Source organism: Syzygium oleosum, unplaced genomic scaffold, assembly GCF_021117445.2.
Source record: "Syzygium oleosum isolate NSW1041296 unplaced genomic scaffold, Sole_v2.1 Sole_v2.02, whole genome shotgun sequence".
NCBI lineage: Eukaryota > Viridiplantae > Streptophyta > Magnoliopsida > Myrtales > Myrtaceae > Syzygium > Syzygium oleosum.
In genome coordinates, this window is record NW_026607486.1 from 16,400,998 (window position 1) to 16,473,086 (window position 72,089).

At 40.1% G+C, this 72,089-nt stretch overlaps 4 protein-coding genes and 1 pseudogene across 6 annotated transcripts; 4 read left to right on the forward strand and 1 right to left on the reverse strand.

Annotated features, from left to right (window-relative positions):
• Positions 1 to 6,400: 6,400 nt before the first annotated feature.
• LOC115671155 (ABC transporter G family member 21) lies at positions 6,401 to 24,877 on the forward strand. 3 transcript variants are annotated; one of them, XM_056308463.1, is made up of 7 exons: positions 6,401 to 6,820; positions 6,936 to 7,734; positions 8,885 to 9,082; positions 9,195 to 9,373; positions 9,692 to 11,421; positions 11,870 to 12,132; positions 24,691 to 24,877. In XM_056308463.1, the coding sequence occupies exons 1-5, from the start codon at positions 6,608 to 6,610 to the stop codon at positions 10,340 to 10,342; spliced, it is 2,040 nt and encodes a 679-aa protein (XP_056164438.1). In that variant the 5' UTR covers positions 6,401 to 6,607; the 3' UTR covers positions 10,343 to 11,421; positions 11,870 to 12,132; positions 24,691 to 24,877. The 3 variants fall into 3 exon arrangements, with proteins under 3 accessions (XP_056164438.1, XP_056164436.1, XP_056164437.1); XM_056308461.1 differs by lacking the exon at positions 24,691 to 24,877 and adding an exon at positions 12,241 to 12,429; XM_056308462.1 differs by lacking the exon at positions 24,691 to 24,877 and adding an exon at positions 12,241 to 12,429 and having other exon boundaries at positions 11,874 to 12,132.
• On the forward strand, positions 13,666 to 23,271 carry LOC130137321 (aspartyl protease family protein At5g10770-like; annotated as a pseudogene).
• Positions 24,878 to 42,284: 17,407 nt separating the features above from the next.
• LOC115668956 (aspartyl protease family protein At5g10770-like) lies at positions 42,285 to 43,937 on the forward strand. Its single transcript, XM_056306243.1, has 2 exons — positions 42,285 to 42,443; positions 42,582 to 43,937. The coding sequence occupies exons 1-2, from the start codon at positions 42,299 to 42,301 to the stop codon at positions 43,784 to 43,786; spliced, it is 1,350 nt and encodes a 449-aa protein (XP_056162218.1). The 5' UTR covers positions 42,285 to 42,298; the 3' UTR covers positions 43,787 to 43,937.
• A 2,770-nt stretch (positions 43,938 to 46,707) lies between these two features.
• LOC115669145 (uncharacterized) lies at positions 46,708 to 47,572 on the reverse strand. Its single transcript, XM_056308947.1, has 2 exons — positions 47,415 to 47,572; positions 46,708 to 47,222 (listed from the first exon to the last, which is right to left on the reverse strand). The coding sequence occupies exons 1-2, from the start codon at positions 47,518 to 47,520 to the stop codon at positions 46,891 to 46,893; spliced, it is 438 nt and encodes a 145-aa protein (XP_056164922.1). The 5' UTR covers positions 47,521 to 47,572; the 3' UTR covers positions 46,708 to 46,890.
• A 2,717-nt stretch (positions 47,573 to 50,289) lies between these two features.
• On the forward strand, positions 50,290 to 51,977 carry LOC115668133 (aspartyl protease family protein At5g10770-like). Its single transcript, XM_030589638.2, has 2 exons — positions 50,290 to 50,446; positions 50,585 to 51,977. The coding sequence occupies exons 1-2, from the start codon at positions 50,302 to 50,304 to the stop codon at positions 51,787 to 51,789; spliced, it is 1,350 nt and encodes a 449-aa protein (XP_030445498.2). The 5' UTR covers positions 50,290 to 50,301; the 3' UTR covers positions 51,790 to 51,977.
• Positions 51,978 to 72,089: the final 20,112 nt, after the last annotated feature.

The following is a 72,089-nucleotide window of genomic DNA, read 5'->3' on the forward strand; positions in this document are numbered from 1 at the left end:
TATGTTTTCCTTTTTGTGGTTTCCGAACTGGTCATAACGTTGCAAACCATGTGCTAAGAGTAAGCTTTCTACGAAATTGTCTTCAATGACGAGGGAAAAGGGAGAAAAAGTTGTTCAAAAAGTCATAAATCTATCGTACGACGGTCAATTCTGTCCTAAACTTTTCAATTTTGCTACTTTAATTTTAAATCTCTTGACGATTTACCAATGTACAAACATCTGTTCTATACATGTATGGGATTTTTCATGTTAAAGTCGGTAGTTTTTTATGGTATGAAAATGCCAATATGTTAACCATCAGAAAAAATAAGTTTGAGATGTAAATCATCCCTTCGTTAGAAGACCCCAGGAGCAAAACAAATCACGACGCGTGAGCTTCTGTAAGCTCAAGGTAAATGAATGAAGCGAAATGTCATTCTAAAAATGGTATTAGCAGAGGAATCAAGGTGAGCCAATAGCATGAGACTGTAGGGAAAACATGTGTGCGGGGAAAAGGAGTCGAGGGGGAGAAAGGAGATAGAAAGCAAGCACCATCACTCGTGAGCTGCAACGTGTATCAATTCACATCATCCTTTTGATTAGATGTCCCTTAAAGGAAAAAGCTGGACACTTGGCGCTTTGTGCGTCAAGAACCCAATTTCTATTTGGTGACTCACAACGAAAGAGGCAAAGGATAAAAAGCTGAGACCCACCAAAGAGAAAAGGCTGTTTAGATATTCCCACTTAGAATTTGAAGTGAGTGTCCTGTCATATTTTACAGCAATTTTGACTTCATAAGATTGCCCATCGTGTAATTTCGATTGATCTTCGAAGTCGGTGGGATTTTTTAAATATTTTTTTGGAGATTTTTATTTGGTACGCTGCAAATTTATTTTATTATATTTCACGGATAGTATGATTAAAATGATGTACATGCATATATTTAAGAGGAGAAAAAAATTAAATCACATTCCGTGTTTTCAAAAGAACTTTTACAAATGGTGAATACGATCAGAGTTCATTGTTTTTCATTTGTGAAGCTGAGGATAATTAAATCATTCTTGTTGAATTAGTGAGTTATAAAATCATTACATAGTGATTATTTGTTCTTTTCGTCGGGAATTTATCTAAGAGAATGTTTATTAAGAGCACGGGCAAATGCGAAAAAATTTCGATCTTATGAAATGAAAGATCGATGCTATACCTCTTAAGATACAACAAGTTCCTAGACTCCTAGTTTATATCCCAAAAAAAAAGCATTCTTTAATTTTTGTTTCTTTGTTATAATGGTATGATGAAGTCCCAAAAGATAATTCCGATTTTCTTTAATTCATCGAATTCTGCTATGATTCTCTCCTTCGTACAGTGCCGATTCTTTTAGGACAATCTTTGCGTCGGGCAATCCAATGGTTTTTCCCATTAAAACTGCCTCTTGCCAAAAAATTCAAGATGCCTCGTCCTACAAAATGCAAAAGAAAAGGAGCATAAAAATAGAAAGTCATGCAATCGGTGCACTTGATGGAGTCACAAAAAACATAGAATAATGGCACGGATTTGACCTGGTGCTTGTCACCAAATCTCTCTCATTGCTACGTCTCTCCGCGCGACCAATGCAGCCTTTGCTGACTAGAATGAGCCAGCATCAGATGAACCAAAAGCACTAATTTGAAAACCAGCTTTGCGCACATTCATTTTTCTATAAGCAATTCGTGAACGGACGTAACTCCATGCAATAGGGAGAGAGAACGCGAGTGTCCCACCCGAAAAACCGAAAGAAGAAGTGAGAAAGAAAAGTCAAAAGCTGAGTGGCTTTGAATAGATGGTGACACCACCACCTTCGACAGGAAACGGCGACACAGTCTCTCCCCCATTATCTCTTCCATGGAATCGGAACTCGACACATGAAAAAGAATGAATAAATTATCAAAAGAAAAGGAGAAAAAAGAAGAGGAAAGAATGAAGAACCAAGCACTTCAAGAAGATACCCTTTGCCTTCTGTCAAACAGAGAGAGAGAGAGATGGGCCAGCTCAGAGCTTTGTTTCAGTCCCAACAATTTGAATATGACTGCCATCATAGCGTTCATTGCCTTTTCATTCCATTAAGTTTGGTCTATCTTAAAATATTTCAGAACTATGTACAGAATATATGTACGAGTTACTGGGAGTGATACGTTGAGATGGTTTATAACGCTTATATGGAAACTATAGTCGATTATTTAAGTCATTGAATTCATATAAATATCTAATCGGAATTTGTAACACCGCTTTGCAAGCAAGTTGTGAACACCGATCTTCGAAATTCCAATGCATTTCTCATATATATATATATATATATATATATATATATATATTCTCCATGTGCCCCACTATTTAGGTATTTATGCTCAAGTACATCGTTTATTCTTTTTGCATATATTATCTTCGGGTGCCCAGCGTCTCCCTCCACCAACCTGCAACATGTAACTCAAGCTGGATCTTGTTAACGTGACTCTTTTGCGCCTTCCTTTTCGTTTTTCCGTCCTATTTCTGTTTGCAAAGATGTTTACAAGAAAATGACTACACGCAGTATCGAGTAGATTTCTCGCATCGTCATCATAAAAAGTTCATAAACAGACCGATATATCCAGAGGCCATTTCGGTGTAGTTGTTCCGTGCTGGTAAAGTGCTTTAACTCCACGCTTGATCACATGTTTTAAAGCTAAGAACCTTAAAAACCGGGTGAGGTGACGTACTGAAAACTGCTACAAGGTGTTGCAGTTCTGGAAGCGATGCAATTATAAGAGTGACAACATTCCCTTTTTACGGTTGAAACTTTTGCGGGAAAATTGTGTCCGCAGCACATGTAGAAGATTTGAATAGAGAAACCTCTGTTTTGTTCATTGAAATTCACCATCCTTGTGATCTAATCTTCATATATTGAAGTCGTGCTCCGCTCTCGTCCGTCGACGGCCCTAATTACAAGACCAAAGTCCAATCTTGTTGATTCAATCCTCCTCAACTCGGCAAATTCCGAAGGGCTTCTAGAGCAATTATAAAAAGGAGACACCGGTTAAGCACCCGTTTAAGGAAAATCTGCAATTTCACATGGGGTATCTTTTTCCTTTCGTGTAATCAATGTATCAAAAATTGAAATATTTTCTTGTTAAGTATGGTTATCAAGTACCCCGAAGAACTCGTTATTACAACCCGATGTACAATTGGATTATTAGTTTGAGAGCATTAGAGTAGTTGAAAAGATAATCTAACCAGCAGACTGGTCAAGGTTATGAGTAGGATCTGCTTTTTGGGAAATCCATTTTCGTTTTTTTTTCTCTAGGTTTGTGGTATGGCTCTGATTTGGGTCATCATTTACTTGCCACTTCGCATTCTCTGATATTATCTTCTGTCGTCCGAAGGCTTATAAGTTCAAGATTTATTGTTTCATGCACCAATTCTACTTACAATAATTTTTTTGTAATTTTCAAATTTCATATATATATATTTCAAAATGGAACTTCCAATCATATATAATTCTCTCAGTATATTTTTGAAAATCAATTCTTTTATTCATTTATGACTCTCAAAAGAAAAGTTATGACTTCAGTTTGATGTTATACGAATGGATTCTGCAATAAAGTTACTGTAGGTGTGAACATCTATATATGTTCTGCAAATTGAATTGTTTGATATTAAATGAAAGTCAGACCACTTGCATTTTTTTTATTGGTACATGTTCAAGACTCTATTGACTATTGAGCTTCTAATTCCCCTTTAGAATTAGGATAACAATCGACCTAAATACTTGATCCCTCATTAATCATTGCAGGGGCTGACACTTGGACAGTTGGACTCAATAATCAAGTCACTGATTGATGCTTTGTGATGGCATAGATACTGCATGTTCGATAAATTAATGCAAAAGAGTGTTGAAGAAAAAGCTTCTTAATATGTACAAACTAGCAAGATGCCGGTGCATTGAACGGGATTAAAGTTATGTGTCATATTATTCTAAGTATTGGTGTCAGACATGAATCTTTGTAAGAGTAATAATATGTAGAAAACTGTAACAAAATAAATATCCACATCAATCAAATTTTCTGCTAGAGTTCACGTGAAGTTTGTTGAAAATGGATACGAATTTCACAATGTAGGTATGTCCTCCCATGAAAGGAAAAAATAAGACAAAATTGCAATATATATTGAATCATATTATAAATACATATAATATTTCGAACAAGTAAGATAATATGAGTAAAAAAAAAAAAGAACGTGAAAGCCTAAAGCAAGAATGTTAAATTCTCCCTCTTGAAATTTCCTCAATTTGTCTGAATCCTTACCTTTGTGCCATCGATTTGGTGTGGAAATTGGTAGCAAGTCATTTGCTGGGAGTTGAATGATATCTTCTCTCTTATCTATATGCACTGTTGGGAGCGCACAGCAGAAATCCAATACCTTCATCCAGGGAGATTGCCAAGAGGGAGCTTAAGTTGGACCCACATTTACTCAAACGTTCAAACCAATAAGTTATGGACCAATTATGATGTATATTAATTACTCTACATCACATTAATTTCCTGATGCAGGACTTTTTAATGTAACTCATACGTGCATCCTAACAATCTCCTCCTCATGTGTGAACTTGGTACTAGGTCCACTCTCGTTTAATCCAAGTATCCTTTTGCATCATGATATCTCAGCATAAATTTCCATCAACCAACTTCATCCCTGGTCTCTTTCTCCATAGTGAACCATGAAATTTGCCAATGGACCTGAGGTGCTACACCATGACGCCCACCACCCGGAAATCGCGTTGGTCACCGGATTCATTCTTCAAGATATTCATCAAATATTGAAACTAATCGGGGGCCCACTAATCTACCATCGGCTCTGATACCATTTGTTGGGAGCGTGTTGCGGAAGCCTAATACTTTCACCCGGGGAGACTGCCAAGAGGGAGCTCGAGTCTAAGTCAGTCTACATATCCAAGTGGACTTACCTTCACTCAAAAGTATAAGTTAATGAATTGTGGAGCCAACTAGGATTATATTAACTATTTCACACTGCACAATTCTCCGATGTGAGACTTCTCTAATACAACTCACACATGCATCCTAACAATGTACTTCTCTACTTATAGGAACTTAGGTGATTTCTTCAAAATTATTTTCAATTTCATATATTTCAATTTTTTTACGGAATCTTGTGGTAACCATTTGATGTATTTTCTTTTATTTGTTAAGAGTTGATGGATATATCATCCATGACAACGTATCACATTATTGGACAAATAGTATACACATAATAATTTAAATAAGATATAGCGTGTGAGGTTTGTGGCACCATTGCAACAATTTTATAAGCTTAAGCTAGTATATGAACGAATAGTTTAATATTTTAAAACTCTAATACTCTCTCTCATGTTTAAGCTAGATTTTGAGGAGGCAAATAAAGGGTCTGGAAAGATTTGAACTCACGATCTCCTATTTTGGTAGTGGTCTCACAAATTCTCAAATGAATGCGTAGCATATGAACATGTATTTTAATATTTAAAAACTCTAATACTCTCTCTCATGTGTAAGTTAGACTTTGAGAAGGCAAATAAATGGTCTAGAAATATTTAAACTCAAGACTCTTTGGTAGTAGTTTCACAAAATCTCACATGGGGAATATATATGATTTGGAGTAGCTGATATATCTTAGTTGGCTTTTCTGTTAAGTGCTCCCAACATAATGTACATGATTTACCAGGATATATTAAAAGTAGGGTAAAAGTCACCAAAATCCCTAAACTATGCCCACTATGACACATTTACTGTAAACTTTTTTTCATGACACAAAAAATTCCAAACTTGTACTTGTGAGACACATTTATCCTCTGTCAAAGTTTTGTCATTGAAAACCGTTAAAAATCTGTTTACATGGACGCCAGAAAGTAAACCGTGTTGACAAGGCGCCCACGTGGCTTAAGTGAAATAAAAACAATATCGTTTTGGCTGAAAAATCATCTAACGGAACTTTGCGGAGGGTAAATGTGTCATATAGGTATAGATTTGGGGTTTTTTATGTCACAAGATTAAATTTAGGGTAAATGTGTCACAGTTGGCATAAATAATTGAGGTTTTTGATATCACAAAAAAAGTATCATAATTGACATAATTTGACGTTTTTGATGTCATAAAAAAAAAGTTCAGGATGGGCATAATTTGAGTTTTTTGTGGCTTTTTTCCTTAAAAGTATTATGTAATGGACAAAATTTGGAACCGAGAACAATGGTTTGGATAACTTATTCACTACAAATTTCTCTCCTTGTGTACTTTTATGGAAAGAGACTATAAAGTCATTATAATTGACATTTTTTGTTTGGGGGTTGATTTGAGTATTGTCACAGTGGTAGAAGCTCAAAGGCTTTATATAGAATCATGACCCCAACCCATATTTCTGCTTCTCGTGCCTTCCTTCACTTTTCAATCTCACATCACCCACTTCTTGCATGTGACTCTCTCTCTCTCTCTCTCTCTCTCTCTCTCTCTCTCTCTCTCTCTCTCTCTCATAGCTTCAAAGCCATTCAGAACATTTGTGTTTTTTTTCCTTCTTTGAACTTCTTCGACTCCACCATTCTCTTTCTCTTCTTCTTCTTCATTTGCCTGAAATGATGCAAATGCCTCCTCAGCAAGAAACCAACCTCGCGGTCGTCGTCATCCCGAGCCGCAATGAAAACAACGTCTCGGTCCACGCTGAGCCCGCCTTCCCCTCAAGCAATGTGAGCCCATCCCCGTGTGCCTCGCCCCCCGATGCCGACGAACCTCCCGCTCCTGTCAAATTCTCGTTCCTCCGCCGGTCACTATATCCCGTCACTCTCAAGGTAACTCTCTCTGTGAATGGTTGCACTCAAGGATAACGTACTCTCAAAAGTTTTGCAACCAAAATCGAGAGAAACGATAAAGAAAATATATTTAGCCTCGTAAACGTCTTTGCAGTTTGAAGACGTTGGCTACAACATCAAGCTTCAGACCAACAGGAGCAACTGTTGCGCCAAGAACGAGCCCAAACTGACCCGGAACGTCCTGAATGGTGTCACTGGCATGGCCCGGCCAGGGGAGCTGCTCGCGATGCTTGGGCCCTCTGGGAGTGGCAAGACCACCCTCCTGACAGCTCTTGCTGGCCGGCTGCCTGGGAAGGTCACCGGCGCCATAACCTTCAACGGCCACCCATTCTCGAGCTCGGTCAAGCGCAAGATCGGCTTCGTCTCACAGGATGACGTTTTGTACCCCCACTTGACCGTCCTCGAGACGCTGACCTTTGCCGCCCTGCTGAGGCTGCCCAAAGAGCTCACCCGCCAAGAGAAGGCCGAGCAGGCTGAGATGATCATAGCGGAGTTGGGCCTGGCGAGGTGCCGGACCAATGTCGTGGGTGGGCCGCTGGTCCGTGGTGTGTCGGGTGGCGAGCGCAAGCGGGTCAGCATCGGGCTTGAGCTGCTGGTGAACCCCAGCCTCCTGCTTCTGGATGAGCCCACCTCGGGCCTCGACTCAACCACAGCCCAGCGGATTGTGGCCCAGCTGCGGGCGCTGGCCCGGGGCGGGCGTACCGTGGTGACCACCATCCACCAGCCTTCGAGCAGGTTGTACCGAATGTTTGACAAGGTGATCGTGCTGACGGAAGGGTGCCTGATCTACAGTGGCAGCGCAGGCCGGGTCATGGAGTACTTTGGGTCGCTTGGGTATTCGCCTGGGTTCGACTTCGTCAATCCGGCCGATTTCCTGCTTGATCTTGCTAATGGTATGTGTTCGTGTCCTTTTCTGTTGAAGATTTCATTTACTGTTGCATTGCGTTGTATGTCTTTAGGGGATAAGCGTGCATGTTAAGTTTTTTTCCTATCTAAAAATACAAGCTTTTAGAAAACTTAAAGAGGTATGATTTGGGGATGAACGCGTGTAATATTCTTGCTAGCTTCTTTCATACTTCATTGATGTTTTATTTAGTTAATGTCCTCTTTTTTTTTTCGTTTTTTCTTTCTATTTTAATTACTTAATGTAAGGAGGAACAGTGTCTCAAACCCAAATCTAGTGAAGGTGAAAAGTAGCCTTCATAAACCTGGAGGGCCCTCCTCTTGGGTCTATACTAACATGTTTCTTGCGTACCCTCAATAGTGTATTAGAATATTGTTTTCTTCTTCGGTCACATTATTAGACTTAACTATAAACCTGGAGGATGCCTTCAAGTAAAAAGAAAAAATTAAGCATGATTATTTGTCAAGGTCGCATAGCAGATATCAAGAAATCAAATGAGCGAAAGCATAAGCATTACTAATATAGAAAAAGTTCTAGTTTTGCCCACCCGCAGCATATGGAGCCTTACAACGTGGAATTGCTCGGTCCGGTGTTATTATCTCAAGCATGTTGAGTATTAGTTTAGACAGTAAAGCCGGTTGAATTGCTTGGGATGATCGACTTTTGAGTCCTTACTGATCAAGCATTTGCCTCCATCATAAAAAGGCCGCGATGGACTGAACAAGCAAATAGCAAACATATCTAAATGCTTCTGCAGTGGAGGGCATCTGATTGTTGCACATAATTTTTTCCCCGAAATAGAACCATACTTGTTTGACTTGTCTCGAGCCAGAGTGCGAGTTTCTGATAAGGTGCAGAAATTATGTAGCTGTTCACTGAATTAGACGTTTATTTTACTGCAAATTATATCCTGCAACCCAATTGACTTAACTGTCTACATTGATATGTGATGGAACAATGTATGTGGTTTTCGTTGTGCTTTTATTATCTGATTATTATCTAGATTTAGGCATAGAATAATAATAAGCTGAGCTGGTCAACCATATGTTCTACTATCTTTTTGGCACTCTGAAAGGTTACTTGGCTCCTTTTTAGATGTTGTTAAGCCTTCAAGCAATGAATTTGTTTCACAAATGTAGGTATTAAGCCAGATTTGAGGCATGATGATCAGCAGGAATTTCACAGCAAATTGGAGTATCCCGACGAGCAGAACTCCATCAAACAGTCTCTCATATCATCATACAAAAAGAACTTGTATCCTGCATTGAAGGCAGAAATTCACCAACATTCTCGAGACCAAGATACACATCCGTCAAGGAAAACGTCATCTCTCAGAAGTAAGTCACATCACCGATATAATAGATGATCTGTTTATCCGGAAAAAACTGAGGAAACATGAAGCAGCCTAATGAAACTAGTAGAACTCAATTATTCTGCTTTGCAACGCAGGGAATGAGGGCTTCTGGACGACATCCTGGTGGGAGCAATTCAGGGTGCTGCTCAGTCGAGGTTTACGGGAAAGGAAGCATGAGTCGTATTCGGGTTTAAGGATCTTCCAGGTCATGTCGGTCTCCGTTCTCTCAGGTCTGCTTTGGTGGAAATCTGACACTTCACATATACAGGATCAGGTAGTTCTCCGTCTTGCAAGATCATTCTCTTTTAGGAATTTCAAGGAGTGACTTCTTATTGCTACTAGGATGCTCCTCCTGTGTCATCATGACCGGATTTTATGACAGATTGTGTACCGTCTAATTTCCAAAGAGCAGTTGGTCATTAGATTTCCAATCTTGCAGTATGAAAATTAGAATATTGTCGAATTGATCAGAGTGAAATCTCTCCCCTAAAGTGAACATGTAGGGTTGCTTTAGTTGTAGCTAGTTAAGATTTTCTTTCTAAACTTTGAAAGCCCTGTTACTGATCCTTAATCTTGGTTTGTTAATGAACAGGTTGGGCTACTCTTCTTTTTCTCCATCTTTTGGGGATTCTTTCCTCTATTCAACGCGATCTTCGCATTCCCTCTAGAGCGGCCCATACTCATAAAGGAGCGGTCATCGGGCATGTACCGTCTCTCGTCCTACTATTTTGCTCGGATCGCTGGAGATCTCCCAATGGAGCTCGTGCTCCCCACTATCTTTGTGACGGTCACCTACTGGATGGGCGGCCTCAAGCCATCGCTAGGGACCTTCGTGCTGACGCTCTTGATAATCCTCTTCAACGTGCTCGTGTCGCAGGGGCTTGGGTTGGCTCTCGGGGCGATCCTAATGGACGCGAAGCAAGGCACGACGCTGGCTTCAGTCACGATGCTCATATTCTTACTTGTGGGTGGGTACTACATACAGCACATCCCGAGCTTTATTGCCTGGTTGAAGTACGTTTCTTTCAGTCATTACTGCTATAAACTGCTTGTGGGAGTGCAGTACTCCTTGAACGAAGTGTATGATTGTGGAGCTGGGAGGCTATGCAGAGTCATGGATTTTCCGGCGATTAGTTGCTTGGGGCTTGATCATTTGTGGTGGGACGTGGCAGCTTTGACCGTGATGTTGGTGGGCTATCGACTTTTGGCCTATATAGCACTGAGGGTTAGTCAACCACACTAACCGGGCGGTAACAGAGGATTATTGTTTTACAGGTGTATTTGTTAATTAAGCTACAGGATTATTGATAAAGATCATATTATATCTGACGATCGAAGGTGATAGACCGATATTGACCGTCTTATGATTGAAGTTGCCATAGGTTGAATATGATAATTGTAAATTTGATTATAAGGGTTTAAAGCATATATCATTCTCTAAACGTTTGAGTTCTCTGTTTTTGCTATTTTACAACCATGATGATTGATTCGCAACTGATTCAATCCTAGTCCCGTATCCACATTGCGCGGGTGAGGGAGATAGATTGATTTTGCATAAAAAAATCATCTCAAGATATCCATTTTGGAAAAGTTTCAAACTCAAGACTCTGTTGGATGTTGCCCCCCTTAGGATCATTTCCAAAGCCAGATATTGACTGTTGTTACTTGAGGTGGGTGCAGAGAGATCACATGGGCTCAGGTGACTCGCTTGGCCCCAGTCGACCTTAATACAGTGTTATCATTTTATTCCTACGTGTAATCTGTAATGCAATGGTTCATGTATCACGTGTTCACCAGTTTTGCTGGAATAAGCATCCCAATGATGCTTAAGCAAAGCATCTGATGCAACCCTGAGCCTACGGATAACAAGTGCTCCTTCACTGAGCAACCAATGGTTTTGGTAAAAGCCATGGTCTTTGTCGCAGATCGTCCATCTACATGTCTACTTTGAATTTGTTATCTGTGAAACCTTTACTTAATAGTTAATATTTGGATTGGATTCTCTTAACAATGAACATGGTATTGGGGAAAGTTTTTCTTTCTTTGCATTGACATGTTCTTGATGTGGGTTTTCTTATCGATTTTCTTTCCATCCTAGTTGCTAGCAATTCTTATCTCACCTTATTTTCTAGTTTGTACGAGAAAGAGGACAACGCTGTTGTATTTTCCTCCAGGGGCAATGTTCACATTGATTCCGACGAGGTAGTCACCTCCAAGTAGTATCTCAACAGTTGGTAGCTTTTGCGCTACATTCCGCTCCATTCAAGGACATCATATACGGTTTGAGCTTCAAAAATCAATCCATATCGGTGACACCTACCGGTAATTTTTAGCTTGTGACTCATCACCTTGTTCAAACCCGTTGCTCCAAAAGGGAATAGTACATAATATTCCTGATTTCCAGAATGGGCCGGACTCTGAGTTCATTTCACATGGATGCTCACTTTGCGTATTGTTTTGTTATGCTCTGTCCTCTCTTTACATTATATCGGCAGATACTCTCAGAAACTAGTTTTGAGGGCAAAAAAATCTTTACAGTATCGATTCATAATAGATTTAGATGTTGAAGTATATGCATTCAGCACTAAAATATGCATTTGTTGCATTAAGATCATCAGGGAGTGATGGTAGCAAAGCATCCGATGCTATAGCCTAATTATGCTGTCGAGATTGGTTATTCCTATTCCCTTAAAAGTTCAACATTCTGTTGGTGATTTGCTATGATTCTAATTCCACTTCTTGATGGCTGCCTATTCTACTGTTGTTCAAGTAAGTGTATATAAAGGAGGTTATGTGCCTCCGCTTGGCAACAAGAGAAGCATTAACAAAAGAAAACTGCGTAGTTCAGTGCCAGTAGTTTCGAAGACGATGGCATCAGTGAAGGCTGAGAAAACAGTGGGCACTCAACTTTTCGGGCAGGTAAAGAAGGAGCCGGCCAAGGTAGATGGACCGTCGAAGAGCTCTTCCAAGAGCTCTTCCAAGTCATCTGGTTCGAAGAAGGCTTCACCAAAGCCTCAAGAACCTAAGAAGAAGGTACTTCGAGCGTTAAAATTCTTTTGACAGTCCTTTTTCACTGTCTAAGAACAAGAGTTTCTCTGACGACGATATTTAACAATATGTTGTTTCGATTGTGGTATACAGGGGAAAGGAGGAAAAGCAGCAGCGAAGCACTGATCCTTTTGCAAGAACACTATGAAGAATTAAGTTGATGTTTTTGCTTTTTATGTTGCGTGAACCACGTGTTGTGACGGCGTGATCGGTGGTTTTCTGTGTTTCATATTGTGATATGGCTTGTTGGAAATAACAATTGAACTCGACAACTTATTAGTATGCAACGAGCCATTATCTTTCTGCAGTAGCTAGCATACCCTTTCAGTAGAAATTCGGCAGGAACATCTACGAGTGACTAAACCATCAGTCCATAACCTTAATGGAATGAGCAGGACACTGGGCTCCAACACGAATATCAAAGGATTGTAATAAACAGCGACTGTGATGGCTCACGGGACCTACAATTGAACTGCAAATCGCAACGAAGAAAAGTTTCGTGCAAGTTTCACTTGGAGGCAGAAGCAGAGAAACCCATGATCTATATTTTTCTGTGGATTTGCTTCGCGAGAAAAGAAAGTAGAGAAAAAATCAATCTCAGTAATGTGAATTAGGAAACTACTCAACGAGCTTCTACCTCTTCCGTTGGAAGAAGCAAAGCTTTTTGACAAAGAAGTTGTTCTCCTTGCAATTGGAAACTAATCAACGAGCTTCTACCGCCGGCGGCGGTGGTCGGTGGCTGAGCTCCACCTTTTCATTTTTATTTTTATAAATATCATCAAAATTCCTTTACAAAATATGGTTTTTACCAAACGATATTTAGGTCAAAGTTGCTTTCAAATGTGATTTTAAAATACACTTACCAAATACTACTTGCATTTCGAAAAATCTTTTAGCCCAAAGGCCTTTGCATTTTGCCAAAAGCATTCCTCCAAAGTTGAACCAAATGGGGCCTTACAAGGCATTGGGTTGAAGACAATCCATCAAGCACATTGATCGCGATGTAGAGCACCGAGTTCAAATTTGCTTTCTCATTTGAAAGCCGAGACAAAAGGAAAGGTCACAGATATAAAAGATTATTATACGTTTTGTCCGTACAATACGAGTTCTTCCTACGGAATAGAGTACCCGATCCTACCCAAATTCCAAGGGGCCATAAACCAAAATTGTGTTGTTATTCAAGCCACGCTCCTTTCTATCTACTAAAGATGTACACATCCTCGTCGAGAATATATGTTATTCAGGCAAATGAAACCTGATGAACTAATTCTCCAAGATTTTTCTGTGCAAATACATAAGATTAGTACATCTAAAATGAGGAGCAGCAATTATTGCACCAGTGACTAAAACTGTCCGAATCTGTCTTCAGAACGGCTTGCTGACGGCGGCTTCTCATGGCGAATGACTAGGAACAGTCACACTTAAAAGTGTGACTTGTGAAGGTTCCAAGTCAACGGACCCCCTTTTGCACTGGCTTATTTTGACCATTCTTGTCTGGCCTTCCATTTCATATGTCAATTCATAAATACTCGAGTCCCCTCTGAGTTCTCGAGCAAATCACGGTCCATCCATGGCCAATTGCACTTTTTTCCATCTTCGTCTTCTTCTCCTCGTCCTGCTTTTTTCTTGTCAAGAAGTTCAGAAGAGATGTGCGTGGGGAAGCCAAATGGTGAATCGTGAACAGCATGACAATTATGTTGTCGAAATGAAGTCGCTGATGCCGGAAACTACTTGCAAAGGTCTCCTTTTCTATGTTTGTTACTCTGGGTCATGTTTCGACGTTGCTAACTGCATATTATTGAATGATGATGACAGACATGGTCTCCAGATTCAACACACTATAAGTATAATTGATATAATGATTCGGATTGATTGCAGATCAAGCAAAGGGACTGTTGGGAATCGTACACCAATTCCAAAAAAATAACCCAAGCAAAAGATTCTCATTAGCAGAATATAATAATAAAAGAACATAATCGAAAGAACATACTAGAGAATTTATTATCGAAGTTCACCCAAACCTGGGCTACGTCTTTGCGCAAAGGCACTCTGTGAATCCACTAGACTTCGAAGAAAGTAAGAATACAATGATGATCTTTTCTCAAGATCGGAGTACAAAGAGATTGAGAACACTTACAAAAAAAAAACTCACTTTTTCTTCTCTCTTTTCTTTTCTCTCTATTTTCTTCTCAGCGCTTGACAGCTAGCTTTTATCAATAGCTGATATATAAAGTGTAGCTTTTAACCTAAAAGCCCAAAATTATTAGAAAAGACAAAAAAGCCCTTAAATAATAATATTTGGCTTCATCCTCAAACCATCTCTCACTTGAAGATAAATACACCCGATGCACCAAGCAACTTTGCATCGATCTACTTCAAAAGCTAGTAACTAGAACTCGTGCTTCTGCAATACTCCTCATCAATTAACATGGAGTAATACCAATGATAGTAGTACAGAAAATAAGTTTCTCTATGTTGACTACCTTGGTAAACATATCAGCTAGATTCTTCGAGTCATTAATCTTCTGTAACATTAACTCATTATCTTTCAATGCTGACCTGATGAAATGATAACGCTTCTTGATATGTCTTGTCCTTGAGTGATAAGCTGCATTCTTTGCTAAGTGTACTGCACTTTGACTATCACTCCACAGTGTGCTCATTGGCTGCTTTCGATGTAACTCCTCCATGTAATCTTGTAACTACACGATTTCTTTTGAGGCTTTCGTGATCGCCACGTACTTTGCTTCTGTCGTTGATAGAGCCATTACTTTCTGTAGTTGAGACACCCAACTCACTGCTGTACCTGCAACTATAAAGACATATCCAGTGGTACTCTTACCGCTATCTCGATCACCCGAGTGATCTGCATCTACATAACCCTGCAATTCTAGATATGTCCCTCCATAACAAAGAGAGTAATTTGATGTACATGCTAGATATCTCAATATCCATTTTACTACATTCCAATGCTCTTTGCTTAGGTTCTGCAAATATCGACTCATAACTCCCACTGCTTGTGCAATGTTTGGTCTCGTGCTTACCATGGCATACATTAAACTTCCCACTGCTGATGCATATGGGACTGTTGCCATCTCATCTTTCAAAGCCTTAGTACTGGGACACATATCCTTAGAAAGTTTGAAGTGACTCGCTAGAGGAGTCGCAACCGGTTTTGCCTTATCCATGTTAAATCTCTTTAACACCTTCTTCACATAGTCTTCTTGCGACAACCATAATTTATTATTTTTCCTGTCTCTGATGATTTTCATGCCTAAGATATTCTTGGCCTCTCCCAAGTCTTTCATAGCAAACTGCGATGCCAACATCTTCTTCACTTTTGCAATTCTCTTCATATTGGAACTAGCCACCAGCATGTCATCCACATATAAAGAGAGACATACAATATCACCATCGCTATACTTGCGAAAATAAACACAATGATCAGCTTCACAGTGTGCAAATCCTTTTTCTTCCCTGAAACCATCAAACTTTAAATACTATTGCCGCGGAGCTTACTTCAAGCCATACAAGCTTTTCTTCAAGCGACATACCATGTGCTCTTTACTCCCAAGTCTTTCATAGCAAACTGCGATGCCAACATTTTCTTCACTTTTGCAATTCTCTTCATATTGGAACTAGCCACCAGCATGTCATCCACATATAAAGAGAGACATACAATATCACCATCGCTATAATTGCGAAAATAAACACAATGATCAGCTTCACAGTGTGCAAATCCTTTTTCTTCCCTGAAACCATCAAACTTTAAATACTATTGCCGTTGAGCTTGCTTCAAGCCATACAAGCTTTTCTTCAAGCAACATACCATGTGCTCTTTACCTTCGATCTCAAAACCTTTAGGTTGCGCCATGTATAACTCTTCATCTAGGTCCCCATGTAAAAACGCCGTTTTCACATCCAATTGCTCGAGATGAAGATCCTCCACCGCAACTATACTCAGCAAAACTCTGATTGATGTCATCTTTACTACTGGTGAAAATATCTTGGAGTAGTCGATTCCTTCTTTTTGAGAAAGCCCTTTACCACAAGTCTCGCTTTGTATCTGATACTACCATCAACTTCATTTTTTATTCTGTACAGCCACTTATTTAACAATGCCTTTTTACCTATGGGCAACTCGGTCAACTCCCAAGTTTTGTTCTGAAGTAACGAGTTCATCTCGTCTTTCATAGCACGCTCCCATTGCATGTGAGATGTGTCTTTCTTTGCCTCATTACAAGTCTCCAGTTTTCCCGAATCTGTATATAAGACATGTCTCAGAACAATATTAGCTAATGGATCAAAAATTACCTTTGGCTTTCTCACGCGTGTAGACCTCCTCAAGACAGGTGCTTCAGGGTCGTTAGCCTGTTCTGGATCACCGCGTTCTTCTTGAATTGCCTGTTCATTGATAACCCCTTCAGGGGCATTTTGATTCGTTGGAACTATTTTCACAGGTATTGTGTCCATCTCAACATATTCTGGTTCTACTGCCTTCTCATACTCTGTTTGATAATACTTCTACATCTTTTCTTCATGGAATACCACATTCCGACTGTGGATGACTTTGTTATTCTCATAATCCCAAAGTCTATAGTCATACTCATCGCCACCATATCCGATAAAGACACACTTTTGGGATTTAGCATCAAGCTTCTTCCTATCCTCCCTATCAATCAGAGCATATGCAATACAACAAAAAACTTTTAAATATGAATAATCAATCTTTTTACCAGACCACTGCTCTTGCGGTATTTCTCCATCCAACGCACTAGATGGACTCCTGTTAATAAGACAAACAGCTGCATCAACTATAGCAGCCCATAAGTGTAGTGGAAGACCCGCGTGTAGCCTCATGCATTTTGTGCACTCCAAAATAGTCCTGTTCATCCTCTCAGCTACATCGTTTTCTTGAGGAGTTCTAGGAATAGTCTTCAACCCATGTATGTCTTCTCGGCTCAAGTATTCTGCAAATTCCTTTCTCGTGTATTCACCACAATTATCAGACTTTAGAGCTTTAATATGATAACCTATCTCTTTTTCTATCATGGCTTTCCACATTTTGAACATCTCGAATACTTCTGATTTTTCTCTGAGAGCATAGAACCAAGTCTTCCTTGTCGCATCATCAATGAATGTGACAAAATATCTCTTACCACCATAAGAGAGTTCCTGAGCTGGTCCCAATACATCCGTATGAACCAACTCTAATTTTTTACCTTTATTCTATCGCCCATTCAATTGAAAACTGACTGCCTTTTGTTTTTCATAAATGCAACTCTCACATAAATCCAACTTAACTTTTTGCAAACCTGGAAGTAATTTTCTAGAGTATAACTGCTTTACATCCTTTTCATCAAGATGTCCCAATCGATAACGCCAAAGAGTAGACAAATTACCTATAGCCACAGTAGTCGCAACCATATCACTGATATTGTCTCCCTGGAGAAGGTGAAGTGTACCCGTATGCTTTCCTTTTGCCACTACTCTTACCCCTGAGGTTATCTTCCACTCTCCGCATTCAAAAGTTGTTACCAAACCTTCTTGGTCAAGTTTACTAGTTGAGATCGGATTTTTTTTTTAATTCTGGGATATGTCTAGTTTCACGCAAAACTAGACGTTCACAATCACAGTTCCTTTTCCAACAATCGGACACATGTGGCCATTTCCCACAACCACTTGCCCAAAATCTCCATTGGCAAAATCAACAAATATGTCTCTGTGCAAGATCCAATGGAAAGAAGCACTGGAATCAATAAACCACTTGTCTGTCGTTAAGTCATACCCTACAGATAAACATAAGTTCTCTAGCGAAGGTTCATCGCTAACCACATTAGCTCCTTGATTCTCATCCCGCTGCTTCTTTTTGTAAGCTTCACACTGAAACCTCCAATGTCCAGTCTGGTGACAAAACCAACACTCATATTTTGTAACCTCTCTCTTTGCCCTTGATTGTGACCTGCCACGCCCACTGAATTTTCCTCTGCTTTTACTTCTACCACGGTTCTCCACTGCTAGTGCCGTGGAAGATGTAGATGGCGAAAAATGATTTCCACTTGTCGCGACCTACCCTTGGGTGACACCACCTAAGGGTTCAGTTAATGGATTACTAACTTTAAATCTAACTCGGGCTCTCCCAAGCCCATACCACTTCGCGACTTGGTTCAAGTTTTTAACATGCAAATCATTTTCATTTAGGAGTCGCTACTAATCTATTTTTGGTGGGTAGAAGAAACCCAAGTAAAGTATTGTGAGATTTATTTTACTCCTACGAACCAGAGATTATGAGTTTGGGGACTTGGTTACACTAGATTACTCTAACGCCATTTCGGTACCTTTTCTCTTTTATTTTCATAAAAATATTTTGCAGGCAACTTGAATTGATTTTAACTTATCCACTGACATGCAAGAGGTGATCATGCAGGTGCGCATTCAATGCAATTATCACTCAAATAACAAAGCAAGCAAATTGCAAGAAAGTAAATAAATTAGTCACACCAAAACAATCAAATATTTTTGGGATTTTATTTCATCTTGAAATGAAGTCTAATCTACATGACATGCGATTTCCTGACATGCAAACTATATGACATGCATATGATATTTTTGGTATTTTTATTAAAATTCGTCATAAATAAATGTCTTAATTTAAACAAGTGATTAAATCTAAGATAAGAATATAATCTATTCTAAGATATTTTTGGTATTTTCTTTTATGGAAACAATCAAGCAAAGGATAAGCACTCATCGCAAGATAATACTCACCAAATCCGCATGCGTAATCCACGAAAATCTCAAATCAAAGATTACGATAATCTAAAAACTAACCCAACTCTCGCGGATTAAATTAGAGATTACCGCAATCTTTAGGCACATCAATTACCCAAATATTAAGTCGAATTAATTAAAAAAATGATCCGATTCTTTACGGATCAAATTAGTAATTATATCGACTCAATCAATAGCCCTAATTGGATAATGCCTAATATATCAATCAAATCAATTAGATAACAAAATCTATCCGGATTAAGCAATTAAATAACTTATATCAAATCGGATAAGATCGTTACCTAATTTGGACGCGCGTAATCTTATTGGAATCGGACCGGATCATGGCATGTAGATGAGACTCGGAAGATGGCCGGCGGTGTGCGGTGCTCGGCTTGATTCGATGGCCTGGCTTGTAGAGACTTGCAAACGACGGTGGTTGTGGGACTTGCGGCTACTAGCGGTGGATCGACTTAGTGGTGTCTCGGTCAAAGCTCACGGTGGCGCGGTGGTGTGGCGGTTCCGTAAGACCTACAAAGCAGAGTCTAAATTTGGTGAAGAAACGGAGTAACGCAACAGTGACCAGCAGGATTTCGTCGGGACTGGTAAGTTTGCTGGGACCGCTCGCGGAAGTTGCTGGAACTTAACGGTGAACGTCAGGCTCGTGGCGCATCTGGACAGCAGCTTTGCGGCTATGACACACCAAAGTGGCTGGAGTTGCTGGAATGTTGTGATGGGGGCTGTGACTTTCGGCAACGAAGTCCGAGAAAGGGAGTCTTCGCTTGTGGCCTTCGTTGACCTGCAGTAAGAGACTAGATTCTTCCCCTCTCTCTCTCTTCTCAATTGTGACAGTGTCTTCTCTATTGTCAAGAAGCCACCCACTGATCACAATTTTTTTTTCTCTGTAAGGTGCTCTCTCGGAATTGTGGCCGTATATTCAATGTGTGACGCTGTGGCTGTGTGTTCTACTCTGTGGCCTTGTGTTCTACTCTCTGTGGCCTCCTCCAAACGTGAATGGACGTCCCTTTATATAGTACTAGTTTAAGATTAAAATTCCAAATTTTAAATTTTAAGAGATACACTTTACTGATATGAAACTTTTATTATCTTTTAGAATCTTGATAATATCAAATCAAATCGAATAATTATCTTTTAAGATTTGAATAATAATCAAGATTAATTGTTCAATTATCAAATGGGAAAGTTTTAGCTTTTATAATACTTATGAGTTGGATTGAATTTTCTCACACTATGGGCTTAGTCCAGTTAGCATAAATTAAGCTCAGAACCATTTAAGTCCGTCCATCACTGTTCCAATGCAAATGCAATTATATGAGCCTAACTACTAATGCAAATGATCCTAACATCTATATGCAATTTAACTAATTTTTTTTTATCTAGGGGCCGATATCGATCCCTAATTTTTTTTATGCAATGAATTACTGAATGATGTGTCAAAATTTAGGTGTCAACACCACTTGAAACTTTCCTTCGCATCTCTTCATCCATGATGCTACTCACAACATCATCCAGAGTCAAATCATCCTTGCACTGCGGTATTGTAGCTTTCCGGAAGAGAACATAAAAATAATAAAGCTTGAAGCTTCATATCCAGATTTATGCCTGCGGATTCCAACTGACCTGTGACTTACGTGAAACTATTCATATGCTCTGCCACGGAACCTCTATAAGATAACTTCATATTAACCAACTTCTTCAGCAAAAATACCTGATTTGATGTGGATGGCTTCTCATATATATTCGTAAGAATATCCATGACTTCTTTTGCAGTTGTTGCTTTCGCGATGTGATACCATATCTTTTTCGTCAATCCTAGATGAATTGCACCTAATGCCTTTCGATCAAAAATTTTCCATCTTGATTCTGCTGTTGGATCCACTTCCGCGAGTTCAAGTTTCCAACCCTCAAGTGGTGCATATAGATCTTTCTGATAAAGATAGTCCTCAATTTCGAGTTTCTACCATCCGAAATCCTGCCCGTCGAACTTATCGATCCTAATTTTATCTTCTGCCATATCGTTTGCTTTCAATCAAACGTCACCAAAAAACCCTCGATGTTCTCGATTAACCAACCTGGCTTTGATACCAGTTGTTGGGAATCGTAAACCAATTCCAAAAAAATAACCCAAGCAAACGATCCTTACTAGCAAAATATAATAATAAAAGAACAGAATCGAAAAAACACACCAAAGAATTTGTTATTGAAGTTCACCCAAACCTGGGCTTCGTCTCCGCGCAGAGGCACTCTGCGAATCCACTAGACTTCAAAGAAAGTATGAATACAATGATACACAAAGAGATTGAGAACACTCACAAAGAAAAAACTCACTTTTTCTTCTCTCTTTTTTTTTTCTCTCTATTTTCTTCTCAGTGCTTGACGGCTAGCTTCTATCAATAGCTGATATATAAAGTGCAGCTTTTAACCTAAAAGCAAAATTAATAGAAAAGACAAAAAAGTCCTTAAATAATAATATTTGTTTCATCCTCCAACAGGGACATGGATTGACACTGGCACATAGGCAGGGCCCTGTTTGTCGCTGGCCGTGAACCATCAATCCTGCGATTCCAGGATCATTTTTCTCCAAGACCAAGCGTGGGTCCGTTCCATGAACATCCTAGGACAATCTCAACTGCTGACCACTGGGAATCAAGGTGAAAACGCCCAGCTGCCGATTCATGGCACTCCCAGAGCTGGCGAGTTCGTGGTCATAATTGGCCTCGGGACCCCGAAAGTCGACCTGACCCTAATCTTCGACACGGGCAGCGACACTACATGGACCCAATGTAAACCTTGTCCTAGTTGCTATCCTCAGCAAGATGCATTGTTTGAGCCGTCCAAGTCTACTACGTCCTCAAACCCACCATGCTCCGCATCAAAATGCACCTACTCGATCGACTATGCAAACGGATCATATTCCGATGGTTACTATGTCCGAGATCTGCTCACCCTCACTCCGGAGTACATGTTCCTGAATTTCATATTCGGTTAGGGATGGTTACTATGATAAAGGTAACCATGGACCATGGACCGGTTCCAATGGGACCATGGACCGGTTCTAATGAGATCAATCACTTATTGATAAAGGTAAGATAGAATTTAGAAAATTAGATTAGGCTTTTTATTTTTTTAAAAAAAATTTAAAAAGTAAATAAATATATATGAACAAATTGGAAAAATATATATTTATCGATCTGGTCTGGTTGGTCCGGTTCCCACCCTAGAACCGGGAACCGGATCGCCCGGAAACCAATTCCACTTTTAGGAACCAAGAACCAGACCGAACCGATCTGTCCGGTCCGATTTGGACGGTCCATCTTGCTCACCCCTACCTCTCTCTCTCTCTCTCTCTCCCTTTACTTTTCCGTCATCTTCCTCTTTCCCTTAAAAAAATTTTTAGAGAAGGAAGGCCTATCTCTCTTCCCTCCTGCAAAGACTTCTCCCCATTTGTCGGACGAACCACGCGGCCGCCTCCACCTCCGCCATCTCCTCTAGAGCCCCATCGGTGGCTCCGACCGATAGAAAAGGAAAAGAAAATCTCGGACATAGTAACCATCCCTAGCCGTGAGAGCTCAAATGGGTACTTACTTCTTGGGTCTGAAGCTCTTAGTCATTGCCAAACAGACAACTACACACCTCTCATAAGTGACCAAAGTATCCCATCTTTTTATTTTGTCAACCTAGTAGGTGTTGCCTTTGGGAATAAGAAATTTAGCTTCTCTTCACAGTCACAGCAATCTACACCTCCTCGGACCATCATAGACTCCGGGACTACCATCACTCGGTTGCCACCCCCAGTTTATTCGGCTGTTCGTGCGGAATTCGTCAAGTACATGTCGAACTTTCCCGTCGCACATAACCTATCGAAACTATTGGACACTTGTTATGATCTTCAGGGTCAGAAGAATGTGAGCATGCCGAAGATGGTCTACAATTTGAGAAAACCAAGCTTAGCTTGGACCCGTCTGCCGTAGTTTGGCGAGAGAGTGATGCGCAAGTTTGCTTGGCCTTCGCGCCAAACTGGAGAAGGCCAGACTTGGTCATTATCGGCAGCGTGCAGCAGCAGAACCTAAACATACTTTACAACATTCAAGATAACAAGGTTGACTTCGGGAATGGCGGTTGTGGCGCAATTGAGAGGCTACAATTGATGAAGGAAACTATTGCAATCGTTTTCTTTTTTTTGATTTTTGAATATAAATTGTTCCTTGCGTCATGAGGTGTGAAATTGTTGTAGCATGTCACAATGCAATTTAGTGACCTGGACTAGACCACACAATGGCTTATCAGTCTTGAACACGGAGATCTTCTTGTTCAATTCAAATGTAAACTGTGGTCTCATCACGAAGATAATTAAAGTTTGATTTATTGAATTGGCTTCTCAAGTCCTGAGATTGTAATCCGCGTCACTGGATGCGCTTTATAAGAAAGATGCTTCATCACCGCATTTGCGAACATGGCAAGCTTTTTAAACAGAGCCACCGGGCAAGCAACCTGGTGATAACTGGTAATGGCGGGCGGGGCGAAGACGAGGCTAAAGGTTTGAATTTCTCGACAATGTAGGACGGAGGGCAACATGGATCCCAAATGGAAAGGGCAAAGAACAATTCAGCGATGTGATTTATTACAATAAATGAGATTATCCGTATGTTACAATAAATATGTTTGTATGCAATAGATTCTGGTGTTCTTCCATCATTCGAAGAATTACATCAATGACCAATTAATACTGAGCGAAACGATTCAATGAAGATGAAAAACGATCTTCTCTTCCTCCTTCGTGGTTACTGCTGTGTGAAGGGCAGCAAATTACCAGAAGGCCAAGAATTAACCATCAGGGACGCTGCCTAGGTTTTTGGTGACTATTAGTACCATTAGAGGTCGCGACAACGGTCATAGGGGGAGCCATGCTAATGTGAGTGAGCGAGGTTGGCGGAGACAACAGGATGTTGCCCGAAGGTGAGCTATTGCCGTTCCACGAGCCGTCTCGCTTCGGCGTGCTCCCGCCCACCCCAATTTTGTTGTGATCATCATCTGCAAAAATAAAAAAAAAAAAAAATCAAAGAAGGGATTCGTCATGTACTATCTAACGTATATATACATGATGAGAGTATGATCCGTTCTCTAACCGGATTGAGAATAGAGAACACGAAATGAAGTAATTGAGAGAGAGACAAATGTGCCGGTTGGAGAATCACCTGCGAGGATACGAGCGGCCGACGACCTTGAGGGAAGACAGTGCGAGCCAAGGAGAATGCAGAAGAAGATGATCACAAGAGAAACGGACTTGTTAGCCATTTCTGGTCCTTCCTTAATCTTGGTAATTGTAAGGATGTCTAGAACCAGAGCCAGAGAGCATTATATAATATCAAGTTATCGAGTTGCGTGTGGTGTCTTTGGGGTTGACCGGTTGGGTCCCCAGCAATGGACAAATTAAGCTTCAACACGGCAATGCCCAGTTCAAGAAATTTCAAACTTGCTGACTTTAGTGAGCAAGGGTTGTTTTTATAACAAATCCGTCGAATTTGCTAACTTTTATGATCTTTTGGATGAACGAGTAACATTCCCTCTTTCTATTTTGTACATTGTTTTCTTACGCGCAGCACAGATTCGCATGATCTATGTATTTTACAAGATTAAGATAGCTGCAGTGACTGTGCTTATGTTTGTCCATTGGTCGATTCGGTTCTTACCGTGTCCAAGATAGCTGATGAGCTAAGTCTCCAAGATATTTTTGTCCATTGTGGTATACAGGGGAAAGGAGGAAAAGCAGCAGCGAAGTACTGATCCTTTTGCAAGAACACAATGAAGAATTAAGTTGATGTTTTTGCTTTTTATGTTGTGTGAACCACATGTTGCAACGGCGTGATCGTTGGTTTTCTATGTTTCATATTGTGATATGGCTTGTTGGAAATAACAATTGAACTCGACAACTTAGTAGCATGCAACGGGCCATTTTCTTTCTGCAGTAGCTAGCGTACCCTTTCAGTAGAAATTCGGCAGGAACATCCACGAGTGACTAAACCATCAATCCATAACCTTAATGGAATGAGCAGGATTCTGGGTTCCAACATGAGGTGTTCACTGACGAATGTCAAAGGATTGCAATAAACAGCAACTGTGATGGCTCACTGGACATATAATTGAACCGCAAACCGCGTGCACAAAGAAAAGTTTCGTGCAAGTTTCACTTGGAGGCAGAAGCAGACAAACCCATGATCTGTATTTTTCTGTGGATTTGCTTCACGAGAAAAGAAAGTAGAGAAAAAAATCAATCTCAGTAATGTGAACAAGGAAACTACTCAACGAGCTTCCACCTCTTTCGTTGGAAGAAACAAAGCTTTTTGACAAAGACGTTCTCCTTGCAATTGGAATACGTAGAGGAAAAATCTTTGAAGGCATTGGGTTGAAGACAATCCATCAAGCTCATTGATCGCGATGTAGCGCGCCGAGTCCAAATTTGCTTTCTCGTTCCAAAGCCGAGACAAAAGGAAAGGCCACAGATAAAAGATTCTTATACGTTTTGTCCGTATAATACGAGTTCTTCCTACTGAACAGAGTGCCCGATCCTACCCAAATTCGAAGGGGCTGTAAACCAAAATAGTGTTGTCATTCAAGCCACGCTCCTTTCTATCTTCTAAACATGTTCTAATCTTCGTCCAGAATATGTTATTCAGGCGGATGAAAAAAAACCTAATGAACTAATTCTCCAAGATTCTTCTGTGCAAATACATAAGATTAGTACATGTAAAATGAGGAGCAGCAATTATTGCACCAGTGAGTTAACGTGGCGACGGCGGCTTCTCATGGCGAATAACTAGGAACGGTCACACTTAAAAGTGTGACTTGTGAAGGTTCCAAGCCAACGGACCAACCTTTTGCGCTGGCTTATCGAGTAGCGTGTGGGGTATTTGGGGTTGGGTCCCCAGCAGCGGACAAGATGAGCTTCACACGGCGATGACCTGCGACCAGAAGTTCTACGCGTGAAACTTGGGACTCAAGTCAAGCGCAAACTTCCGTTGCATCTCTCCTACGTTTGCTTGGCTGTCTTTTGTTTGTTTTTTTTTTTTTGGTGGAAAGTGTAAGAATTTTATAATGTGGGCTTCATTAATTGAAATTAACTGAATTAGTTTGGTCTAATAAATGTAAAATATATGGGTTCTTAATAAGTCTAATATGGGGCGATTGGTGTGGCCGAGTACGGCCCGCGCCAAGAATGAGAGGGCCCGTGGTAGAAGACTCTCAGAATAGCGCTCAAGTTTCTTCCCTAACCTGATGATGTACAATTTAACTCATATACAGATCTAGAGAGAACTTTCTTCTCGTGAGTGGCAATCTCATTAGGTCAGTGTTCTAACGAAAGGTATAGGGAGAAGCACTTGAGTTTGTGTTCGGAAACCATCGCAAATTCCGCATCAAGTTCGATGGATTCCAAACCAGGTATGCGAATCGATAATTTCTCCATTAACGAGTTTCGGTTTCTGATTATGGCAATCCTGGGCGTGCCATTTTCGTTGCCAACATGTGGTATCAGAGCCTGCCATAGATTAGAACCGAAACATGCGGATTAGGACCGTTTTCATCATATCCGAGAGGTTTTTACCCATTTTTGGAATTTTTTGTCCGATGAATGTAAAATTTTATTACATATTCGGAATCTAATCATCGAGATGAGAAGATTGATGGGCGGCACGTCACAGGACGAGGCCGCACGCGCCGACACGCGCCGTGGGCGCGGCAGCGTGTGAAGGCCACGCGCGGCCGTGCCGAACCGGCGTGTTGACACCTATTTTTGATTTGCCCAAAATTAATCACACAAAATTTAGGAATTAATTTTCTTTAATTCCTAAAACAAAAAAATATTTTTATTTAAATGCATTGCATATAGAATTTAGGCACATTTGTATTAATAGGGTCTATTAGAATTTCAAAAAAAAAAAAAATTCGAGTCGGGCGGGTGGGTAGTGGGCCGACCGGCCCTTTCTTTTTTCGTTTTTCTTCCTTTCCAGCGTGGGCTCGGCCCACTTTCTCTTTCTTTTCTTTTCTTCCGCTCGAGTGGGCCCGGCCGGCCGGCTCCCTTCCTTCTTCCCCTTCGCCAAGCCGTCGCTCTCCTTCCTTCCCCTGTTCTCCTGCGCCGGCGCAGAGGCGACGTAAGCAAGTGAGTGCGGCCGCCAGATCCCCATCCAGGCGGAGCGGGGCCGGGGCGAACGCCACGAGGGGCCGACCATTAAGGCAGTCCCTTCTCCTCCGTTCCGGTCTCTCTCTTTCTCTCTCTCTCTCTCTCTCCTTCTCCTCTCTGTCTGCATTGAACGCCCCCACCGCTGCACGGCTGCCATAGCCACGAAAGTCGTGGGGTGGCGTAGGCGGTGCGGGCCATCGTCACGCCGACGCGGCCGGGCCCGGACTCGTCGTCGTCGGCTATGAAAGACGAGAAGAGAAAGAGAGAGGGGGTCGGCCATTTTGGAAAAAAAAAAAACGAGAGCGTGAGAGTGTGAGTCGAGAGAGAAAGGGAGCTTCCGGCGGCCACCGCGACTCGGCTTGCCCATCCATCCCCACCGCCGAGCCGGCCTGTGTAGCGACACGAGAGAAGGCGGAGAGGAGTCGGTCAGCCATTTTTGGAGAGAAACGGAGAGAGAGAACAGAGAGAGATAGAGAGAGAGAGAGAGAGAGAGAGAGAGAGAGAGAGAGAGAGAGAGAGAGAGAGAGAGAGAGAGAGAGAGAGAGCAAACCGAGTGTTCGTCGGAGCAAGAAGGAGAAACAGCAGCATCGCCGTCGCCACGGAGCGGCCGAAAGGCCACCCAGACGCGCCGTCGACCGGTGAGCCCCGGTCGAGAAGCTCCTCTGTTTTCCCTTGTTTTTTGGCATGGTCGGGCCGGGACTCGCGCCGGCCGTTTCGCGCGAATCCGGCCCATACCGTCGTCGGTCCCGACTCCTAGTTGTCGTCGGAGGTGAACCCAAGCGGCCGGAGTCGGCCGGATCGCCGGGAGGAGGTCGGAATCCCCCGCTTTTCCACACGCTCGCCGGGCGTTCGACGAAGTGCCTCAACCAGGCTGGTTTTGTTCCATCGCCGCCGGCGAACGATGGTCCGACGGTTCGGGTGAGTGGCACGGCGGGCGGTCCTAGTCGGGCGATTTGGGGGCGGCGGCTGGGTCGGCGGCGGTCGGTGGTCGGCCGTCGGCGCCCCTCTCCGCGGGTCATGAGTTCGGGTCGGTTCGACCGAATCCCGGTGCGTCGGCCGAGGTCAACGCCGGGTCGGATCAGATTGATTTCCAGTCGGTTCAAACAGAGCCGAGGATCGCGAGATCCAACCGGGTCAACGCCCGGGTACTGATCTACGTTGACCGGGTCGGACCTAACGAGCCGTCGGTCATTATTATTATTATTTTTTTAAAAATAATAATTAAAAAATTTTAAAAAATTAATTAATTTTAAAAAAAAAATTTAAAAAAAGTTTTCTTTCTTCTATATTTTTTCTTCAGAAAAAAAATTTTAAAAAAAATTTTTTTAAATTTTTTTTTGTACTTTTTTTTCTGTTTTTTTTCCAAAAAATAAAAAAATAAAAAAATTGGGGTTTATCTAAGTGTTTTAATTTATGGTTGTATTATTATGCATGCTGTTATAATTGCATAATTTACCATGTTTAAATTAGATAAGCCTAGGATTGCGCGGTAGTATTTTGCATGTTAATTTTATTACCGTTGTGTTATTATGCATGTTTTTAATACAATTGCATGACTGTTGTGTTTTGAATGTCATCGACTTAGTTAAAGTTGGAACCTTCGGCTGCATGAATTATTGTATTTTTGAGCGCTAATCGTTTCGATTATGCACCCGCTTGATCACTTCACATGTTAAGAGAAAGGTCCTAAAATCAATCTAAATTGCACGACAAATGTTTTCATGAAATGAACATGGTAAAAAGGTACCGAAAGGGCATTAGCTATCCAACTAGTGTAACCAAGTCCCCGTCGGGTAATCTACGGTTCGCGGGAATAGGGTGATTCTCCCATTACCCTATTTGGGTTTCTAATCGACCCACCCCAAATCGATTAGTAGCGACTCCTTGATATAAACCACTTGCATGTTAAAAACTTAAACCTTAAGTCGCAATATGGTATGGGCTTGAGAGAGCCCGAGTTAAGTCCCGAACCTAGACTTAGCATGTACCGGTGGCGAGACCCCCTAATAAAAAAAGCGGGAGGTCGGTCGACACGGCGCGTTTTTCCGCGGTAAGCCGCGTAGCGTCGCCGAGGGCGCAGATCCGGGTTGACCCATATCCTGACCTGACCCGATTGTTGACCCGACCGGTCAACCGGTCGGACCAATCCGTTGACCATTGATCGGTTCGACCGGCTGAACACGCGCGCACGCGCCGCGCCTTCCGGCGGCGCGTGAGGGCGCGTCCGAAGTCCGTTTTGGACGTTCTTGGTACCGACGCACTCGTATCGAAATTCTCTACATTGTGGTGTATTTATTTTACATGTTTGATGCTTTTACATATGTGAAAATACGTATAGAACCCTATATACACGTATTTTTAGGGTATTTTTGCGTATTTCTCTATGGTTTCGGAAATACATATGGTAGCTCACATGTATATCATCACATAAGGACTATGTAGAGTGTAATTCATTGTCTATCAATGAATGAAACAGTATAATTAGCATGACATGTAATTTCAGAGACATACACCCCTGTCTTTACGTCTAACATTACATGTATATAGTGAATGCAATACATAAAGCTCATATCCCTGGTATGAGAGATTTTCAAGGATTCAGTTGGGTAGTGACCGCCAAAGTGGCACACTTGACTGGGTTTGAGAAATATCGGTCTCATATTGTGGTGGGATGTCTCCTGTTCTATTGCGTGATCATATTCCCAAAGGAGGTGATCTTGTATTGGTTCATGGAGGGGTACATGTATAGCATGTGCTTGAGAAATGATTGATCTTAGTGGTTCATATACCCAAAGGTGGTGATTTCACGAAAGATTAGAATATGTTCTTATGGCAGCTATCATGTGGAGAGTGTACAACTGCATGTCATATTTTTTGCCCAAAGGTGATTATGTGATGATGTATGTAACTCTCTGGATAAGTACTCACATGATGCTGATTGTATTATTTGTTTGTTTTCCAGTCACCTTTTCTGTAAATGGCAATTCCATTTCCATTGAGGTCCTTACTGGGTTAAACTTTAAGAAATGGAAAGAGGATTTTCTATTTGGAATAGAGCTGGCGGATGTTCACATTGCTCTTACAAAGGATAAGCCGGCAGATATCACGGCCACCAATACTAAAGCCGAGAAAACGGACTATGCTGCCTGGGAAAAGAGCAATTGGATTTGCTTATTGACAATGAAGAAATCCATTCAAGAACACTTGAAAAGTGGTTTGCCAGCTAACTGTACTGCTAAGGAAATGATGGCAACCTTAGAGGCTAGAAACCGCATTTCATCTAATGCTGAGGTTGGTACACTTCTTCAAAAGCTCTTCAATATGAAGTATGATGGTACTGCTGGGGTTAAAGATTATGTCCTTAGGATGGTAGACCTAAAGACGAAGCTTCAAGCTCTTAATGTTTCCATTCCTGATGCTTGCATTGTGCATCATCAAGCCCTGAATACCCTTCCACCTGATTTTGGGATTATAAAGACAAATTACAATTCACAAGATCAGACTTGGTCAGTTAATGACTTGATAGCAAGGGTGGTGGTAGAGGAAGAGAAACTTAAGAAAGAAAAAAAGGCATCTAGCCTTATATGTTTCTGGTTCCCACAAAAGGAAGGATAAGAAGTCTAGAAATCATACTCATAAAGGTACTCATGACACTACCGATCAATCTGACAATATGGGTCCAAAGAAAACATCCTTCAAAAGGGATGGTAACCGCTGCTTCTTTTGTAAGAAGAAAGGTCACATAAAGTAGGACTGTGGAAAGTTTAAAAATTGGTTGTCCAAACATGAGCCTATAGGTAATAATTCTTTGGCACTTATTTGTGAATCCAACCTATCAGAAGCACTATCCAGTTCTTGGTGGCTCAATAGTGGTGCAACTAATAATATTGCGTTTACCATACATGGATTCATAAACCGGAGGAAGTCAAATCAGGATGAGTCAAGACTCACTGTGGGAAACAACGAGAAAGCCGATGTTGTGTTTGTGGGAGATGTAATCTTGATTCTAGACTCTGGTTTTAGATTAATGTTGAAAGACACTTTTTATGTACCTTCATTTAGACGGAACTTAGTTTTCGTATCGTGTTTGGACATGTATGGCTACTCTTTTGAAATCAAGAATAATGTTATTTCTTTGTTTCTTAATTCAAATAAGGTTGGGTGCTGTTATATGTCTAACGGATTGTACAGATTGTGTTTGTCTCCCAATGACATATACGTCGCTTATATGGCTGAAAAGGTTGTTTCCAAGAGACCACTACCTAAGGAACAGTCTTATGCATTGTGGCACTTGATCATATCTCTAAGGATAGAGTAGAAAGGCTGATAAAGACTAACATCCTGCCTGCTATTAAAGATGACCTAGAGACATGCGTAGACTATTGTAGAGGTAAAATGACCAAGATAAGGAAGAAAACTGCAGTCCGAAGTTCTGACATGTTGGAAGTCATACACATTAACATAAGTGAACCCTATACGGCAACCTTGTGTAGAAATTTTTATTTCATCACATTTATTGATGACTATTCTCAATATGGTTATCTGTACTTGATTAAAAAAAAGCCTGAGTCTCTTGACAAGTTCAAGATTTTTCGGACTGAAGTCGAGAAACAGTTGGGAAATGTCATAAAAGTTGTTAGATCTGACCGAGGTGGAGAGTATTATGGCAAGCATGGCGATGTTGGACAGCTTAAGGGGCCATTTGCCAAATACTTAGAGGATTCTGGGATAGTGGCTTAGTTTACTATGCTTGGGAGTCCTGAGCAAAGTGGTGTAGCCGAAAGGCGCAATCGCACCCTTATGGAAATGGTGAGGAGTATGATTAGTAGGACAAATTTACCTGATTTTCTGTGGGGTGAAGCTTTAAAAACAACTTTGTACATTCTGAATCGTGTACCTACTAAAGCTGTTCCATTGACTTCTTTTGAGTTATGGACTGGACGTAAGCCTAGCTTAAACCATCTTAAGGTTTAGGGATGTCCTGCAGAAGTGAAGTTATATAATCCAACATTAAGTAAGTTGGACTCCAGAACCACTTGGTATTACTTTGTATCTTACCAGGATCATTCGAAGGGATATCGATTCTATAATCCCAATGGAGGCACAAGAATTGTGGAATCACAGACAGCCAAGTTTCTGGAGTTTGATGTGGCCGAAGAAAGTAGCTGCTCACAGACTATTAAGGATAATAGTACGGTGGGTAATGTTGTATCTTTATCTCATCCCATATAGATAATTGTGGAGACTCCCACTCCACAGACTCAATTTGTTGAGGCTCAGGATCCTGTCGTCGAGACGGCTCCTAATGAAGCTCCTCAAGGCTCTCGGAGTCTTTGGATGAGGCCGTTCTTTGCTCCGATGAAGGAGATCCATTAGGAAGAGACGATCAGTTATACCACCGAACTATTTAGTCTATATAGGAGAGCAAGATTACGATATCGGTTCTGTGGCTGATCCAGTGACTTATGCGAAAGCTATTTCTTATTCTTAGTCGGAACTATGGTTGGATGCAATGAGAGATGAAATGCAGTTTATGAAGCATAATGGAGTTTGGGAACTTGTTGAATTACCTGAAGGTCATAGACCCATTGGCTGCAAATGGGTGTATAAGACTAAAAGGGACTCCAAAGGAAAGATTGAGAAGTTTAAAGCCAGACTGGTAACCAATGGTTTCACTCAGAGAGAAGGAGTAGACTATGAAGTAACTTTTTCTCCAGTCTCTTCTAAAGATTCTTTCAGAGTGATCATGGCCTTGGTAGCTCATTTCGATATGGAGTTATACCAGATTGATGTTAAAACTGCCTTTCTCAATGGAGACCTTAATGAAGAAATCTATATGATGCAACCTGAAGGCTTTGCGGCAGATGATTCAGGTACGCTTGTATGTAGACTGAAAAAGCCCATTTATGGTCTCAAGCAAGCTTCTAGACAATGGTACTTGAAGTTTCATAGTGTTGTCACTTCATTTGGTTTTATTGAGAACAAAGTAGATCAGTGTATATACTGCAAGGTCAGTGGGAGGAAATTCATTTTCCTTATACTCTATGTGGATGATATCCTGCTTGCGAGCAATGACCTTGGTTTACTGCATGAGACAAAGCGAATGTTGTCAAAGAACTTTGATATAAAGGACCTTAGTGAGGCATCTTTTGTTCTTGGCATTGAGATTCATAGGAATCGTTCTTGCCGACTATTGGGTTTATCTCAGAGGGCATATGTTGATCGTATCTTAGAAAGATTCAACATGCAGCAATGCAAGCCAAGAATTGCTCGTGTCAGTAAGGGTGATAAGTTGAGTCTGTCACAATGTCCTCATTCAGATTTTGAGAAAGCCCAAATGAAGAATGTACCTTATGCTAGTGCACTTGGGAGTATTATGTATGCTCAAGTATGTACTAGACCAGATATTGCTTTTGCAACAGGACTTCTAGGCAAATATCAGTCAAATCCAGGACATGATCATTGGGTTGCTGCCAAGAAGGTTTTGAGGTACTTAAAAAGGACAAAAGACTATATGCTGATTTACAAACATGTTCAGGACCTACAGCTGATTGGGTATTCGGATTCAGACTTTGCTGGCTATCAGGATGAAAAGAAGTCGACAACAGATTACATCTTTAAGTTAGCAGGAGGTGCAGTATTATGGAAAAGTGAGAAATAGAAATCAATGACATCCTCTACCATGCAAGCGGAGTTTGTAGCATGCTTTTCGATCACTACTCAGGCAATCTGGCTCCGGAACCTCATTAAGGAGTTGACCGTATTTGATTTTGTGGATAGGCCCATACAGTTGTATTGTGACAATAACTCTGCAGTGTTGTTTGTTAACAACAAGAGAGATCTCAAGGAGTCTAAGCATATGGAGGTCAAGTACCTGATTATAAAGGAAAAAGTTCAGATTGGTGACATTGCAGTAGAGCACATTTCAACAGATGATATGATTGCAGATCCGTTAACTAAAGGCCTTCGCCCTTGTGTATTTGATCGACATGTCATGAATATGGGCTTAGAAGTATCATGGGATACTGTTAATTAGTGGGAGCTATTTAGTTTTATGTTGCTCTTATGAAGTTTGTATCTGATTTTGTTACATTTTGTAATATTTGAATACGTATAAACTCTTTTGCATTCAATGAGGTATTTGTGAATGTAGATTTATCAAGTTGATACATATTTGATGAAAATCTCGAGGCATTGTGTAAACCTTGAGTACAGGCTATGGGGCATTCTTGGTATTAGCCTTAACGATATGTCTTGTTACACATAAAGTACAGTTAATTATCAAGGTAAGACATATGCAAGTTCATTGGAACCATGAAGGAAATTTTCTGGTGACACATTAGATTTTGTGACACTTAAGGAGAGAGAATTTAGACTAACAAAATGGACAACACATGAAGTATCACTCATTATGAGGTATTGTCCAGTTGACACACTACCATATTAAATCCATATCAGTAAAGTTGAAAGCACTCGTGACCATGGAAGGCTCTGCGTGAGTATATGCAGTTACCGCCATGATTCGGTGTTCGAGACTTTATGAGATCGGATTGACTATTAAGAATAATCTCTAGACCAATATAAGGGTGCGCACACAGTTCTGTTTCAATTAATATCGCCCAAGTGGGAGAATGTAAGAGTTTCCTAATGTGGGCTTCATTAATTGAAATTAACTGAATTAGTTTGGTCTAATAAAGGTAAGATATATGGATTCTTAATAAATCTAATATGGGGCTGGCTGGTGTGGGCTGAGTACGGCCCGGCCCGTAATGAGAGGGCCCGTGGTCGAAAACTCTATAAATAGCGCTCAAGTCCCTCCCCTAACCTGATGATGCACAATTTGACTCACATACAGATCTAGAGAGAACTTTTTTCTCGTGAGTGGCAATCTCATTAGGCCAGTGTTCTAATGAAAGGTATAGGGGAGAAGCACTTGAGTTCATGTTCGGAAACCGTCGCAAATTCCGCGTCAAGTTCGATGGATTCCAAACCAGGTATGCAAATTGATAATTTCTCCATTAACGAGTTTCAGTTTCTGATTATGGTGATCCTGGGCGTGCCATTTTCGTTGCCAACAGAAAGTCCCTGTGCGCGCCGGAATAGTAGGAGCCCACTTCGTGGCGTCTGATTGATGCCTGAAATGGAATGGATTCACGTGAACATACATCGCGTGCACGTGAAACTTGGTATCTTTTCTATTTTTTGCCTTAACTTGCATGGTCGTTGGTCCTTCCCATTTTGGTCCCCTTGACCATCTTGACCTTCCATGCTTCGAGGAATGAGATTTTTTGGCCCAAATTGATGCGAAGATAATTGAAACTCTCATAGAATTCCACGTCTGACTTTTACCGTACTCATTTTTCTTTAATGTTTATAACGATCCCGATTTATCCACGTAAACTGCAGTTTTCGTGTCAAAATATATGAATCTCCTTTGCATGCTGGTAAATTTCAATAAGTATTGGTTAGTGTAAAAGAACTGTTGGTTAAAAAATGATTTGTGACTTTTTTTGTTGGTAACTTGCCAAAACTTTATAAACTTTTTTTTATTAGTTTGCAAATAGGCAATTTTTTAACTTGACCTACCAACTTTTATTTGCATGGCTTACCAAACACATTGTGTTTACTAATACTTATATGAAATTATCAACCAAAATTAGAGTTTTTTTTAATCAACTTTTGTCAGATTGAATTGCCAATTAATTTTTGGTTATCAACTCTCATTTGAGTTACTAACTAAAGTCTAATTATTTTAAAGATTTGCCAATTTTTCTATCGAATTACCAATTTTTATTTGCCTTTGTTAGCAATCCCTTACATTTATTAACTCCTCTTAGAGACTACCGGCCTAAATTAGCATGACTTACCAAGTTTTTCCTCTTATATGACCGTCTAGAATAGAGTTACCAAGGCTCATACACGTTATTCATTGACATCATTTGATTTTTTAAATTTGCCAACTTTCTTATCATTTATGACTTTTATTTGCATTTTCTAGTGCCGCCTTAAAGTTATCAATCTATGTATAAAAATTATTAACTTTAATTGGAGCTAATTTCTAACTTTTCTTTAATTAAGTTACTAACTAGTTTTGTGTTACCAACTCTTATTTGAGTTACTTACCAAATTTATTTTTCTTTCAATACTAACTTTTATTTGCATTATTGGTATGCCTTATATTTACCAACTCTAATATCAAATTACTAACTTTAATTTACGTGATTTATCAACTTTTCTACAAGTAAGTATCAATTAGTTCTGGGTTACAAACTTTTATTTGAGTTAGTTATCAACTTTTCTATTGGGTTATTTAATTGGGATAAAGTTGATAAGTCACCAAATAAAGATCAGTAATTTCATATAATAGTTGGTAAATGTAATGTTAGGATGTATGTGTAAGTTGTGTTAGAAAAATCCCATATCGGAGGGTTAGTGTGGTGTAGAGCAGTTAATATATTATAATTGGCCTATAACTCATTGGCTTAAGCTTTTGAGTGAAGATGGGTCCAACTGGATATGTTAACAGGCTCGGACTTAGGCTCCTTCTTAGTGATCTCCCAGGCGAAAGGTATCGAGCTTCAGCTGCGCACTCCTAACAAATTGGTATCAGAACCGATGGTCTATTATGGTGTTTGGTGGATGAAATTGGGCATAATTTCCGGGCAGTGGGCGTTGGTGGGCATTGTGGTGTAACAATGCAGGCCTGGTGGTAGACTTCATAATTCGGTCTGGATAAAGACATCTAGATGCAGAAGGATTACCTGGATTAAGGGTGAGCAGATTAACTGAGCTCACACATGAGGGCGAGATTGTTAGGATGCACGTGTGAGTTGTGTTAAAAAAATCCTACATCGAAGATTTAGTATGGTGTAGAGCAGTTAATATATCATAGTTGGCCAAAAACTCATTGGTTTAAGCTTTTGAGTGAAGATGGATCAAGCTTGTGAGTGAAGATGGATCTAAGTGGATATGTTAATAGGCTCGGACTTAGGCTCCCTCTTGGTGATCTTTCGGGCGAAAGGTATCGGGCTTTTGCTGAGTGCTCCTAACATGTAAAGTGTTGGTAAGAAAGTAAAATAAAAGTTCATTGATAATAAGAAAAGCTTTTGTTTTTATCAGAAATAAGAGAAATTGATAATTTAAAAAAGACATAAATTGGAATAACTCAAATAAGAGTTGATAACGTAAAATTATGTGGTAATTAAGGGTGTGCAAAGGAACCGGGAACCGCTCATGTCACGCCCCGAACCCCGCTATGGTCGATATGATGCGATCGACCCGGGACTCCGTCGCCGACCCTTTTCTTTTATCTTTTAATTACGCATGAAACGATCACAACAATCCTCGGACAACAACAATAAACAGGATAGTTAGGAAAACAATTCACAACAAATAAACACACTATTTTGATTTTCACTTGATTAACCCTGGGAACATTCTTACAAGCCCACATCGAGCGCTACCACAAAAGCCAGCAAAAGAGTAAAGGCTAGGTTAATCTACTCCATCAACAAGTCGATCCCAAAAGCCACCTTCCGCACGCCTCAACCAAACTCGGGTGCAACAATATGCTAGTGGGCCCGAAAAGTGGTTAACAATAACAAATGAGACGAAAGTCTCAATAAGTTAACAGCCTGCCCGCCAGGAGGCTAACTCGCACGGGGGTCCCTAAACCAAGCAATACAAAGATCAACAACACATCATTAAACAACCACAGCATCTCATTCTCCGCCTTGGGACACTCGTTGATGAAATGGCATATGTCGCAAACTCAAGCATCTAGATCAATTACTCATATCATGCATCACAGCCGGGCGTGTCTCGATTATAAGATAGAATCCACTTGAGCACGTCCCATACCATGCCTAGCAGTTTCTACCACATAATCAAAGCACTATGCATCACACGTATTCCAGCTTATTACGCCCCTCAGCCACCACACATCAAGCGATACGCAGCAAGATGGCGGTCTACCGGTAAAACCGGCCCGTCCCGCCCGTCGGGCACGGCTACGTCAAACGATCTACGGTAAGACGGCATTCCAATACGGCAACATCAAACGATCTACGTAAGATGGTATCCCGTAAGGAGCATCGAGTCCGGCCTCGGGCCGCGACAAGGCATCCGGGGTATCGGCACTCCGGATAATCCCCGGGCATCCGATAAATCGGGCATCGTCAAGCGATACACGGCAAGACGGTTCCAACGTGTGACCACACGAGCACACAAGCATTCCGGCCAATTATTATCTTCTCAATTAGCCTATGCATACATGAATCGTGCTCTCCTCAATGTCATGCAATAATACCAAGTGGCCACACATGCAAGATCAATCAATTCTCACAAGCTTCGATATCAAACACGAATATCAACCACCAAGCATCACTAACATTACTTGGCATAACGAGAATAAAATAATTTAATTCCAAAAGTCTCATAAATTTTCCACGAAACTTTCGATCAAACAATTTGCCATAAAATCAATTTAATACGACAATTCGCGGCAAAATCGCCAACATTCAAGCTAGAAATCATAATTTGAAATTATAAATTTTCCGAAATAACAATAAATTAAATTCGGAATTAATTAATTAATAATATCCGAAAATAATTTAATTTTCCAAAATGTCAAAATATTTCCTCGAATCAAAAATCATTCAAATCATTTTCTAAATACGCCAACTTATACGGCGAAAACCAACATTGGCATCACAATTTGACGCTAGAAATTTTCGAAAATAATAATATTTAATTTCCGGAATTAATTATTTAATAATAAAATATTAATATTCAATTCGGAATTAATATATTAACTAATAAAATAATATATAAAATTCCGAAAATAATTGATTTAATAATAATAATAATCAATAACAATAAACTAATTAATAACTTAAACCCTAAACACAATTAACTAAACACTAATCCGTAATTAACACATAATCGTAACTAGACAAACTTAATATTAATCTAAACACTACTTAAACTACCTAAGCAAGTTTAACACCTAAACGGGATTAGGAGTTAACTTACTCGGCTAATGCCGGCAATAGCGAGGGCAGCCGGCGGCAACGAGGGCGGTCGCGGTGTCCTCGGGTTGCTCCGGCCGGCGGCGAACGGACATAGCGAGGAGGTAGCTACGTAATTGGTGGTTGTTTGCTCCGTGAGTGGGTGCGGCGGTGACGGTTGGAGGTGGACGAGTCGGATTCCCGTGAGCGCTAGCCGACGGCGGACAAAAAGTCAGAGCGGAGGGTGGCGCACATGGCCAGGGCCGCGTTGCGCGGCCCCAAAGCGTAAGCCCGCAAGCTTGGCCGGCGTCGGGAGGAGGAAAAAAGGGAAGAGAGGCTGAGGTGGCGCGAGGCGCGGCGGCGGTGGGCTGAGCCGGCGAGACAAGCGGCGTCGGTCGGGCGGCAAGAAGAAGCTGACGGAGACGGTCGTCGTTCGGGAGGGGCAAGCCGGCGAAGGAGAAGAAGAAAAAGGGAGAAAGAAAAAGGGAAAAAAAAAAGAAAAAGGGGAAAAGAAAGGAGAGAGAGAGAGAGAAGGAGTGGGTGGGGGTCGGGCGGCGGACGGAGAAACGTGAGGGCGAGGGGTTTGAGGCGCGGCGAGAAGGAGAGAGAGAGAGAGAGAGGATAATAAAAAAAAAAATAACTTCATTCAAATATTAAATGCGATCCGATGCTCAAATTCAAAACCGAAAATAATCTACATCTAAAATGAGCCTCGCATATAATAAGAGACAAATGCCAAATTAATTAAACCCAATTATAACAGGAGATCTACTAGTCCAAATTCGTACCCGATCGAAAATTCACTTTTCCACTTTTTGTGACAATCTCGATGTTGGCCACGACCCGATCGACACCGTCCAATTTATTTCGTCCTAGAACTCCGAGAAATTCGACACCAAAGTTTGGGCTCTAAATAACAGCTAAATTCGATCGAGTGCGATTCTAGCGAAATCTCAATTTTAAAAATAATAACCGGGAGTGATCGGTTCCGGGCGAGATTTTTACTATAAGCACACCGACGAATTACACGTTTTATAAATCCCAAAAATGGGTCGAAATTCGGAATGTCACAAATTCCAGTGTACTGAACCAGGACTAGATTGGCTTGAAACCGGCGGTTCGATTCCAATAAATTGGAACCGATGAGTATTGGTGCAGTTCTTGGTTCTAGGCATGGAACCGCTCACCTAGACTTAGTCATGGCCACGGCCGATTTCGGCCGAGGCAGAGCCAGTCAAGCCCGGGCCCGGCCCGTTGACCCGGGCCGCGATTGAGCCGGAACAGGTAAGCCGTGGCCTAAGGGCCCGGTTCCAAATTTTTTTGAAAAATTTAAATAAATAAATTATAAAAAACTCGGCGGGGCTGGGACGTGCGAACCTGGCTGTGCCAGTCTTTGCAACCGTTGCGGTGCGGGCGACCTCTTGTTGTGCCTTGGAAACGGGCAAAAAAAAATAAAAATAAAAAGATAACCGGAACTTCCAACTAGTAGTTCCAACGCCATCTTCATTGCTGCTATAAACCTTCAGCCCCCGCGACCTCTACCTTGTCGCGATACCAACAGCTGCGGTCTCCTCCAGGTCCGGAAGTCCCTCCCTCCCTCCCTCCCTCCCTCACTCCAAACCACAACGAAGCATCGAAACTCAGGAGCACGCGAGTGCGAGAGAATCGAAATCGGGCCATCAGCGGAGAATCCACGGCAACTCCGCCGGCGATGTGACGATCCGGCGAGCGGGAAAGAGAGCGCGCGAGGGAGGAGCAGCAGAAGAAGAAGATCCGGACGCGTCGTCCCCGCCGCCCGGATTCGATGCACCCGCACAATCGACTCCGCCGGACACTGACACTCCGAGGTCCGGAACCGGCCCAAAATCGGAACTTGGCCGGAACCGGCCGGAACCGGTTCCGGTTCCTCATACATGGCCACGAACCAGGAACCGGCGGTTCCACTGAACCGTGGCCATGTCTACCTAGACTGGAGAGGTAATATATATAATTTTTAAGAAAAATTTCCAACAGAAAATAAAAAGAAAATTTTAAGAAAAATGAAAACCCTAAAATTCCTAATCTGAAGCTCAACACCCATAAATTGAGTGCTCGTCTCATCTCACTCTCACATTGTCTGAGTCATCTCTCTATCTCTCTCTTATGGTCTCGACTTTCAAGCTTAACGCCCATCGGCTCACGACCTTGACTCTCAACTCCCATTGACTCACGGCCGCGCCTCCGGCCGTTCGTCGCCTCCCTCTTTCCCTCTCAATCACCTCCATTTGCGTAAAGCTTGGTGGGATCGGCAGTCCGATTTATCGGGTGGATCCATAAAACCAACAGGCGGTTCCTAGTTCCGATTCTTCGGAACCGGTTCTTAGTAGACAGTTCTCGGTTTCATGGTGGGAATTGTCCACCCGGACCATGCTCGCCCCTAGTGGTAATTGAATAGTAGAAAATGGTTGTTCAGTAAGGCAAACAAAAATGGCAACTCAATATGGTGAATTAAAAATGCCAAATATATGTCGATAAACTCAAATACATGTCAGTCACTCGAAAGTAGTTGGTAAATTAATCGGAGAAAATTTGGTGATTCACACAAAAAAGGTTGGTAATTTCAAGTCATAAGTGGTAAATTTAAAGCATCAGTAAAAAAAGTAAATAAAATTTAGTAAAGAAAACAACTAATATTATCCCTACGGAATACATTGTCCGAACCTACGCAAATTCAAAGGGTCCATAAACCGAAATCGTTTTTGTCATTCAAGCCGCACTCCTTTCTATCTACCAACATGTCATAATCTTCGTCGAGAATACATGTTATTCAGCAGATGACGAAAGAACTGATGAACTAATTCTGCAAGATTTTTCCGTGCAAATACATAAGATTAGAACATGTAAAATGAGCAGCAGCAATTATCGCACCAGTGAGTTAAGTGTCTGAGTCTAACGTCGGCTTGACGACACGGTGACAGTTGGCTTCTCATGACGAAAGACTTGGACCAGTCCACACGTTTTACTTGCGAAGGTTCCGAGTCAACGGACCACAGTCTTTTGCTTTTGGCTTGTTTTAACCGTTCTTTTCTGTCCTTCCGTTTCACACCTACGCGGTTGGGATCATCCAACAATCGTCGTCGTCAGTTTATAAATAATCGAGTTCCCTCTGAGCCCTTGAGCAAATCACAATCCATCCATGGCCAATTACACTTTTCTCCACCCTCTTCTTCTTCTTCTCGTCCTGCTGTTCGCTAGTCACGAAGTTGAAAAGAGACGTGCATGGGGAAGGGAACTGGTGCATCGTGAAGCGAACTCGCTGACGCCGGCAACTACTTGCAAAGGTCTCATTTTCTAAGTTTAATATTCTGGGTCGTGTTTTGACAATGCTAAATGCATATTATTGAATAGTAACGGTTGACATGGTCTCGAGATTCGACCGTTGTAAGTAGAACTTACATCATGATTCATATTGATCGCAGGTCAAGCAAAACGGCTTGGACTGACATTGGCACATAGGCAGGGACCCTGTTCACCGCTTGCCGCAAACCGTCAATCCCGCGATTCCAGGCTCATTTTCCTCCGAGACCAATCGCGGGTCCATTCCATGAACGTCCTAAGAGAATCTCCCGCGCTGCCCACTTGGGATCACGGCGAGAACGCCCGGCTGCCGATCCGGGGTGGCGTTGCTCCCAGAGCGGGCGAGTTCGTGGTCACAGTCGGCCTCGGGACCCCGAAAGTCGACCTGACCCTGATCTTCGATACGGGAAGCGACATTACATGGACCCAATGTCAACCTTGTTCTAATTGCTATCATCAGCAAGACCCAATGTTTGAGCCATCCAAGTCCACCACATACTCAGACCCACAATGCACGGAATCGGAATGCCCCTACTCGATCGAATATGCAGACGGATCGCACTCCAACGGTTACTACGTCCAAGATCTGCTTACCCTTACTCCGGAGTACCAGTTCCCGAAGTTCATCTTTGGTTGCGGCCAAAACAATAGCCACGATTTCGGCGTCACGGCCGGTGTATTAGGCCTAGGACAAGGACGCACGTCCCTAATCTCACACATATCATCAGAATTTTCCAAAATCTTCTGCTACTGCATCCCTGGCAGTGAGAGCTCAAATGGGTACTTACTTTTTGGGATGGAAGCCCTTAGTAACTGCCAAACAAAGAACACCACACCTCTCATAATTGACCAAAATAACCCATCCTATTATTATGTCAACCTAGTGGGTATTGCCTTTGGGAATCAAACATTTAGCCTCTCTTCAGAGTCTCCACCTCCTAGGACCATCATAGACTCGGGGACTACCATCACTCGGTTGCCGCCCTCGATTTATTCGGCCATTCAGACGGAGTTTGCCAATTACATGTCGAATTATCCTGTCGCGGATCCTCTGACGAAGCTGATGGACACCTGCTATGATCTTCGGGGTCAGGAAAATGTGAACTTGCCGGAGATGGTCCTACAATTTGAGAATACCGACGTTAGATTGGACCCGTCTGCTGTAGTTTGGCGAGAGAGTGATGCGCAAGTTTGCTTGGCCGTCGCGCCGAATCGGAAAAGGCCAGACTTGGTCATTATCGGCAGTGTGCAGCAGCAGAACCTGAACATACTTTACAACATTCAAGATAACATGGTTGAATTCGGGAACGGTGGTTGTGGCAATTGAGAGGCTACAATTGATGAAGAAAATAAGTGACGTGGATATCTAAACGAGTGACCGTTTCTATTTGGAACATTGTTTTACTACGCGGGGTACATACTTATATGATATGTGTTGTTAATTTTCCTTCACATTAATCGGTGTACTTTTATAAGATCGTGATAGCTGTATAGACTGCCCTTATGTTTTGTCAATTAGTCGATTCGGTTCTTAATTTAATGCAAATTTAAGTAACTTTCTCTTTGCACGAGTATTTTTTGCCAATCATGTACTAACATTGATGCAGACGTAGACCTGCAGGACCATTTGTTTTTCAGAAAGTAATTAGGTAATGTATAAGCCAAATAACTATAGAGATAAAATCGGCGGAAGAAGATGAAATGAGATGAAACGATATGGGTTCACTTTCAAAAGAGGCACCTTGCGGTATTAATGAGATTTTTAAAAGATTACCAAACTTTGAATTAAGGATAACTACCGGCAAGGTTCATGATTATATATTTTCTATTTTCTCTTCCAGTTTCATGTGTTGCAAAACTGATAAGCGGTCCACTCCAAAGATGCAATATGAAGCTCTAGAAATTAATCTTAATTTGCAACTTGAATAGGAAATATTGGAAATATATATGAGCACGAAAAATCACCAATACTTTCGAGAGTTTACGTAGAGAAAGAAAAGGATGACTTTTAAAGCCTGTCTTCGAATGGGTAATGAAAAGCTCATCAATACCATCAATGAGTTTTTAAAACCTACATTTTGCATCCTAAACTTTATTATTAGATTTGAAGCTGCATCTTCGCAGCCATGCTTAGTTATTAAGGATGCTGTTAAGGACTGCCTCCCAAGATACTCGTTAAATACCTCAATAAAGAAAAGTTTGTTATTTCCAATATAATGCCTCTCTCGTGGTGTGTCGAAAATTAAAACTTCTCCTTAAAATGTATGATTAACAAGTGTTCTGCAAGACATCGTTAACAAGACCCATTTGTTGAATTGTCTGTTTCCTTCTGAAATTGCCCCCACAAAAAAGCCAAAAAGCACTAATCTCCTGGGGACATTTAGTAACAAGATCCATCTACTAAATCGTCATTTTCCTTCCTAACTTGGCCGCGCATGGAAAAAGAAAAATCCGACCTTGGAGTTAAGGCAAGCGATGGTCGCCGCCTCAAATTGAGGTTGAAATTGGTCCTCTTAGTTTGCGAAAATGCGAATTATGACTTTTGAAATTTCGTGACAGTATTCGATACGAGAGCGAGAATGTTAATTGAAATTTTTCGAAAGAGAATGAATGAAATACGGTATTTATACAGATTTCTAAAGTGCATCAAATCCTCTCACGAAAGTCGCACATCTTAGAGTTAACACACATTTTCAGGCACAGTTTTGGGCAATTATATGTCTCCGCGCCTATCCCTTCGCTGTGCGATTTGTCTCACTGATTCGAAAAGGTGTTGCATAACATGCATAACCTTTCATGGTTGTGACGTCTACGCGGGTGGAGTTATCATTAGATTAAGGGGATAGAATTACACCTTCTCAACATTAGTGGCTTTATAGCCTTAAAATTGAAGGTCCCATCTATAAATAGGAAGAAAATCTGAATCTTCCTCAAACCAAAGGACATATTCACTTCAAGATTAAGAACAACCTTACAAGTGAACTGGATAGTAATACCAACAGACACAACTCTACGATAGAATGCTTCACTTCTATCGAACAAGCGTGAGAACAACCCCGGAAGAAAGAAAAGAAAACGACTATCATCAAGATTTATTGCTTTCCACTTGGCAATCGTCAAGGATGTGTAGTATGCGAAATACTTGTTAAATACCGAATTAAATAAAATTTATCCTTTCCAATACAGTGCCTTCCTCGTACAGTGCGTGATGAGTACATCAGAAATGAAAATTTTTTCCTCATTCGCCATTTGTTTGGCGCAAAATGAATTATTTGAAAACCATTTTTTTTAAATGATCACTTGTATCGCTTACAAAAATAAATGAACAAAAAATATTTTCATAGTTGATAAACATATTTAAACATAAATTGATGTCGATGATGAAATCATTTTTCACTGATTAATTGCTTCAAACGATATAAACGATTATTTTTAGGAATTTTTTTAAATTTATTTATTTTTCCTGAAATAAACCCACCCTAAGTATAAATTACAAAGCGTTCCAAAAGCAATTAGTAACAAGACCCATTTATGCAATTGCCCCCACCCAAAAGATACGCCAAAAAACTCTAATCTTCCGGGATAATTGCTAACGAGATTCATCCCCTCATCATTTATTTTTGCCAAACAAAAGCACCCTAAGTATAAATTAAAAAGTGCTCCAAAAACAATCGTTAACAAGACCGATTTATGCAATTCCCCCTACCCAAAAAGATACGCTAAACAGGACACTTGCTAAAAAGATCCATCCCCCCTCCCCCCATGGAGCCACTGCGTCTGCTCTCTCTACCCTTTGTCCAATTACCGCCCCGACCTCAGAGCTGAGGTGAGCAATGGTCGCCCGTTTCAAATTGAGGACGGAATAGAGTTTTCGTTTGCGAAAATGCAAATTGTAATTTTTAAAACTTTGTGATTGATATTTGATATGAGATCGAGAATGATATCTAAAAATTTAGGAAAGAGAATAAGCGAGAGACAGTACGTTTACGGATTTTCAAAGTGCCTCAAGTCCGTACACGATAGTTACATCTCAGTGTTTAACACACATTTTCAGGCACGGTTTTGGATAATTATATTTCCAAACTCTGTCCCTGCGTTGCATAACGTGCATAATTTTTAATGGTTTAACGCCTAAACGGCTGGAGTTATCATTAGATTAAGGGGATAGAGTTACCCCTTGTCAACATTGCTGCTTTTATAGCCTTAAAATTGAAGGTCCCATTTACCTATATAATGAAAATTGGCAAATTTATCAAACAAAGAGACATATTCACTTCAAAATTAAGAACAACGTTACACGTGAACTGGACAGTTTGACACAAACTCAACGAAAGAATGCATCACTTCAATCCAACAAGAGCGAGAACAACCCCAGAAGAAAGAAAAGAAAACAACAATCATCAAGAATCTTTGCTTTTTATTAGGCACCCATCAAGGAAATTTAGTAAAAGTGGCGCTGCTGCTTTCACTGACGGTACTGAAGCTGCTTGCACTGGCGGTGCTTGAAGCGTAGCTACTGCTGGTGACGCTCGCTTCCGAAGTGGCGCTTGTAGGAGAGACGGCGGTCGAGACATTGACTTTAGCATCGGTCGGGGAGACCACGACGGCGCTTGCAGACTTGTCCGGTGCACCCGCTTGCGACATCGTGGTCTTCTTCGTGGGCGGAGGCACCAGGACCATACCCTGGTCCAAACTGTCGCCGTTGTGAGAGCCATCCCTGGGGGCCACGCTCCCGCTCGGGAGGAACCTACTGCCGTCCATGTCTGCATGGGCGACGGATCGACCGCGCACACAAAACCAACGAGTCAGCATGGCTTACATTAAGCACAGATTCATCGTGTCTGAGTACTCGTGTCGTGTACTACTCGGGATCGATTCGACAAAGGAGAGAGAGAGAGAGAGAGAGAGAGAGAGAGAGAGAGAGAGAGAGAGAGAGAGAGAGAGAGAGAGAGTACCAGGAGGAGGATTATTCTCGGCCAGAGTTCGGGATGCCATCGATCTTTCAATCATGAGAAGAGAGAGAGCGAGTGCAAGAAGACGAAAGGTTTTCTTGATCTCCATTGCCCGAGTCGCTCAATGATGACTTGGACGAACTCACCATGCAAACTCTCTTTTAGTAGTAGTGAACCAAGAAAAGCCGCAGATATGTAAAAGCGACATCCGCGTCTCGTTAGCTGCCGACCTCTCTTTCTGTTTATTTTTCAAATGACCGGCCACTTTTTATTTATTTAATATAGTACAACAATCAAATGACGCGTGATTGACTTTGCTTCTTTGACTCCGAAGCGCACGGGAACCTGTCGAAGCAAGGCTATCATCTTCCGAGCAAGAGACACGAAAGGAACTTCTTTGGGAAGAATTAGTATTAAAGGACTGACAGCTTGACTCGAAAAGACTCGTGTCGGATAAATTAAACCAGAACTGCAGGACAGAAGTCGAGTTGCAGCTTCTGGAATTTGGTTGTTGGTATGGCCTGCGACAAGCAATTCTACGCGTGAAACTCGGGACTCAAGTCGAGCGCAAACTTCCATTACATCTCTCCTACGTTTGCTTGGCTGTCTTTCGTTTTTTTTTTGGGCGGGGAAAGTCCCTGTGCACGCCGGAACCGTAGGAGCCCACTTCGTGGCGTCTGATTGATGCCTGAAATGGAGTGGATTCACGTGAACATACGCCAGGTGCATGTGAAACACGATATCTTTTCCTTTTTTTGCCTTAACTTGCACGGTCATCGGTCAATCCCATTTTGGTTCCCTTGACCATCTTAATCTTCCATGGTTCGCAGAGTGAAATTTTTTGGCCCAAATGATGCGAAGATAATTGAAATTCTCGTAGAATTTCTTTCGCGTCTAACTTTTACCATACTCGTTTTTCGTTAATGTTTTATACCGATCCTGTTTAATTCACGTAAACTGCAGTTTTCGTGTCAAAAAATACGAATCTCCTTTGCATGCTGGTAAATTTCAATAAGTATTGGTTAGTGTAAAAGAATTGTTGGTTGACAGAGGATTTGTGACTTTTTTTGTTGGGAACTTGCCAAAAGTTTATAAACTTTTTTTTATCAGTTTGCAAATAAGCAATTTTTTCACTTAATCTGTCAACTTTTATTTGCATGACTTACCAAACATGTTGTGTTTATTAATACTTATATGAAATTATCAACCTAATTAGAGTTTGTTACCAACTTTTGTCAGATTGAATTACCAACTAATTTTTGGTTATCAATTCTCATTTGAATTACTAACTAAAGTCTAATTATTTGAGTTACCTTCCGTTAGTTTTTATTAAATTTTATTTTCAAATTGTTGAGTTGAATGACACGTGTCTATTGATAGGTGTACCAATTTGAGGTTTTACCCTCCATATGTCACAGGTGTATCGGTTTATAGCTTTTCGTGATATTAATCAATTTAACAGAAACTAACGGAAGGTAAATTTGTCACGAGTGTACTAATTTGGAGTTTTTGGTGGTCAAAAAATTATTTTGGGGTGAATTTGTTACATGTGTACTAGTTTGAGGTTTTTTGTGGTAAAAAAATTAGATTTGGGATAAATTTTCACAGGTGTACCAATTCGATGTTCTTCATGATATTAATCCTAAAAATTGTCAACTTTAATTGGAGCGATTTACTAACTTTTTTCCAATCAGTTACTAACTAGTTTTGTGTTACCAACTCTCATTTGAGTTACTTACCCAATTTATTTTTCTTCCAATACTAACTTTTATTTGCCACTATTAGTACGCATTATATTTACCAACTCTAATATGAAATTACTAACTTTAATTTACATGATTTATTAAATTTTCTACAATTAAGTTATTAATTAGTTATGGGTTACCAACACTTATTTGAGTTAGTTATCAACTTTTCTGTTGGGTTATTTAATTGGTATAAAGTGGGAAAGTCACCAATTCAAGATAAGTAATTTCATATAATAGTTGGAAAATTTAAAGTGTTGGTAAGAAAGTTAAATAAAAGTTCATGGATAATAGGAAAAGTTTTTGTTTTTGTCAGAAATAAGATAAATTGATAATTTAAAAAAGACAAATAAATTGGACTAACTCAAATAAGAGTTGATAACGTAAAACTAGGTGGTAATTGAATGGTAGAAAATGGTTGGTAAGTAAGGCAAACGAAAATGGTAACTCAATATGGTGAATTAAAAACACCAAACAAATGTCGATACACTCAAATACGAGTCGGTCACTCGAAAGGAGTTGGTGAATTAATCAAAGAAAATCTGGTAATTCACACAAAAAAAGGTTGGTAATTTCATGTCATAAGTGGTAAATTTAAAGCGTCAGTAAAAAAAAGAGTAAATAAAATTTAGTAAAGAGTACAAATAATACTATCCCTACGGAATACATTGTCCGATCCTACACAAATTCAAAGGGTCCATAAGCCGAAATCGTTTTTGTCATTGAAGCCACGCCCCTTTCTATCTGCCAACATGTCATAATCTTTGTCGAGGATACATGTTACGCAGCAGATGACGAAAGACCTGACGAACTCATTCTCGAAGATCTTTCCGTGCAAGTACATAAGATTAGTACACGTAAAATGAGGAGCAGCAATTCTTGCACCAGTGAGTTAACTGTTAACGTCGGCTTGACGACATGGTGACAGTTGGCTTCTTATGGCGAAAGACTAGGAACAGGCGCACGTTTGACTTGCGAAGGTTCCAAGTCAACGGACCCCAGCCTTTTGCTTTCGGCTTGTTTTAACCATTCTTTTCTGTCCTTCCGTTTCACACCTACGCGGTTGGGATCATCCAACAATCGTCGTCGTCAGTTTATAAATACTCGAGTTCCCTCTGAGCCCTTGAGCAAATCATAATCCATCCATGGCCAATTACACTTTTCTCCATCCTCTTCTTCTTCTTCTCGTCCTGCTGTTCGCTAGTCACGAAGTTGAGAAGAGATATGCATGGGGAAGGGAACTGGTGCATCTCGAAGCGATTTCGCTGACGCCGGCAACTACTTGCAAAGGTCACATTTTCTATGTTTAATACTCTGGGTCATGTTTGGACATTGCTAAATGCATATAATTGAATAGTAACGGTTGACATGGTCTCGAGATTCGATCGCTATAAGTATAACTTACATCATGATTCATATTGATCGCAGATCACACAAATGGACGTGGACTGACATTGGCACACAGGCAGGGACCTTGTTCACCGCTTGCCGCAAACCGTCAATCCCGCGATTCCGGGCTCATTTTCCTCCGAGACCAATCGCGGGTCCATTCCATGAACGTCTTAGGAGAATCTCCCGCGCTACCCACTGGGGATCACGGCGAGAACGCCCGGCTGCCAATCCGCGGCGGCGCTGCTCCCGGAGCGGGCGAGTTCGTGGTCACAGTCGGCCTCGGGACCCCGAAAGTCGACCTGACCCTGATCTTCGATACGGGCAGCGACATTACATGGACCCAATGTGAACCTTGTCCTAATTGCTATCATCAGCAAGACCCAATGTTTGAGCCATCCAAGTCCACCACATACTCAGACCCACAATGCACGGAATCGGATTGCCCCTACTCGATCGAATATGCAGATGGATCGCACTCCAGCGGTTACTACATCCAAGATCTGCTTACCCTCACTCCGGAGTACCAGTTCCCGAACTTCATCTTCGGTTGCAGCCAAAACAATAGCCACAATTTCGGCGTCACGGCCGGTGTATTAGGCCTAGGACAAGGACGCACGTCCCTAATCTCACACATATCATCACAATTTTCCAATATCTTCTGCTACTGCATCCCTGGCAGTGAGAGCTCAAATGGGTACTTACTTTTTGGGATGGAAGCCCTTCGTAACTGCCAAACAAAGAATACCACACCTCTCATAATTGACCAAAATAACCCATCCTATTATTATGTCAACCTAGTTGGCATTGCCTTTGGGAATCAAACATTTAGCCTCTCTTCAGAGTCTCCACCTCCTAGGACCATCATAGACTCGGGGACTACCATCACTCGGTTGCCGCCCTCGATTTATTCGGCCATTCAGACGGAGTTTGCCAATTACATGTCGAATTATCCTGTCGCGGATCCTCTGACGAAGCTGATGGACACCTGCTATGATCTTCGGGGTCAGGAGAATGTGAACTTGCCGGAGATGGTCCTACAATTTGAGAATACCGACGTTAGATTGGACCCGTCTGCTGTAGTTTGGCGAGAGAGTGATGCGCAAGTTTGCTTGGCCGTCGCACCGAATCGGAAAAGGCCAGACCTGGTCATTATCGGCAGTGTGCAACAGCAGAACCTGAACATTCTTTACAACATTCAAGATAACAAGGTTGAATTCGGGAATGGTGGTTGTGGCAATTGAGAGGCTACAATTGATGAAGAAAATAAGTGACGTGGATATCTAAACGAGTGCCTATTTCTATTTGGAACATTGTTTTACTACGCGGGGCACATACTTACATGATATGTGTTGTTAATTTTCCTTCACATTAATCGGTGTATTTTTACAAGTTCGTGATAGATGTATTGCATGTCCTTATGTTTTGTCAATTAGTCGATTCGGTTCTTACTTTCGCGCGAATTTAAGTAACTTTCTCTTTGCACGAGTATTTTTTGCCAAGTCATGTACTAACATTGATGCAGACGTAGACCTGCAGGACCATTTGTTTTTCAGAAAGTAATTAGGTAATGTATAAGCCAAATAACTATAGGGATAAAATCGGCGGAAGAAAATAAAATGAGATGAAACGATATGGGTTCACTTTCAAAAGAGGCACCTTGCAGTATTAATGAGATTTTTAAAAGATTATCAAACTTTGAATTAAGGATAAGTACCAGCAAGGTTCATGATTATATATTTTCTATTTTCTCTTCCAGTTCCATGTGCTGCAAAACTGATAACGCGGTCCACTCCAAAGATGCAATATGAAGCTCTAGAAATTTATCTTAATTTGCAACTTGAATAGGAAATATTGGAAATATATATGAGCACGAAAAATCACCAATACTTTCGAGAGTCTACGTAGAGAAAGAAAAGGATGACTTTTAAAGCCTGTCTTCGAATGGGTAATGAAAAGCTCATCAATACCATCAATGAGTTTTTAAAACCTACATTTTGCATCCTAAACTTTATTATTAGATTTGAAGCTGCATCTTCGCATCCATGCTTAGTTATTAAGGATGCTGTTAAGGACTGCCTCCCAAGATACTCGTTAAATACCTCAATAAAGAAAGTTTGTTATTTCCAATATAATGCCTCTCTCGTAGTGTGTCGAAAATTAAAACTTATCGTTAAAATGTATGATTAACAAGTGTTCTGCAAGCCATCGTTAACAAGACCCATTTGTTGAATTGTCTTTTTCCTTCTGAAATTGCCCCCACAAAAAAGCCAAAAAGCACTAATCTCCTGGGGACATTTAGTAACAAGATCCATCTACTAAATCGTCATTTTCCTTCCTAACTTGGCCGCGCATGGAAAAAGAAAAATCCGACCTTGGAGTTAAGGCGAGCGATGGTCGCCGCCTCAAATTGAGGTTGAAATTGGTCCTCTTAGTTTGCGAAAATGCGAATTATGACTTTTGAAATTTCGTGACAGTATTCGATATGAGAGCAAGAATGTTAATTGAAATTTTTCGAAAGAGAATGAATGATAGACGGTATTTATACAGATTTCTGAAGTGCATCAAATCCTCTCACGAAAGTCGCACATCTTAGAGTTAACACACATTTTCAGGCACAGTTTTGGGCAAATATATGTCTCTGCGCCTATCCCTTCGCTGTGTGATTTGTCTCACTGATTCGAAAAGGTGTTGCATAACATGCATAACCTTTCATGGTTGTGACGTCTACGCGGGTGGAGTTATCATTAGATTAAGGGGATAGAATTACACCTTCTCAATATTAGTGGCATTATAGCCTTAAAATTGAAGGTCCCATCTATAAATAGGAAGAAAATCTGCATCTTCCTCAAACCAAAGGACATATTCACTTCAAGATTAAGAACAACCTTACAAGTGAACTGGATAGTAATACCAGCAGACACAACTCTACGATAGAATGCATCACTTCTATCGAAGAAGCGTGAGAACAACCCCAGAAGAAAGAAAAGAAAACGACAATCATCAAGATTTATTGCTCTTCACTTGGCAACCGTCAAGGATATGTAGTATGACTGAAGGTGGTGCTTGAGGTTGAGGTGTTACTTGTTCTAGAGGAGCTATATTTTGAAACGGTGCCTCCTCCAGTGACGGTGGTGCTGGAGGTGTTGCTACTGCTACTGCTGTTGACACTGGTCATCGAAGTGGCGCTTGTAGGAGAAACGGCGGTCGAGACAGCGATAGCGGTCTTTGTCGAGGGCGGAGGCACCAGGAGCGTCCCCTGGTCCGAACTGTTGCCGTTCCAAGAGCCATCCCTGTTCGCCACGCTATCATTCATGCGGATCCTACTGTTGTCGTTGTCTGCATGGGCGAGAAGGATCGATCGATCGTGTCACATCCGGGAGACAATTGTAATGAATCCGAAAGACAAAAAATCTTACGCCTAAGAAAATCAAATTGTAATGAATCTAATTATCTAAAATGGAAAATAACAGGAGAGAGAGAGAGAGAGAGAGAGAGAGAGAGAGAGAGAGAGAGAGAGAGAGAGAGAGAGAGAGAGAGAGAGAGAGAGAGAGAGAGAGAGAGAGAGAGTACCAGGAGGAATTTGGGACGCCATTGATTTTTCAATCATGAGAAGAGAGAAAATGAGTGTAAGAAGATGAAGGGTTTTCTTGCTATCCATTTTCTGAGTCACTCAATTATGACTTCGACGAATTCACCATGCAATCTCTTTATAATAGAGAACCAAGAAAAGCCGCGTATATGTAAGCGACCCCATCATCACGTAGCTAGCTACCGCGTACCGACCACTCTTTTTGGCTTTTTTTTTTTCCTTTTCTTTAATAACCAGATACATTTTCATCAAATATAATTTCACTACTAAATGACACTGTTGACACAAAAAAATGTCCAAGCCCTTGAAGGACGATTCGGTTGACAAAGACCGAGTGAGAAGCGACAGAGGCAAAATTTGCTAAGTGTTGAGAGCTTCTAGTTGATTAATCCACTCGGTTGATAAGAATATTAATTTTAGTCGACGGAGGACATGAGTGGAAATAAACAAGTCTTGAAGCGAAACGTCAACAAATGGAGATTGATTTAACCGACAAAAGAGCCTCGATTGACGGACCCGTGACGGAGGGGAAATGCAATAACTGTCCAAGTAATGGAGCCGGAGAGTTCGGGAGCAACTGATAATGGCAATCGTGAAGAAGTAAATCCGATGCAACTGTCAAGTAGTGGAACCGAAGAGTATGATAGCAATTGAAAATGGCAATTGTGAAGAAGTGGAGAAGATACAATTTTTGAGTATTGGAGTCATTTCTTGGTAGCCATTTGTAGATAAGTATTGTTGGATTGTAAGAGCCATATAGAATGTTTTCATTTCTTTGTAACCGTTTGTTTATCGTTGATACAGGTATAAATACTTAAATTGTATTTTGCAGAAGGGATAATGACACGAATGGTTCTTAAATTTTGATCAAATATGCAATGTCATCCTTGAATTTTTTAATTCATTCAATGCGATTCTTGAATTTTAACTTAATATGCAATGTGGTCAATGAAACTATAATTTATTTAATACGATTCCTAAACTTTTGATAAATGTTCAATCTAGTTTACTAGACTACACTTCTAATTCGATATGTTTGAACGGTGGATAATGTGATCCCTGAACTTTTGGTAAATGTACAATCTAGCTCCTAAACTATATGGAAATATCGAATATTACCCTTCTATTAATTCTAGTTGAGGGAATTTGCTGATTTGGCTTCTAAGTCGATAAGTTTGACCAGTGGACAAAAATAACGTTACAAGCGAATTATTCACATAAGAATTTAACTCAAATTAGAATGCGATAATCCTTTTAATTTGTTTAATTTATTCAATTTGGAAAAATTATTATCCATGTTACTCAATGATATGGATTATTATATCCAGAGTTGAGTGAATATCTTGCGTGAATTAAACTATGTATAACATTATTTTTTTATCCACCGTTCAAACTTACTAGACTAGAAGCCAAATGAACAAATTCCATTAATTTGAATCAATGGAAGGATATCATTGGATATTTTCATTTAGTCTGAGGACTAGGCTGAACTTTCATCAAAAGTTTAGGGGTCACATTAAACAAATTAAACCTTCAGGAATGATATTGTACATTGAGTCAAAGTTCAAGCATCATTTGTATAATTATTCTTTTGTTGAAGCTATCACCAATCAATCATAAAACACAAATTGTTCACTTTTATCTTCCGATTTATCTTTACATTCTAATACCTTTTACAATGTTTGTAACAATTATTTCCGATCTCAATACTTTTAAGTTTCTCGTCGTTTACGTTTAGTGTCCAAAAATTAATATAGTACTCATTCACACCCTTTGTCAATTTACTTTATCTAGAAAGGTATTTCGTCAATGCTTGCTTTGGCGAAGTGGACACGTAATTGACTTTTCTTCTGGGTCCGAGGATGACTTTTCGTTGTGAAAGCAAGGCTATCTTCCGAGCAAAGAGACTTGAAGGGGACTTATATTAGTATTAAAAGACTGTGAATTGACTCGAGAAGTCTCGTGTGGGAAATGATTTAATGAAATATTAAAGGACAGGATTTGACTTGCTACTTTTAGAAATCTGGACAACGACAAATTTTACGCGTGAAATTTGGGACTCAATTCAAGCGGAAACTTCCACTACATCTCTCCTTTATTTGCTTTGATTGTTTTTCTTCTGCGAAAATTCTCATATCCATATAGAGCATAAGAGCCCACTTTATCTCGATCATTAAATATTATAGGTCTCTTGTGATGCTCACGTACCCTAATGACTGAATTAAAATGGATTCACACGAACATACATCGAGTGCATGTAAAACTAGGTCTTTTTTTATCCTCAACTTGCATGATTATCGGTCCGTCCCATTTCGTCTTCATTGACCATTTTGACCTTCCATGATTCGCGAAGTGAGTTGGCCGAAACCTACATGAAGATAATTGAAACTCTTGTATAAATTTCACAGGGTAAGAACATCACAAGTGCTACAACTTTCGTACGACGCTCACTTAAGTGCCATAACTATTTATTCGATCACTTAAGTGTCATTTAACTTTTCAATCGATCACTTGAGTGACATAATTCTTCAAAAACGTTCACCACAAGTGCCATGTCACGTCTGATTTCCGGAACTTGAATGAACATTTTTTTTAAAAAAATTGGCACTTAAGTGATCGATTGAAAGTTGTGACACTCAAGCAAACCTTTTTTTTTTTAAGTTATAGTATTTAAGTGGTAAAAAAAAAGTTATAACACTCAAGTGAGCATCGTATAAAAATTATGGCAATTCTAGTGTCCTTATCCCAAATTTCTTTCACGTCTAACTTTTTTTTATACTCATCTTTCTTCAAAGTTTTATGACAATCCTATTTTATCCATGTAAGCTGTATGCTCTTAAAAACAGAATTTTATTGTTCCGTGTCCAAAAATATGGATTTCTTTTACAGTGCTGGTAAATTTCATTAAATGTCGGTTAGCATAAAAAAAACAGTTGGTAGAAAAATGACTTGCGACTTTTTGGCTGGTAACTTGCGAACACTCTTGTAAAATTGCAAACTATTTATATAGTTTGCAAATAAACAATCTTTGAACTCACATACCAACTTTTTTTTGCATGATTTACAAACGCTTCGTATTTACAAATCTTGAATCACTTGCCAAAGTTTAATTTTTTTTTAAAAGTTACCAGGTTTGCTATTGAGTTTCTAATTTTTATTTGCCTTTGTTAGCAGTCCTTAACACTTACCAACTCCTCTAACCGACCTAAATTAGTGCGACATGCCAAGTTCCTCCCTTTAAATTGCCGTATAGAATAGGGTTGTCATTTGAGTTATTTATCAACATTTATTTGAAATTTTTTTAATTTTCCAACTTTTCTTCTCGTTTACAAACCTTTGTTTAATTTTTTTTTTGTAGCGTTGCCCTAATTTTGTCATTTCTTTAAAAGTAACCAACCATAATTAGAGTTATTCACTGACTTTTCTCTGATTAAGTTAGAACTAGTTTTGGGTCACAAACTCTTACTTGACTTACAAATTTATTTATCTTTCAATACCAACTTTTATTTACCTTTATAATTTATCAACTTTTATATGAAATTATTGTCTTTAGTTTAAGTGATATCAATTGTTCTTTATAAACTAGTTCTGAGTTACCAACTCTTATTTGATTTTTTTATGCAAAACTCTTATTTGATTTAGTTACTAATATTCATTTTTTTTTTCAATTCATCAACTTTTCTATTGGGTCACTTGATTGAGAATAAAGTTGGTAATTCGACAAATAAAGGTTGGTGCGGGTAAATGTTACGTGCCGATAAGAAGGTTAAAGAAAAGTATGTAAATAACAAAAGAATTTTTTATGAATTTTTTTACGATGATGTAATTAATAGACATCACTAATGGGGAGGAGTCAAGTATTGGGAAAATTGTTCAAAAAGTCTTAAATCTACTGTACAGAGGCCCCGGTCCATGAATACAGGATTGAGTGTCTTGGCTACCGCCCACCGATCCACAATGCATTGTGCATTCTAGGCATTGGGCGGGTGGTTGGCCGAGGGTCCATGGTAGGCTCTCGTATATGGCTTGTTAGGTGAGCCTGGGAGACAAGTTGACCCTCGTAAACTCGTGTTTTCAAGTCTGCTTGAGACCTATTTTCTTGGGTTACAAATTAGAGCATCCAAGAGGATTTTAAGGTTTCTAGATGGAATAATTGTGAGAGATTATGAGAGAACACTTTGTGAGATTGCTTGTATGCACTAGGGTTGGAAAACACTTGGACCATTGAATAATTTAGCATGTGATTCTCTAGATGCGTAGTGGAGCCTTTGTGATTGCTCTTCTAGTGGACGTAACTACCGATTTGCATTGAACCATGTGAATCTTAGTCTTGTTACCTCTCTTCGGAATTGCCTCATATACTATTGTTTATGGTCTATTGCATGATCTACTAAAAGCATAAAATTTTGTAACAATGAAGTATATCTAGACCATTGATCATGTGAGCCCTATAGTATGTTAAGATAATCTTGATCCATATTATTAAAAATGTTGTGATAACTTCTCAAGTACCTCTTCATTTATAACAAATCTTGATGCACAGCTTTGGATAACGTATAAGGAAATCGTAACTTCTCATACTAAAAGACATTCACTTCAAAAGCGCAACCTTACATGTGAATGGAGATGCTTATTAGACTGAAGAACACGACTCTACTAAAGAATACATCATCACTTCAATCAAACGAGAATGATAACAACCCCAGAAGGAAGAAACTAAACAACAATCATCAAAGCTTTTTCTTTAACAACCATCAAGGATGTGTAGGAATCGTGACGCTGGTACTCTTGCTATCCAATTAATAAGTGCTTTTCTCCTCTTTTCTCGGTCGCTCGATTATGGTTTTGTCGAAGAATTATTCAGCAATGTGAAGTCTCTTTGATAATGCATGGTGAACCAAGAGAAACCGCGGATATGCAAGCAACACACGACCGTTTCTTCCCCGTAGCTACCGACCTCTCGTTTCTCTCTCTGTTTTTAACGACCAACCTCGTTTTCCTCACTCTATCTAGACTATTACATGACACATGATTGACTTGACTTCAACTGCGAGTGCGTGATGTATGGAAACTGTCGTCATTAAAGCACGGCTGTTTTCTTTCGAGCCAGAGACTTCTGTCAAAGAATTAATATCACAAGCGTGAGGATGTGACACACGTACGTAAGAAGAATCGATTACAATAGTAGGATCGCGTCAAACGAGAAATTTTACGTGTGAAACCAGGACTCAAGTCCTGTGGAAACTTTCCATTCGATCTATCCTCTTTGCTTGACGTGAAGAGATTCCTCTTTTGGCCCAAAATTGGGGGAAGAGAGTTTGAACTCCCGTAACTTCGTATGGCCCTTCAATTTTCTTCGAAATAGTGAAAATCCCATGTTCATCGCCATCAGCTAACACCTACAGAAGGGTACTTGAGGAGGTGACCGTGAAGATGAATTGCACTTAATATATGTATCACCTAAAATTTCTCGGTCATTTTATATAGAGATAATACCATGAAAAATCTCAACCGGGTATATTTGTGACAAATTTATCACGAACTAATTTTTTTACCATAAAAAACTTCAAACTTGTACACTTATGACAAAATTAGCCAAACTTTTTTTTTTTACCATCAAAAACCCCAAATTGGTACATTTGAGACAAATTTACCTTATATTAAATTAAATTAATACCACGAAAAATCATAAATTGGTAAACCGATGACAAACGCAGGGATAAAATCTCAAATGGTAGACCCGTTAACTGTCGCGTATCATCCAACTCAATAATTTGACGGTGAAATTTAATGGAAACTAACGGAGGGTAAATTTTATTATCATTTTAATATAAATTTTATTTAAATTAAATTTTAAAAATAAGCTAAATATTATTATTAAAAAAAAAAAGAGAGAAGTCAGGCGGGGACGGCTGCAAACCCTTCCTGCTGCCGCCGCCCAACATTGCCAGGAGGGGCTGGCGAGGGTCGCAGACCTCTGGCCAGGGCCTGGCGACACCCCGTCGGTCATCCCCCACCCTCGTCGGCCCCTCTTCGCTTGACTTTTCCTCCTCCTCCTCCTTTTAAAAAAAAAAATATTTAGATTATTTTTTAAATTTTAATTTAATCAAAATTAGTATTATAAATCAAATTTGGGCCAAAATGACGTCGTTTTAATCTTATATTTCATAATTTAGCCACGTCATCGCTACATAGGAGAGATAAAATAATAAAATAAGAACGCTAGCACCACGTCAGCGTTTTTTGCATATTTTTAACTTTTTAACTTTAGGACTCGATTGAATCAATTTATAAGTTTTAGAACTTGATTGCATTTTTTGCATATTTTAGGACTGAATTGCACTTTCATGACAAGTTTTAGGACTTTTAGTAAATATATCCCAATTTCTAAATACATAAAGGGTGCAATGAGAAAAATGGATGCAGGGATGTTATACTAATTATTTTTTTATTAAGGGTCGAATTTTATAGTTATTGGTGAATTCGATCCATGAGATTCTCTTGAAGATGCATGATGGATTTGGAGGCAAAATTTAGGTGTCATCAACAACTCAATCTAATTTGATAAAATCCGGGGCAGAGCAAGAGTTAATTTTTTTCCATTAGATAAGCTATATTCCTAAATCAAAATGACCCGAATTTTTTGTTTGGAAAATAACAGGAGCCACACAATTTTCTCTTAGCGTACGTTTTGCATGTGAACCTAGTAAAATATACACTTTGCACCCTAAGCTATCAAAGAACCTATACTTTACACCTTGAAGATCGAGAAACTATGGGAAATGGGAGCTTAGAGTGTATGCAATTTGAAACTAGTGGGTGCATAATATAAGTTTTAGAACTATACGATGTAAAATGTCACTTAGCAGAAAGTTGATGATGACTTCTATGAATCTCTTTTTCTTGTTTATATAAATATTGTTAGGTACATTAAAACTAGTTATAGATTTGTTATACCGAGCGAAGTGGCAAACTGTTATCGGATAGTGAATATGATTCACTATTTTAAAGACTTAGTAGCAATCTGTCACTTGGACCGAATTTGTAAACCAATCTTATTAAATAGCACGTATTTACAAATATGCATTCCTCGTCTTCATATATGTGTGCCAAAAGGAAGCAGAAAATAGTTCACCTTTTGCTAGTGACACTGGTAAGCTTATGTTTTATAACTATAAAACCCTACATATAAAATAAAAATTAAGAAAAAATTAATTATAGATAAACTATAAAACCCTACACGGAACTCTCCTCTCTTTTCTTCTTCCCCGGCTGACAAGGTGAAGAAAGAAAACGAGGGTCAGAAGATAAAACAGTTTCTACGCACAGTGCCTTGTCCCCCGGGGGTACTTGGCTGGCAAGCCGGTTCTCTTTTTCAAACTATACAATATTGGGTGTGTTTAATATGCCAATGCAGCAAAAGAACACTCCTCTCAAGTCTCGTCACCTGTAGAGACGGTCCCACCTTGCAGAAATCTTGGAACTTCCTCTCTCTCCTCTCTATCTCTCCGTCACTTTTCCTCTCCCTCCTTACTTTTGCAGCGTTTCCTCTTTTCCTTTTCTAAAAAATTTCAGGAAATCTGTTTGTGCTGTTTGTCCCAGATTCACCACCGTCATCCATGCATAGAACTTTCCATACATGCTGATAAATGATGAAACGACCTGCAGCTTATCGTCCAGCCATATTTTCTTTTCATAAAATGTCCTTTTATGGCTGATCTTTTCTGATATTTAGGAGAAAAAAGAGAGTGAAATTTGAATTGGGAGTCTAGCACAAACCATAAGTAAAGGGAGAGAGAGAGAGAGGAGAGGGAGTGTCCGTGTGTCTAACGGAGGGAGGAGAGGAGATGAGGGCAAAAGTGACGGATGAGGGAGAGAGGAGTGTCCGTGTGTCTAATAGAGGGAGGAGAGGAGTTGGTTTTTATAACCAACCACATCTTTATTAAATATAATTTCACTACTAAATGACACTGTTGACACAAAAAAACATCCAAGCCCTCAAAGGACGACTCGGTTGACAAAAGGCTGGGTGAGAAGCAACAGAGGCAAAATTTGCTTAGTGTCGAGAGTTTCCAGGTGATAAACCCACTAGGTTGATAAGAAAATTAATTTTAGTCGACGGAGGATATGAGTGGAAATAACCAAGTCTTGAAGCAAAACGTCAACAAATGAAAATTGATTTAACCGACAAAAGAGCCACGATTGACGAAACCATTATGGAGTGGAAATGCAATAACTGTCCAAGTAATGGAGCCGAAGAGTTCGGGAGCAACTGATAATGGCAATCGTGAAGAAGTAAATCCGTTTCAACTGTCAAGTAGTGGAACCGAAGAGTATGGGAGCAACTGATAATGGCAACTGTGAAGAAGTGGAGAAGATACAATCGTTGAGTATTAGAGTCGGTTATTTCTTGGTAGCCGTTTGTAGATAGGGATTGTTGGATTGTAAGAGCCATATAGACTGTTTTTGATTTCTTTGTAACCGTTTGTTAATCATCAATATAGGTATAAATACTTAAATTGTAGTTTGTAGAAGGGATAATGGCACGAATGGTTCCTAAACTTTGATCCAATATGCAATGTTATCTATGAATTTTTGATTTGTTCAATGTGATCCTTGAATTTTAGCCTAATGTACAATGTAGTTCCTAAACTTTTGGTAAATGTTCAATATATTCCCCAGACTATATGAAAATATCCAATATTACCCTTCCATTAATTCAAGTTAATAGAATTTGCTGATTTGACTTCTAATTCTGTATGTTTGAACAGTGAATAATATGATCCCTGAAATTTTGGTAAATGTATAATCTAGTTCCTAGACTATATAGAATTATCCAATATTATCCTTATATTAATTTAAGTTTACGGAATTTGCTAATTTGGCTTCTAATTCGGTTCATTTGAACGATGGACAAAAATAACGCTGCACGTGAATTATTCATGTAAGAATTTAACTCAAATTATAATATGATAATCCTTTTAATTTGTTTAATTTATTCAATTTGGAAAAATGATTATCCATGTTATGCAATGACGTGGATTATCATATCCTAATTTGAGTGAATATCTTGCGTGGATAATCTATGTATAACGTTATTGTTTTACCCACCGTTCAAACTTATCGGATTAGAAGCCAAATAAACAAATTCCATTAATTTGAATCAATGGAAGGTTAACATTGGATATTCTCATATAGTCTGAGGACTAGATTGAACTTTTACCAAAAGTTTAGGGACCACATTAAACAAATTAAAACTTCAAGGACGACTTTGTACATTGAGTCAAAACTTCAGGGACCATTTGTATAATTATTCCTTTGTAGAAAGGTATCACCAATCAATCACAAAACACAAATTGTTCGCTTTTATCTTCCGGTTTATCTTTACATTCTAGTACCTTTTACATGGTTGGTAACAATTGTTTACAGTCTCAGTACCTGGTTTGTTTGTTTCATAGAAAACATAAAGTTTTTGGAATATGTTTTCGGGGAAACCATTTTCAAGTAAAATAGTTAGTTTTCCTTTGTTTGGTGATACGTGATCGAAACAGTTTTTTAGTGTTTGGATTTCATTCAGAAAATGATTTCAATCTCATGACTTTATCTTAGGCAAAAAAATTTGAATTTTTAAATAATTTTTTTATTTAATTTACTTTTTTTTTCTTTTCCCTTCTTCCTCCCTCTGCCGATCGCTGGGCCTCGGCAATGGCCGACCTGGCTAGCCTCGGGCGAGCTCGAGCTCATCGGGATCCGGTGAGGTCGAGCTCGTCTGATCCCGACGAGACTTGAGCTAGCCGGCCTCAAGCGAGCTCGACCTCGCCGTGGCGAGGAAGGCAAGGCTGGCGAGGCTCTAGCTTGCTAGCATTTGGCGAGCTCGGCGACTGGAGGAGGGAGGAAGAAGGAAAAAGAACAGGGAGGAAAAAGGAAAAAGAAAAAAAAAGAAAAGAAAAAGAAAAGATAAATAATTTCGGAAAGTGTTTTCACCTTCTTAGATTAGGGAATTCACTTTCCTAATTTTATACATGAATGTTTTCCTTGACCAAAAAGTGTTTTCAGTTGACTAATTATTTTCAGCGAACCAAATGCATGAAAGTCCGAAAAACAGATTCTCGAAAAATATTTTCCTTCAAACAAATACATCCTTAATTTCTCGTCATTTACCTTTTCTGTCCAAGAATCAATAAAAGATCCATTCACACCCTTTGTCAATTTACTCGTCGATTTATTTGGAAAGGTAATTCGTCAATATTTTTTGGCGAAACGGACACGTAATTGACTTTTCTTCTGGGTCCGAGGATAACTTTTCGTTGTGAAAGCAAGGTATCTTCCGAGCAAAGAGACTTGAAGGGGACATATTTTAGTATTAAAAGACTGAGAATTTGACTCGAGAAGTCTCGTGTGGGAAAGATGAAATGAAATCCCATAGGACAGAATTTGACTTGCTACTTTTAGAAATCTGTACAACGACAAATTTTAGGCATGAAATTTGGGACTCAATTCAAGCGGAAACTTCCATTACATCTCTAATTTATTTGCTTTGGTTATTTTTCTTCCGGGAAAATTCTCGTATCCATGTGGAGCATAAGAGCCCATTTTATCTTGATCATTAAATATTATAGGTCTCCTGTGATGCCCACATACCTTAATGACTGAATTGAAATAGATTCACATGATCATACATCGAATGCATGTAAAACTTGGTCTTTTATTATCCTCGACTTGCATGATTATCGGTCAGTCCCATTTCGTCTCCATTGACCATTTTGACCTTCCATGGTTTGCAAAGTGAGTTCTTTTGGCCGAAACCTACGTGAAGGTAATTGAAACTCTTGTATAAATTTCTTTCACGTCTAACTTTTTTTTTATACTCATCTTTCTTCAAAGTTTTATGACAATCCTAATCTATCCATGTAAGCTATATGCTCTTAAAAACAGAACTTTATTGTTCCGTGTCCAAAAATATGGATTTCTTTTCCAGTGCTGGTAAATTTCAATAAGTGTTGGTTAGCGTCAAAAAACGGTTGGTAGAAAAATGACTTGTGACTTTTTGGTTGGTAACTTGCCAACACCCTCGTAAAATTACAAACTATTTCTATAGTTTGCAAATAAACAATCTTTGAACTCACATACCAACTTTTATTTGCATAATTTACAAACGCTTCGTATTTACTAACCTTGAATCACTTACCAAAGATTAATTTTTTTTAAAAAGTTATAGAGCCTAAATTAGGGTGACTTACCAAGTTTCCTCCCCTTAAATAGTTAAATTGCCATATAGAATAGGGTTGTCATTTGAGTTATTTATCAACATTTATTTGATTTTATTTAATTTTCCAATTTTTCTTCTCGTTTACAAACCTTTATTTACTTTTTTTTGTAGCGTTGTCCTAATTTTGTCATTTCTTTAAAAGTTACCAACCATAATTAGAGTTATTCACTAACTTTTCTCTGATTAAGTTACAACTAATTTTGGGTCACAAACTCTTACTTAAGTTACTTACAAATTTATTTTTCTTCCAATACCAACTTTTATTTACCTTTATAATTTATCAACTTCTATATGAAATTATTGTCTTTAGTTTAAGTGATATCAACTTTTCTTTGATTAAATTATAAACTAGTTATGAGTTACCAACTCTTATTTGATTTAGTTACCAACATTTATTTGTTTTTTATTCAATTCATCAACTTTTCTATTGGGTCACTTGACTGAGAATAAAGTTGGTAATTCGCCAAACAAAGGTTGGTAATTTCATATAATAGTTGGTAAATGTAAAGTGCTGATAAGAAAGTTAAAGAAAAGTATGTAAATAACAAAAGAAGTTTTTATGAATATTGTTACTATGATGTAATTAATAGACATCACTAATGGGGTGGAGTCAAGTATAGGGAAAATTGACCAAAAAGTCATAAATCTATTGTACAAAGACCTCGGTCCATGAATATGGGATTGAATGTCTCGGCTATCGCCCACCGATCCACGATGCATTGTGCATTCTAGGCATTCGGCATGTGGTTGGTCGAGGGTCCACAATAGGCTCTCACATATGACTTATTAGGCAAGCCTGGGAGGCAAATTGACTCTCATAAACTTGTGTTTTCAAGTCTATTTGAGACCTATTTTCTTGGGTTACAAATTAGAACATCCAAGAGGATTTTAAGGTTTCTAAGGTGGAATAATTGTGAGAGATTATGAGAGAACACTTTGTGAGATTGCTTGTATACTCTATGGTTGGAAGACACTTGGACCATTGAATAATCTAGCATGTGATTCTCTAGATGTGTAGTGGAGCCTTTGCGACTGCTCTTCTAATGGATGTAGATAACAATTTGCACCGAACTACGTGAATCTTGGTGTGATCTCTGTACTTTTCTTGTTACCTTTCTTCGGAATTGCCTCAAATACTATTGTTTGTGGTCTATTGCATGATCTACTAAAAGCATAAAATTTTGTAACAATAAGTATATCTAGACCATTGATCATGCGAGCCCTATATTATGTTGAGATAATCTCGATCCATTTAATTAAAAATCATTTGATAACTTCTTGAGTACATCTTCATTTATAACAAAGCTTGATGCACAGTTTCGGATAACGTATAAGGAAATCGCAACTTCTCATACTAAAAGACATTCACTTCAAAAGCGCAACCTTACGCATGAATTGGAGATGCTTATTAGACTTAAAAACACGACTCTACTAAAGAATACATCATCACTTCAATCAAACGAGAATGAGAACAACCCCAGAAGGAAGAAACTAAACGACAATCATCAAGGTTTTTTTCTTTAACAACCATCAAGGATGTGTAGGAATCCTGACGCTAGTTTTCTTGCTCTCCATTTAATTTGTGCTTCTCTCCTCTTTTCTCAGTCGCTCGATTACGGTTTTGACGAAGAATAATTCAGCAATGCGAAGTCTCTTTGATATTGCATGGTGAACCAAAAAAAGCCGCGGATATGCAAGCGACACCGACGGTTCTTTCCCCGTAGCTACCGACCTCTCTTTTCTATCTCTTTTTTTTGACGACCAACTACGTGTTCCTCACTATGACTAGATCATTACATGACACATGATTGACTTGACTTCAACTGCGAGTGCGTGATGTATGGAACTTGTCGCTATTAAAGCACGGCTGTTTTCTTCCGAGCCAGAGAGAGACCTTTGTCAGAGAAATAATATCAAAAGCGTGAGAATGGGACACACTTACGTAACAAGAATCGATTACAACAGTAGGATCGCGTCCAACGGGAGATTCTACGTGTGAAACCATGACTCAAGTCAAGTGGAAACTTTCGATTCGATCTATCCTCTTTGCTTGACGTGAAGAGATTCGTCTTTTGGCCCAAAACTAGGGGAAGAGAGTTTGAACTCCCATAAGTTCGTATGGCCCCTTCATTTCTCTTCAAAGTTGTGATGATCCCCCGTTCATCCCCGTCAGCTAACTCCTACAAAAGGGTACTTAGGGAGGTGACCGAGAAGGTGAATAGCACTTACATTTGTTTCAACTGACAATTTCTCCATCATTTTATATGAGATTTGGTTGTTACAAACTCACATTATCGAAACATTGATGTTCTCATCAGTGGCTACGGCTATATCCTTGAATTACACCAAGCAAGTTGAATAAGTCTTGCAATTTCGATTGGTCACACCACTTATAACAACCGGCCTAGACCCAACATGTCAAGAGTTCAAAAAGAGAACTCAAGATTGTGACTATTTAGAGATTGGGGTGTTACAAACTCACATTATCGAAACATTGATGTTCTCATCAGTGGCTACCGCTATGTCCTTGAATTACACCATTTATTTGATAATTGGCCGGAAGGACTACATTAGTAAATCGTCAAAAGGTTTAGGACTAAATTAGCAAATCATCAAAAGGTTTAGGACTGAATTGGCACAATTGAAAGATTTAAGACTAAATTGGCAAATCTTCAAAAGGTTTAGGACTAAATTGACACGATTGAAAGATTTAGGACTAAATTGGCAAATTATCAATAGGTTTAGGACTAAATTGACACAATTGAAAGGTTTATGACTGAATTGTTCGTCGTACAATAGGTTTAGGACTGTTTGGACAATTATCCCAAAAGTTCAAATACTAGGAAATTCCAAAAATCTTTCTATAATATTCTTCTAATAATTACTAAACATCAAACAATCTTATCTAAGATTCTAACATAATCAGACAAATAAAGAACTAAAATATTCAATTCTAAAATTCTATAAAAGATGTGAATCAAATCTTGATGTGCAGCGCATCACCAATTTTGAATAATCATGTCTAAAGTTCTTGCCAAATTGGAGTTTGGGTCAAAAGGAGTCTAGAATGGGTCGAAGGCGAGTTTTGCGAGGCGCCCCTAGTCCATGAATACAGGATTGAATGTCTCGGCTACCAACCACCGATCCACAATGCATTGTGCATTCTACGCATTTGACGGGTGGTTGGCCGGGGGTCCACAGTAGGCTCTCGTATATGAGTTATTAAGCGAGCCTGGGAGGTGAATTGACCCTCGTAAACTTGTGATTTCGAGTCTATTTGAGACCTATTTTCTTGAATTACAAATTAGAGCATCCAAGAGGATTTTAAGGTTTCTAGATGGAATGACTGTAAGAGATTATGAGAGGACACTTTGTGAGATTGCTTGTGTATACTCTAGGGTTGGAAAACACTTGAACCAGTGAATAATTGAGCATGTGATTCTCTAGACGCATAGTGGAGCTATTGCGTCTACTCTTTTTGTGGGCGTAGGTACCGATTTGCATTAAACCATGAGAATCTTAATGTGATCTCTCTACATTTTCTTGTTACTTTTCTTTGGAATTGTCTCAAACACAATCTACTAAAAGCGTAAATTTTTGTAACAATGAAGTATATCTTATATGATTAATGTTAAGAAAATCTCGATCCATATTATGTAGAAATCATATAATAACTTCTCAGATACCTCTTCATTTATAACAAATCTTAATGCACATGCGAGCCCCATAGTATAACTCATACGATTAATGTTAAGAAAATCTCGATCCATATTATGTAGAAATCATATGATAACTTCTCATATACCTCTTCATTTATAACAAATCTTGACACATAACTTTTGATAGCGTATAACGAAATTGCAACTTCTCAGACTAAAAGATGTCGCGACCGACCTCCGTTTTTTATCGACATGCAAAAAAGGGGGTCTCGCCTGGTATATGCTAAGTCTAGGTTCAGGACTTAACTCAGGCTCTCCCAAGCCCATACCATATTGCGACTTAGGATTTAGGTTTTTAACCTGCAAGTGGTTTATATCAAGGAGTCGCCACTAATCGATTTGGGGTGGGTCGATTAGAAACCCAAATAAGGTGATGGAAGAATCACCCTATTCCTACGAACCAGAGATTAAATGAGTTCGGGGACTTGGTTACACTAGTTGGATAACTAATGCCATTTCGGTACCTTTTTACCCTGTTCATTTCTGAAAACATTTGTCAAGCAATTTGGATTGATTTTAGGACCTTTCTCCTAACATATGAGGTGATCAAACGAGTGCATAATCATAAACGATTAGCAATCAAAATAAATATGCAGCCTAAGGTTCTAGCCCTAATTAAGGCGGATAACATTCAAAACACAACAGTTCATGCAATTACATTCTAATTAAAAAACATGCATAATGATAATAATAAAACAGTAGTAAGAAAACATGCAAAGTACTACCGTATAACCCTATAGGTTTATCTAATTTAAACATGGCAATTTATGCAATTATAACAACATGCATAATAATACAACAATAAATTAAAACACTCAGGTATATTACATAATTTAGAAAAATGTTAAACAATACTATATTTAAATTATACCCTATTTTTTTTAAAAATCGATTTTTTTTTTTTAAATAATAATAATATAATATTAAAACCGGGTGGGTCGGGTCGCGGATGGATCCAAGTCGGTCGGTCGGGTCGGATCGGCTGATCCAAGTCGATCGGAACCGACCCGGGTCAGCGGATCCCGACCCGGGCGTTGACCGTTCGGTCGGATTGGGCGATCCGGGTCGGGTCGAACCCGCGTGCACAGACATGTGGGGGCGCCGGCGGAGCCAAAATTGGCCTTCCATCGGCCGACCCAGACTAGCGCCGACCTAAATCCGGCCCCTGGGGATCGTCACCAAGCTTTGCCACCCACCTAGGTCGCCGTCCGACCGCCTGCTCGCCGGCCGGCAACCGAATGAAAACTGGCCTCATTGAGGCATTTCGTCGAACACCTGGCGTGCAGAGACAAAAATGGGAGATTTCAACCTGTTCCGGCGACCTAGTCGGCTCCGGCGGCCTGGCTTACCTTTGGTGACGACACACGGGCTACGGGGAACGAAGGTATGGGCCAGGATTCGCGCGAAATGGCCGGCGCGAGTCCCGGCCAAACCGGACACCAAAACAGGGGAAAACAGGGGCAGTCTAGACCGGGGAGGGGCTCACCGGTCGACGGCACGTCTGGGGGGCTTCCAGCTGGTCGGGGGGACGTCGACGACTCTGCTGGTTCTCCTTTTCGCTCCGGCGCGACCTCGGTATGCCTTCTTTCTCTCTCTTCTCCCTGTTTCTCTGTTTTCTCTCTCTCTGTTTTTTCTCTCTGAAATGGCCAACCCCCTCTCTGTCTCTCTCGCCGGTTTTTATAGGCGACGACCAGCTCACTCTCTCTGATCTCATCTCCTTCATTAATGGCCTGCACCGGCCTATGCTTATCCAAGACTTTTGTGGCCATTTAGGCCGGTGCAGGGGCTGCTATGACATCCGGAAAACAGGGGGGAGAAGGAGAGAGAGATGGCCAGGAAATGCGGAGGACGGGACTAGCCTTAATGGCCAGTCCCATTGGCGTGCTTCCCTGGCGAACTTCTGACCTGATGGAGACGGCGCAGGGGCGCTCGGCCGTTCGTCGAGTCAACGGCCAGGAGCAGAGGCAAACAGGGGAGAGAAAGAGACAGGTCGGCGTGGGGGGAGAGAAGAAGAGAAGGGAGCTGGGCCGGGCCAGGCCAGCTCGCGCGGGGGGAAGGAAAAAAAAGAAAAGGAAAGTGGGCTGGGCCGCACGGGGGAGAAAAGAAGAAAAGAAAAAGGGCCGGGTCGACCCGGCCCCGACCGGGCCTAACTCGGAAATTTTCTTTTAATTTTTTTTAAAATTTTAATGGATCCTATTAATACAAATGTGCCTAATTTCTATATGCATTGCATTTAAATAGAAATATTTTTTTTGTTTTAGGAATTAAAAAAAATTAACTCCTAAATTTTGTGCAATTAATGTTGGGCAAATTAAAATAGGTGTCAACAAAAGACATTCACTTTAAAACCACAACCTTACACGTGAATTGGAGAAGCTTTATTATACTGAAAAATACGACTCTACCAAAAAATACATCATCTCTTCAATCAAACGACAATGAGAACAACCCCAAAAGGAAGAAATTAAATGACAATCATCAAGGTTTTTTTCTTTAACACCATCAAGGATGTGTAGGAATCCTGACGCTGGTAGTCTTGCTCTCCAATTAATTTGTGCTTTTCTCCTCTTTTCTGGGTCGCTCGATTATGGTTTGGACGAAGAATTATTCAGCAATGTGAAGTCTCTTTGATAATGCACGGTTATCCAAGAAAAGCGGCGGATATGCAAGCGACACACGATAATTCCTTCCCCGTAGCTACCGACCTCTCTTTTCTCTCTCTGTTTTTTAACGACCAACCCCGTTTTCCTCACTATAACTAGACTATGACATGACACATGATTGACTTGACTTCAACTGCGAGTGGGCGTGATGTATGGAACTTGTCGTTATTAAAGCACGGCTGTTTTCTTCCGAGCCAGAGAGAGACCTTTGTCGGAGAATTAATATCAAATGCGTGAGAATGGGACACACGTAAGAAGAATCGATTATAACAGTAGGATCGCATCAAACGAGAGATTCTAC

Excerpts from the sequence above, each read along its gene's own strand:
- LOC115668956 (XM_056306243.1), top strand. The coding sequence starts at position 42,299 with ATGGCCAATTACACTTTTCTCCACCCTCTTCTTCTTCTTCTCGTCCTG. Across the intron at positions 42,444-42,581 it reads GCCGGCAACTACTTGCAAAG|GTCAAGCAAAACGGCTTGGA; the intron begins GTCTCATTTTCT and ends TATTGATCGCAG.
- LOC115668133 (XM_030589638.2), top strand. The coding sequence starts at position 50,302 with ATGGCCAATTACACTTTTCTCCATCCTCTTCTTCTTCTTCTCGTCCTG. Across the intron at positions 50,447-50,584 it reads GCCGGCAACTACTTGCAAAG|ATCACACAAATGGACGTGGA; the intron begins GTCACATTTTCT and ends TATTGATCGCAG.
- LOC115669145 (XM_056308947.1), bottom strand. The coding sequence starts at position 47,520 with ATGGAGATCAAGAAAACCTTTCGTCTTCTTGCACTCGCTCTCTCTCTT. Across the intron at positions 47,223-47,414 it reads CGAGAATAATCCTCCTCCTG|ACATGGACGGCAGTAGGTTC; the intron begins GTACTCTCTCTC and ends TCGCCCATGCAG.
- LOC115671155 (XM_056308463.1), top strand. The coding sequence starts at position 6,608 with ATGATGCAAATGCCTCCTCAGCAAGAAACCAACCTCGCGGTCGTCGTC. Across the intron at positions 6,821-6,935 it reads TATATCCCGTCACTCTCAAG|TTTGAAGACGTTGGCTACAA; the intron begins GTAACTCTCTCT and ends ACGTCTTTGCAG. Across the intron at positions 9,083-9,194 it reads GAAAACGTCATCTCTCAGAA|GGAATGAGGGCTTCTGGACG; the intron begins GTAAGTCACATC and ends TTTGCAACGCAG.